At 38.1% G+C, this 72,089-nt stretch overlaps 3 protein-coding genes and 4 pseudogenes across 3 annotated transcripts; 6 read left to right on the top strand and 1 right to left on the bottom strand.

Annotated features, from left to right (window-relative positions):
• The first annotated feature begins 574 nt into the window (after window positions 1–574).
• Window positions 575–1,510, top strand: LOC138438327 (taste receptor type 2 member 42-like). Its single transcript, XM_069586493.1, has one exon. The coding sequence runs from the start codon at window positions 575–577 to the stop codon at window positions 1,508–1,510; it is 936 nt and encodes a 311-aa protein (XP_069442594.1).
• Window positions 1,511–10,554: 9,044 nt separating this feature from the next.
• SMIM10L1 (small integral membrane protein 10 like 1) lies at window positions 10,555–12,960 on the bottom strand. Its single transcript, XM_069581295.1, has one exon. The coding sequence runs from the start codon at window positions 12,757–12,759 to the stop codon at window positions 12,553–12,555; it is 207 nt and encodes a 68-aa protein (XP_069437396.1). The 5' UTR covers window positions 12,760–12,960; the 3' UTR covers window positions 10,555–12,552.
• Window positions 12,961–30,173: 17,213 nt separating this feature from the next.
• Window positions 30,174–31,089, top strand: LOC138438328 (taste receptor type 2 member 31-like; annotated as a pseudogene).
• A 5,681-nt stretch (window positions 31,090–36,770) lies between these two features.
• LOC138438329 (taste receptor type 2 member 31-like) lies at window positions 36,771–37,688 on the top strand. The gene has a single exon (XM_069586494.1). It carries the CDS (start codon window positions 36,771–36,773, stop codon window positions 37,686–37,688), a length of 918 nt encoding a protein of 305 aa, XP_069442595.1.
• Window positions 37,689–45,225: 7,537 nt separating this feature from the next.
• LOC138436409 (taste receptor type 2 member 31-like) lies at window positions 45,226–45,976 on the top strand (annotated as a pseudogene).
• A 111-nt stretch (window positions 45,977–46,087) lies between these two features.
• Window positions 46,088–52,073, top strand: LOC138436410 (taste receptor type 2 member 42-like; annotated as a pseudogene).
• Window positions 52,074–63,289: 11,216 nt separating this feature from the next.
• On the top strand, window positions 63,290–66,488 carry LOC138436411 (taste receptor type 2 member 20-like; annotated as a pseudogene).
• The last annotated feature ends 5,601 nt before the right edge of the window (window positions 66,489–72,089 follow it).

Genomic DNA, 72,089 nt, shown 5'->3' on the forward strand with positions numbered 1-72,089 from the left:
GGGACCAGATGCCATGATCTTAGTTTTCTGAATGTTGAGCTTTAAGCCAACTTTTAAATGTTATGAATTTCATTAAATGAAATTGAATAATGCCTCTATTTCAGAGGTTATTTTCTGCCAATACTATTAAAATTAAGAAACTTGAATCCAAATGGCATCAAGTTTCTGTTGAGAAAGGAAGTACAAATGAGTGTAAAGAAATCTGTCTCACATTTGCATCTTTGCATATCTGATTTTCCTTTTCCAGATGTCTCCACAAGTGGAAAAATGCTGCCAGCACCAATGATGAGTGGGCACATTCACTGCTTAATCTGGAAATCAGTAGCTGATTGAAAGCAAAATTCAAGTTTTCCATTTAGAGCTATGGGAGTGGATCTCCTTGCATAAATTTCAGAACTACGGCTGGAAGAAAAGAGAAAGATCTTTATGAAGATGTGTGAGATGGTATCTGAGTTTCATTAAGCATTTTTGAAAAGGATCAAACTGGTATCACTCTACAACACCTGGACAGCAACAACAACAACAAGAAAATCAGTGAAAACTAGTATTAGCTTTCTGGATTCTTTCTACAGAAATGCCATCTGGAATTGAAAATACTTTTCTAGTAGTAACAATAGGAGGATTTGTGATTGGAATGTTGGGGAATGGGTTCATTGTACTAGTTAACTGCATTGACCTGGTAAAGAGACAAAAGCTCTCATCAGCTGACTGCATCCTCACAGGCCTGGCTATCTCCAGAATCAGTCAACTTTGGGCAATACTATGTGACTCATTTTTATTGGTACTATGGCCACACCTATATGCCATTGATAAACTAACAAAAGTTAGCATTTTTTGGACATTGTCCAATCACCTAGCTACCTGGTTTGCCACCTGCCTAAGTGTTTTCTACTTCTTTAAAGTAGCCAACTTCTCCCACCCCTGCTTCACTTGGCTGCGGTGGCGAATTCGTAGTGTGGTACTGGTGCTTCTCTTGGGGTCTTTGTCCTTACTGTTTTTGAACTTTGAATTAATACATGTGTTTAATAGTGTTTGGACTAATGACTACAAAATATACGCAAGAAATTCAACGTGGTCCCCAAATGTAAGTGAAACTCATTATCTTCACCAGTTGATTGTTTTTAACTTCATCAGCTTAATCCCCTTTCTTCTGTCCCTGACCTCACTGCTCCTCTTAGTCCTCTCCTTGATGAGGCACATCAGGAATTTGCAGCTCAACCCCAGCTCAAAGGATCTCAGCACAGAGGCCCATAAAAGAGCCATGAAAATGGTGATGTCTTTCCTCTTCCTCTTCGTCATTCATATTTCTTCCGTCCTATTAACAGGTTGGGTTTTCCTTAAACTGCAGGGACGTCTGGCCAAATTGGTGGTTGTGTTAACTGCAACTGTTTTTCCTTCAAGCCACTCATTTATCCTAATTTTGGGAAATAGCAAGCTGAGACAAAATGCTATTGGACTACTGTGGTATCTTAATTGCCACCCCAAAAGAGTGAAATCTTTACCTTCATAGATTTATCCAGAATTTTCTATATTCCAAGAGCATTGAGTTAATCAAGATACAGTAAAGATGAATTTTTAATTTCTGTTTTTCTTACTGGATTCCTTTAAATTCCACTGAGCATCAGAAACTTTCCCTAGAATGGCTCAAGAAGTAACAATCTACTCACAGAGGTGAATCAAGTTTTTACAAAGCAAGCATCATGGTCATCTTAACAGTTCTACTAATAAAAACATTGGTGTATGTTTACCACAGAATATATAAGGACAAACACAATCATTTGGACATGCCCATCCTTTGCAAGGTAGAGCAGGTTAAATATTTGTATAATATTAAGCTAAAAATAAATCAAAGGGGCATCCCTGGTGGCTCAGTGGTGGAGAGTCTGCCTGCCAATGCAGGAGTCAGGGGTTCAGTGCCTGACATGGCAAGGTCCCACAGGTCATGGAGCAACTGGGTCCTTGCACACAACTATTGAGCCTGTGCCCTGGAGCCTGGAAGCCGCAACTACTGAACCCATGAGCTGCAACTGCTGAAGCCTGTGCACCCTAGAGCCCGTGTTCTGCAACAAGGGAAGCCACCCAATGAGAAGACCACTCTCTGCATCTAGAGCAAAGCCTGCACAGCAATGGAGACCAAGAAAGCCCCAAATGAAAAATAAAGAAGTTAAATTACAAAAAATAGATAAATGAAGGGCTAAAAATGTTGAAAGCACAGAACCTGAAAATGGCTGTCGACTTAAAAAAAATGCACAGTGTGAATTTTGCAAGTTAGGTTTTCCTTAGGGCAAAATGAGGACAGCCGCCCTGGATTCAGCACCTCAGGTAGCTCTGAGAGACTGCTCCAAAGAGGCAGGGGAGAAGGTCAGTATAGAGGTGATTTTGGTAAAAGGAGTATATATGCAATCAAGCAGGGTTTTTTTGCAGAATGTTTCTGCTAGTCACAAAGAGCAGTTGTCACCATGAAGGACGTGTTTTTTAAATATGAGGAGATACAACAACTAGGCTCTCATAAAGTTGTCTCCTGAAAATATCTAACTATTTGAAGACCTGTTCTGCCAGTTTTTCCCTGAGCTCAGAGTACTTTATTTCTCTTCTCCACCCTGAACTCCAAAAGGAGTCTTGAAAACCAGCAGTTGCAACAGTAGATGATTTAATCTTTATGGAGATAGATGTCAAGTGTCATTTTGTTGCTGACTTGGCCAAAATAGCTTTTAGAAAAAGGAGCAGACTATTATTAGGAATCCAAGCTAGACTAGCCAGTACTTTGTAGAATAAGAAATTAACTGGAACTATAAAAAGAGAGTGCATAATTATCCTAAGTGTATAATAAGCCTTTTATGTCTACTTAATATTTTTGTCTACTTTACATGGATCAAAATCAAACTTTGATATCAAATGTGTGTGTGTGTGTATAAGAATTGTATGAACAATAATGTCCCTTGTCAAAGAGAACAAAAACAATTCACCAGGGGTAAAAACAGAAAAGGAAATTTACAAGAGAATGTCACCTATTTGTAGAAATTTTGGACATGTTTATGGGTGTATGTGTGTGTGTATGTGTAGTGCTGAGTTGATGTTTATAATGATTAAAATAAAATAAAAGCAGTTGAAAAATGTATATGCATCTTAAGACCAGCAGGTGGCAAATTTGTGCTTGCTAATGACATTGGTGGTGGTGCTCAGTTGCTCAGTGGTATCTGACTCTTTGCGGCTCTACAGACTACAACCCATCAGTTTCTTCTGTCCATGGAATTTTTCAGGCAAGAATATTGGACTGGGCTGCCATTTCCTACTCCATAGAGTCTTCCTAACTCAAGGATTGAACCCAAGTCTCCTGCATCTGTTGCACTGGCTGGCAGATTCTTTACCACTGGGCCACCTGGGAAGCTCCCGCGCCTCCAAAAAAAAAACGTAAAAAATGAAGAAATCTTTGCTAGAATTGCCATAATTTTTTAATGGTAGAAGCAAAAAAACAAACACTCCCCCAGAAAACTAGAAAATAAATGTTGAAAATATTTATGAAATATATGAAAATATGCGGTTAAAAGTTGATTTTGATGGAGCAGTAGGTCAGGTCTGATACTAGGAAGAGTGTAAGAACCATAACGGCTTTGTTAAGTGTACCCTTACTCCAGGGAACTGAGCTATGGTGTGCTCTGATGTTAAGGATGATGAGGAGATGATGATACATGTGTATGCAGGTCTATAAAGATTTAGATTTCTAAGCTGTATTCATTATGTTGGACACTATTTAAGAAGTTTCCTGGGTGGGTGAAGTAGATGAAGATGGTCAAAACATACAAACTTCCAGTTGTAAGATAAATAAGTGGTAGCAAAGTAATGTATAAAATGATGACTATAATTAACACTGTTGTATGGTAAATTTGAAAGTTGCTTAGAGAGTAGATTACAAAAGTTCTCATCACAGAAGAAAATATATCTTTTTCTTTTTTGTATTCTTACTAGATGATGGATGTTAACTAAACTTATTGTGGTAATCATTTTGCAATATATATGTTAGATTGTTATGTGTATACCTTAAACTTACCGAGTGCTGTGTCAAGTATATTTCAATAAAAGTGAAAGAAAACTTGAATTTCCTAATGATTGTCACTGGAATTACCTTGTTTTAGGAAAAGTGAAATTCTAATTATACTGGTTATATTAAGTTGAATATAGAGGATAATTTGATTTAGAATCCCTTTCAGTAAAAACACTAAAAATTCCTTTGTATTTATGAGAAGCACAGTTTTAGATTTGCATTTTAGTGTTACTAAACTTTTCTTTAATGACTAAGATTAAAAATAGATTCAAGCAACTATGCACAGCCCTTGATGCCTATGAGGTGATTTAGCAGCAAATGTCTCATTAAGATTAAATCCTTCCTTCTCATGTACTAATCTTGGAGAGATAAGCTATAAGAAGTAGGAGCCTATTTCAAATAATAGGTGCACAGAAAAATGACTATAAAAGATGGAGCCTGGAGAATAGGTCAGACAGTGGCTACCAATGTATTTTGTGTCTTTTCCCTATTAAACTGGCATTTAGAGATTAAACTCTGTGCTTCTCAATGTAGAGAACAACAAATGGATATCAAGGTCGGGGGAGCAGGGTGGGATGAACTGGAAGATTGGGATTGAAATGTACACACTACTATGTATAAAATGGACTTCCCTGATGGTTCAGATGGTAAAAGAATCCACCTGCAATGCAGCAAACCTGGGTTCCATCCCTGGGTTGGAAAGATCTTCTGGAGAAGGGAATGGCAACCCACTCCAGTATTCTTGTTTGAAGAATTTCAAGGACAGAAAAGCCTGGTGGGCTACAGTCCATGCGGTCGCAGAGAGTCAGACACGACTGAGAGACTAGTACACACACACTTATAAAACAGATAACAAGTATGCGATATCAAAGGGAACTCTAGTAAATGCTCTGTGGCAACCCATATATCAGTGAAGGAAAGGACATCTAAAAAGGGGAAGGAAGTTTTAAAAAGAGGGAATTATATCACTTTGTTGTGCAGCAGAAACTAACACAATGCTGTAAACCAATTATAATCCAAAAAATTAAAAACAAAACACAACTCTGTGCCTCTCCTTTCCATAGCACAGCCTGTGTTAGAGACCTCAGCCTTGACCCAAGAAAAGCTACTAGTATCACATTCATAGCTGGTCTCATGCAATTTGGAGAGTGTTTGATTCTATACTGGAACCAAATTATTGGGAAAATAAAATGATTGTCAATGTTTGCCTGCTGATCACTTCCCTCCAAAATAAACTTTTTATAGTCTTGGTGTAGAGATTTTCTTTTTTTTTTTCTTTTCAGTTTGCCCACACCTAAGATCAGGAGTGTTGCAAATAAGCTGTTTCTGATGTCAAGTGAAAGTGAAAGTCGCTCAGTGGTGTCCAGACTCTTTGCGACCCTATAAACTATACAGTCCAGGAATTCTCCAGGCCAGAATACTGAAGTGGGTAGCCGTTCCCTTCTCCAGTGGATCTTCCCAAACCAGGGATTAAACCCAGGTCTCCCACACTGCAGGTGGATTTTTTACCAGCTGAGCCACCAGGAAAGCCCAAGAATACTGGAGTGGGCAGCCGATGCCTTCTCCAGAGGATCTCCCCGACCCAGGAATTGAACAGGGGTCTCCTGCATTGCAGGCATATTCTTTATCAGCTGAGTTACCAGGAAAGCCCCCGATGTCAAAACCGGCTAGAACTTAAACTGTAAAGATATTTTAGTGTTCAAGCCATGCTGTCTTGAACTTTACTGAAAGGAGAGATCCCAGCAGAAATCTGCACAGATTAACACAGAATGTGACAATGCTGAATCTCTGATTGTTCAGGTATTTTGTCTGCTGTTGTTGGTTAAACCTCAGGTCCTCTGAGCCAGAGACTTATTACTTTCAAACTGAAATACAGAAACCAGAGGGACACCTGAAAAACCCATTCTTCCACAGTCCACCCACTTTGACCTTGGTTAGTGCTGTGTAGAGATCTGTGCTTTGGGCTGGATTGCCCATAACAAACCTTCATTTATAAAATGGATCAGGTGGTTGGTTTGGTCAATTTAGACAACATACATTTTTTGGAGGGAAAAAAAGCATAGGTGACAGATGGGTTGTTTTCAATTTTGGAGGGATACCAACATAGATACTAGATACATAGTCTTCTGTTTCAGAAGACTAAGGCACTATCTTAACTTGTATATTAGTACCTCTATTTCTTAGTCCCATGTTTAAATGAGTTCTAAAATATCTTCTTTTCCTTCTATACAGATTTGGCCTAACCTCTAAATTTTAAGGCTTCTATTAATTGTATTCCTCTTTGACTGAGGTTTGAGATTTTTTTTCTTATCAGTTAAAAAGCTAAAATAGACTTTTAAAAAACAGCTTTTTTTTTTTTAACATCTTTGTTGTTTCTTTATCTGCTGGACACAATCTATACTACTGTGCCAATGATTTCAGAGTCAGACGTTATAAGTACAGTACAGCATTTCCTTAGTGGTTTTTGCTTTTTGGTGGTGTGATGATTTATTTTTCCTCATTTTGATTTGCATGAAAAAGTATACCCACTCTCTCTCACTCAATATATCAAAGGCCTCTATTCCTCCTTATTGTTCATTGATGGCACTTCACCCACCTTGCTGTGAATAAACCCACTTGGTGCTTGAAAGCCATTAAGGATGACCAGGAATTTCTAATGCTCACTGTAGATCCCTAATTAGGACAGACACTGGCAGGAGCGCCCTCTGATGTACGTTGCTAAGAATTCCATTGTTTCGTCATTAGTTGTAGGCACTTAGGAATGTCCTTTGGCCTTTCAGCTCCTCTAAGAGGAATGCTGAGATCCGTATCAGTGAGAAGCAGAAGTGGGGAGGAGTTGGCTTCAGCTGCGAAAAGATTCATGACCTGACCTGGTAGAAACCCTTTTGGGAAACATCGAGGGCTCTTGTTGAAATTTCCAGGTAGTTCCCACACTCAGGGTAATTCAAAAAGTAGACTTGATGTGACTCAATCCAGGCCAAGTGTTGAAAATTCTGACAGTTCTTGCAGGGATTCTTTTCTTGGTCCAGTTGTTTGGAACATTTCAAATCTACGCCTCAGACTACCTTCCAGGCATTAGGACTTCCCTCTCCTTCTTTTGTCCCTATACTCATAAGCTTTCTATTCTGCCACCCCTGTACGTCTCCACGTATAAGTCCTACTTTTTTTCTTGACTCTATCAAATACTACTGATGCACCAGGAAAAGTCCCCATTAAAATAGGACTGCAGAAATTTTAACAGGAAATTGTTAGGTTTCCTTAGGACATTGATGATTCAGCTTCAAAATTTATGTTTGTAACTGATCTCTACTACATCATGGGAAGGAAAGTGTTTTCTTTCCATCCTAGGGTAAATGTCCTTTCCTCTGTCTCTTCCATTATTTTCACTCCTTTTCTCCACAAATAGGCCAAATGGCTTTAGGCATCAGAGTATAAAACACTTGCATTTATATATCAAATAATGTTAAAAAGTCAAAGTGTTAGTCCTTCAGTCATGCCTGACTCTTTGTGACCCCACAGACTGTAGCCCATCAGGCTCCTCTCTCCATGGGATTTCCCAGGCAAGAATACTGGAGTGGGTTGCCATTTCCTTCTCTAGGGGATTTTCCTGACCCAGGGATCAAACCCCAGTCTCCCACATTGCAGGCAGATTCTTTAATGCCTGAGCCAGCACAGAAGCCCCATCAAATAATGTTAAATATATTCTAATATAAAAGACTCTCAACAATTTTATTTTTAAAAGATATCCTCAAATATTATTTGTCTTATACTTTTGTTTGGGAATCTGAGAAAAGCAACAGGATTATTCAGAATTGTTATTGTTCAGTTGCTAAGTTGTGTCCAACTATTTGTGACCCCATTTTTCCAGGCAAGAATACTGAAGTGGGTTGCCACCCCCTTCTCCAGGGCATCTTCCTGAGCAGGGATCGAACCTGGGTCTCCCACATTGCAGGTATATTCTTTACCATCTGAGCCAACCAAATATTGTTAGTGAAGGTTGCTCAGTCGTGTCCAACTCTTTATGACCCCATGAACTACACAGTCCATGGAATTATCCAGGCCAGAATACTGGAGTGGGTAACCTTCCCACTTCTCCAGGGTATTGAACCCAGGTCTCTCACATTGCAGGCAGATTCTTTACCAGCTGAGCCTCAAGGAAAGCTCTCAAATAATGTTAAATATATTCTAATACAAAAGGCTCTCAAAAATTATATTTAAAAAAGGATGTTCTGAAGTATTACATAGGTAATACTTTTGTTTGAGAATCTGAGAAAAGCAATGGGATTACTCAGAATTGCTATTGTTTTTCAGTCAGTAAGTCATGTCCAACTCTTGGCCACCCATGGATGGCAGCACACCAGGCTCCCCTATCTTTCACAATCTCCCGGTTTGCTCAAACTCATGTCCACTGAGTCAGTAATGCTATCCAACCACCTCATTCTCTGCTGTCCCTTCTCCTGCCCTCAATCTTTCCCGGCATCAGGGTCTTTTCCAATGAAAATAATTACCTATAGTTACCTATATTCAGAATTACCTATAGTTAAAAAAAAATTGAATTCCTTACCAAATGTATCTTTAGGAATAAACCTGAGATTCACTTGTGATTTGGCCAGTTACTATGACCTTGGAAACATACACAACCTCACAAAATCCTAGTTTCCTTATCTGAAAAATGATGGTGAAAGTATCTTCCTCATAGGGTACACACAAGGATTATGACCATATAAGTAAATAAGTTTTCATAGTTCCTGGTATTAAAAGCTCAATAAAATTTTAAAAAATGTTAACAACTTTAAAAAATATTGATAGTGATGCTATTTTTTTTTTTTTGGCCAAGTAATCACTTAGGTTATGTGTTTACTATGATCATTATGTCTCCCTTTATAAATTTTTTTATAGTTAAATTTTAATAGTCTCTACTCCCTAGAATTTTTTTCAGCTACACTGCATAAACAAGTTTTTTCCTTTATTGATCAGAATTATGCCACCTTTTTGCTTCTTCAAGTTTGAGAGCTCTCTGGGCAAATTAATACTCATCATGGCCTGTAAAAACTTGATTTATGGGCAACAAAGTAGATGCCTTTAGTACCAGGGACAAATATAGCCTTATTTCTTTTATTGACTGCTGACTAGGTATAGGAAAATCAACAAATTTGGCATTCTTTCAACAATATTTATCTACTCAACAATATCTACCTAATATCACATTAGGCAAAGCTCTAGGCTGGAGACAGAGCAACAGACAAAATCTTTGGCTTCACGGATACCGGGAGGAATAAAATTACTTGTAAAGTGGAACAGTAAGTGGTTAATAAGAAGGAGTGAGGGCAAAAATCTTTTTCTTCTGTGGGAAACTTCACTGATCTGTAATATGTAGGAAGAAAAACAGACACCTGATTTTAAGAGCAACTGTTAAGAATAAGTGGAGACCTATGACTGACTCATGTTGTTTAGTAGAAACCAACACAATACTGTAAAGCAATTATCCTTCAATTAAAAACAAATTTAAAAAAGAATAAGTGGTAAATCACAGAGCTTTCATAGTTCCTACTATATACTTGCTGACAGTATAGGATGTAAAATTTGATAGGCTATAGTATCTTCCCTCACAGAGCTTCTAATCTAATTGGATGATATACTAATAAATCTGCTCAAGTGCCTTACTGTCTTCAGTGTTGTTGTTTAGTCACTAAGTCGTGTCAACTCTTTTGCTACCGACAGGCTCCTCTGTCCATGGGATTTCCCAGGCAAGGATACTGGAGTGAGTTGCCATTTCCTCTTTTAGGGGACAGTCCCAGGGATTGAACCTATGTCTCCATTGCTAGGCATATTCTTTACCACTGAACCACCTGGGAAGCACTTCTTCAGTGTAGCAGAAGACTAACAGAAAAGGCTGAGGAAAGCATATGTTCATGAGCCACCCAGATGGAGTACTCCTGTATGTCACCATTCCAGGGCTAATGGCAGCCACATTCTTTATGTTACAAACTGGGATATTAGTGCCTCTATGAAAGTGATGCCCACCATTTGCCAGCCCACTGGCATTACTGAATTATTTCATTGATCTAATTACATTTCTTGTGGTTTAAACTAAGATGTTCTAGTCCCTGTACTTTCATAGCAACATATAATTACTAAGGGAAGAGATTATAGTATAGGAAGCCTGTCTTCTTATTAAAAAAAAAAAAAAACAAACCAACTACATACACTAATTAATGCACAATTAAGAATGAATAAAGAAGCCTATGATACTGGTATAGGTTTATACTAACATAGTCTTTTAGACGGACTAAAAGAAATGAACTCTAATCTGATCAGGAGCATCTGGGAAAAACTTAGTGGAAAAAGTGATGTCCAAGTATGGCCTTGAAACAGAGTAACCACACACAAAACAAAACAAAACAAAACAAAAACATACAGACGGCAGAAGAAACTGTAAGAAGAGGAAGTTGTGCTCCAGCTCAGCTGGAGACAAGGAATGAAGGGTAAGAACAATTACTCAAAGCCAGACATGTTGCTGAAGGAGGCACTTATTTTACAACTCTAGGGTACACTCGTTTGTTGGACACAATTAGTGAAATGTGGAATACAGAACATTAGTTTCAATCTTTACCTTGACGAATGACTGTCCCTTTCTGCTCAAATGTCTCACCTAATATCTTTCTGGAAGGGCTTCCCTCTACCCTTACTGTCAGTAATCTACAAATATCTTTCAGTACTAAAACCTTCCACTGGTAAAACAAGCACTCCAAAGTTTTAAGGTTTATTCACAAGTTAATGACATATTCTATAAAAACAAATACTTTTATTGTGTATATATCAAGCTCTAAGGCAGGCTTATTTTTAACTCTCAATCTGATCTATCCATTACTCTCATTTAATAGGTTTGAAAAAACAGAGATTTAGGCAGACTGTTGGGTTCATCTGGACCACAAAATTAGTTTGTATTTTAACAGGTTTGTCTGATATACACATACACACAGGGTTAAGAAAAAAACACTGTTAGACGAGTAGTAAAAAACAGCAATTCTCCACTTTTTCTCTGCCCATCCCTGATTTTCGTTCACCAGACTACCAATTTTAACTCTTCAGCTATTTGTTACTGTACTTCTAAGTGACAAGCTATACTGCTTTTTTAAAAACCGACATTTCTGTATCAGATCTTGATGTATTCTCCATTACATATACACTTCTTTCCAATTCTTCTAGTTACCTAATAATTTGTTATTATTTGTATTCAGTGTTTACATAAATATGCCTGACTTTATATGATGACTAACATTATTCACAGTTGAGTTAATGCAGTGTAATTTCTGAAAACTTTTATTTTTCCTGCGGCTCATAACTGCCTCAATTTTGCTTCCTGAATTAGAAAAAAATATGCAGACCACTAATTCGTCTCCAGACTCTCTAGAACCTAAAAACGTCTTGACCCTATATTTATAAACACATGATAATGTATCCGTTTTTCTTTCTGAGACATTCCACCTAACTATTACCTTTAGGCATTTCTTGTTGACCTCATGCTGTTCTCCCTTCTTCTTTTATATGGTTATATTTTAGCAACTTTATCATTACTTTTTAAGTAAAATAAAATGACCTCTTCCCCCATCACAACAGACTCTGTCAACTTCCCACATTAAAAGACACCATTACTTTTCCAGGCACCCGCCCTGCCATCCTACCTTGTAAATTGCACTTTTACGCCATCAAGGCTGATAATATTGGCACTCAACTCTGTAATCGTAATTAAGCATTCTCTTAAAAAGATGAAAACCATAAACAGCATTTACATTATGATTATTTAAACGTTATTCAATAAACCACCAAGCTTTGTGCTATGATTGGATTTCCTTTTCTTTGGCTCCAAGATTCTGAACCACATGCTAATTAGAGCGACACTGAAATTGAGTCCACCTTCTTATACTCCAACCCTTAGTCAAAACCCTGCAGAATTTTACAGTTTGGTTATCTGAAGAATGTGTTCCTCTTACAACTTTTTTTTTCACTTAAGGTTTCTGATCGTCATAGTTTTCTCTTGTAGAATGAAGAGATGTTTGCCTTCCACTGCATATCCTTAAGATCTTCAACTTCTGAGTCATTCTGTTTATAATCCAGTCTTATCTGCCCGAAATTTACTATTTATGAACACGGCCCATGAGCTTGTACATTTCTGTCCTGAAAGTTTTGATTGCCTTCCCTTGTTATAATACATCCTGTTCGTCTCGTTTTTAAGGATGCACAGCTTCTTAAATATTGTCGTGCGTCTTATCTGAAGGTCTCGGTTCCCGGAATCGCATATTTCCTCTTCCTACACTCAGGCGGTCTCGGTGCCAGTTCAGGGGATCGGAGGAGAGCAGACGGCGGAGAGGCGAGAACGCAGAGGCGGAGGAAGACGAAGCACTCTCGCGAGACAGCGGGACTCCTCGCCCCAAGCGCCACGGCGCCGCGGCGCCTCCTGGGAGTCGGCCATAATGCAGGCCCGGAACGCCGGCGGCATCCCCAGGGCTCTAAAAATGTACCTGCAAGCGGATGTTGAGAACGACGGAGCCCGCGATGTAGAAATACGGGAAGTTCATGCGCAGCTGCCAGGCCAGCTCGAAGAAGGCGAGCAGGGTGCGGGAAAGCCCCTTGCAGAAGACCCCGTACGAGCTGGGGGTCGCGACCGGGCTCGAGGCCCTTAGGGCCAAAGATGATGGAGCCGCCGTGGTGGCCATTGACGCGATGTTGCCGCTTGCCCGGTGCGGTGCCTGGAACCGAGGGTGACCGCAGACCCCCGCGACCCCCAGCTGATGGCGATGACCTGGAGGGGCCGGGGGCTTAGCGGCCGCCGGGCTCGCACTCCCGCCTCACGCAGCCGCCGCTTCTTTCCGAGCGGCGGTGAGGCTGGGGTTGCGGCTGGCGCTCCGCCCCTTCCTGTCTGCTGTTTAAAATGACATTCAGCGTTTAGAGTTTAACTCTTGGTAGGTCCGGAACGGGTTACTTATTTACATATATGCCACATAGTTATTTTATATAGCAATTACAAACAGCCTTACAGATACTCGTTTCACTTTAAAATGAAGAAAGGAAACTAAGTAAAATTCTGTAATTTGTCCTAGAGGCCCGTCCAAAGCTCGCGTTAAAACTCGGGTTAGTCTGCTCTGGACTGTTCCCGTTCGATTTCATAACATTAATCTTTTTAAATAAGCCAGTTAGGGCACAGAGTCTCTGTATTCACAACATACTACTAAAACTTAAAGGGTCGTAATCTCATGCAATGAATTTCCTATGTATTAGGACTATTTTAGTTGCAAGTGCTGGAAATTAACACATGTAAAGCAAACACATTATTTATTATTTTTTGAGGTACATATTATATGCAAATATCAAATTTTCCCTCATGTAAACCCATGAAACGTTCAGATTATGTATGAAGGCTTCTATCATTTCTTCGTGGGCACCTGTGAAATATGTGGTTAGGCGGGGAAGGCTTGGAATATTACTAACATTTACTTCGAAGCCCCGAATACCCTTAAGGTAACATCTTAATGGATCGTCCGTATTCTTCTGGTGTTTAAGTGATGCCCATTTCATTAACTTCTATAATCTATTTTAACTAGTAAGCACTGTATTTTTCCTCATAGACAACCTCTACATTCGTGAATTATTCAGACATGTGACTCTGATTATAACTCAGATGATGGTCTAGTTCTGAAAAGCATTCTTTCAATATCTCAGAATTCACCCTGAACTGAATAATTGTAGCAACTGTTCAAAGCACAACTTACGTATCCTGAAGGACCTCTTTTTGTACAGCCTACTGATGATAAGACTGGTGCAAATAACATGCCATTGTGCAATTTGTAAAGCTGAATTGTGTATCCCCAACTAGTTTCTTTGGCTGCTTTGCTAGACCAGTACCAACCCATCAACTAGACAGCACCTAAAGAAACTGATTACTGCTCACTTCAGTCAGTTCAGTTCAGTCGCTCAGTCGTGTCCGACTCTTTGCAACCCCATGAATCACAGCATGCTAGGCCTCCCTGTCCATCACCAACTCCCGAAGTTCACTCAAACTCATGTCCATCGACTCAGTGATGCCATCCAGCCATCTCATCCTCTGTCATCCCCTTCTACTCCTACCCCCAATCCCTCCCAGCATCAGAGTCTTTTCCAATGAGTCAACTCTTTGCATGAGGTGGCCAAAGTACTGGAGTTTCAGGTTTATCATCATTCCTTCCAAAGAAATCCCAGGGCTGATCTCCTTCAGAATGGACTGGTTGGATCTCCTTGCAGTCCAATGGACTCTCAAGAGTCCAACACCACAGTTCAAACGCATCGGTTCTTCAGTGCTCAGTCTTCTTCACAGTCCAACTCTCACATCCATACATGACTACTGGTAAAACCATAGCCTTGACTAGACGGACCTTAGTCGGCAAAGTAATGTCATTGCTTTTGAATATGCTATCTAGGTTGGTCATAACTTTTCTTCCAAGGAGTAAGTGTCTTTTAATTTCATGGCTGCAGTCACCATCTACAGTGATTTTGGAGCCCCCCAAAATAAAGTCTGACACTGTTTTCACTGTCTGACACTGTTTCCCCATCTATTTCCCATGCAGTGATGGGACCAGATGCCACACAAATCATTAAGTCCCTGAATCTTCCTCTTCCAACTACCTAAAACAATGTGGACTCATCCTCTTCCACCATTCTTCTGCTCTTCACTCCCTTCACCCCTAGCTTTGATTAATTCCATGAAAACCAGGTCTTCCATTTGAAACCCCCAGGAAAATACCAGCTGTTAACTTATAATGCCTGTTACAAGTAACAGATATCCTGTTCTAATAAAGAATCTGCCATGTGGGATAACTGGTTTCAATCCCTGGGTTGGAAAGATCCCCTGGAGAAGGGCATGGCAACCCACTCCAGTATTCTTTCCTGGAAGATTCCATGGACAGAGTAGCCTGGCTGGCTACAGTCCATGGAGTCCCAGTCATGACTGAGTGACTAAGCACACACAGGCAAAAAAAGAGTAGTCACTAAGCTCCAACTCTATCCTTAATACTGTAGAGCTGATGAAAGATTTCTGTCATGTGGAAGTGACAGTGGAGAGTGGGATAGGATCAATATTTTACGTGATTGTGGTTTTTATTCTGTCCCTTGATACTTAGAGTTGAATGACTGATCCACACTTGTTGCCAAGTAGGCACATATAAGTAAGTTATCAACAAGAGCATGTATTAATCCACTTCTGAAGACAATATTTCATTGACCTTTAACTTGGCCTTCCTTTCTAAATTTTATATTCCTATCGACCCTAAAATTGCCAATTTGGTGGTGGTTCAGTTGCTAAGTCATGTCCTACTCTTGCGACCTCATAGACTGTAGCCTGCCAGGCTTCTCTGTCCATGGGATTTTCCAGGCAAGAATGCTGGAGTGGATTGCCATTTCCTTCTCCAAGGGATCTTCCCAACCCAGGAATTGAACCCGGGTCTCCTGCATTGCAGGCAGATTCTTTACCAACTGAGCTATAAGGGAAGCCCCCAAACTTAGTACTTTTTAATGGCTTGTTAAGTTTAATGCAGCTTGAAAGTTTAAAGGTAAGCTGTAATGGGTCTGAAAATTACCATATTGGCAACTTCTCAACTACTTTTTAAAGCAATTTGCTAGTGTAAGTGTTCTATTATGTAAGAAATACATTCAGAATGCAAGGATTGAATCCAAATGATCCAACCCTAAACACGAGAGAAAAATTACAACTTGATGAAAGTCTCATGTTTGCAGGCTAACAAATTGAGTTTAGTCTTTCTGCAGGAACTGAAGACTTCTGTGTCACATCAGGAACTGAAGTTTAGTGGAAACTGTTATGTAGGTACTAAACTCGTTAAAAGGAAAACAATTGTAATAGCTGATATCAATGATTAGATCCCATAATAAAACAGCAATTTCTGAATCAAGACTGTACATTCAAGCATCAAATATATATCATACAGAAGGAAATCATTAGCTGCAACATCAAATTGTGTTTGTTTCTGGGATCTCTATTCTGTTCCATTGAACTATGTGTCTGTTTTTTTATGCCAATACCATCTGTTCTGATTATTAAAGCTTGAACTATAGTTTGAAACCAAGATGTGTGATGCTCCCAGCTTTGTTCTTTCTCAAGATTACTTTAGCTGTCCACAGTCTTTTGTGGTTTTTCTATTTATGTGAAAAATACATAAAATTATAATTTTTAAATTATAAATTTATAATAATACTTCTATATTAATTAACTTAATTAATATTTTAATTAAATTCATAATTTTTATGGAGCTTGCATTCAATCTATAGCTCTCTTGGTGTGGTATGGATATTTTAACAATATTAATTCTTCCAATCCATGAGTATGGAATAGCTTTCTACTTATTATTTTCTTCACTTTTTTCAGTTTCTTTGAATTTCTTTGAGGTTTCAGTGTACAGATCTTCCACCTGATTAGTTAAATGATTTCTGAGGTGTTTTATTCTTTTTGATGACGTTAAGATGAGATTGTTTTTCTAATCTGTATTTCTGATATTTCATTTTAATGTATAGAAATGCAACTGAATTTTGGATATTGATTTTGTATCTGGTAAGCTTCCTGAATTTATTAGTTCTAAAAGTTTTTGTTTTGTGAGTGGAGTTTTTAGTTTTTAGTTTTTTAGCATATGTGATTTGCAAATAAAGACAGTTTTGCTTCTTCCTTTTCAATTTGGGCACATTTTATTTTTTATCTTGCCTAATTGCTATGGCTAAGACTTTTTATATTATGTTGAGTAAACCATGAACAGTATGAAAAGGCAAAAAGATAGGACACTGAAAGATGAACTCCTCAGGTCAGTAGGTGCCCAATATGCTACTGGAGATAGTGGAGAAATAACTTCAGAAAGAATGAAGGGATGGAGCCAAAGCAAAAACAACACCCAGTTGTGGGTGGGACTGGTGATAGAAGCAAGGTACGATGCTGTAAAGAGCAATATTGCATAGGAACCTGGAATGTTAGGTCCATGAACGAAGGCAAATTAGAAGTGGTGAAACAGGAGAGGGCAAGAGTGAACGTCGAGATTCTAGGAATCAGCCAACTAAAATGGACTGGAATGGGAGAATTTAACTCAGATGACCATTATATCTACTATTGTGGGAAGGAATCCCTTAGGAGAAAAGGATTAGCCTTCATAGTCAACAAAAGAGTCTGAAAGGCAGTACTTGGATGCAATCTCAAAAACAACAGAATTATCTCTGTTCGTTTCCAAGCCAAACCATTCAATATCAGAGTAATCCAAGTCTATGCCCCGACCAGTAACGCTGAAGAAGCTGAATTTGAATGGTTCTATGAAGACCTACAAGACCTTTTAGAACTAACACCCAAAAAAGATGTCTTTTCATTATAGGGGACTGGAATGCAAAAGTAGGAAGTCAAGAAACACTTGGAGTAACAGGCAAATTTTGCCCTGGAGTACAGAATGAGGCAGGACAAAGGCTAACAGAGTTTTACCAACTGGTCATAGCAGTTGACCAGAACGCACTGGTCAGCACAAACACCCTCTTCCAACAACACAAGAGAAGACTTTACACATGAACATTACCAGATGGCCAACATCAAATCAGATTGATTATATTCTTTGTAGCCAAAGATCTGGCAGCAGCAGCAGCCAAAGATGGAGAAGCTCTATACAGTCAGCAAAACAAAACCAGGAGCTGACTGTGGCTCAGATCATGAACTCCTTATTGCCAAATTCAGACCTAAATTGAAGAAAGTGGGGAAAATCACCAGACCATTTAGGTATGACCTAAATCAAATCTCTTATGATTATACAGTGGAAGTGAGAAATAGATTTAAGGGACTAGATTTGATAGACAGAGTGCCTGATGAACTATGGACAGAGGTTCATGACATCATACAAGAGACAAGGATCAAGACCATCTCCAAGAAAAAAAAAATGCAAAAAAGCAAAATGGCTGTCTGAGGAGGCCTTACAAATAGCTGTGAAAAGAAGACAAGTGAAAAGCAAAGGAGAAAAGGAAAGATATATCCATTTCAATGCAGAGTTCCAAAGAATAGCAAGGAGAGATAAGAAAGCCTTCCTCAATGATCAATGCAAAGAAATAGAGGAAAACAATAGAATGGGAAAGACTAGAGATCTCCTAAAGAAAGAGATAACCAAGGGAACATTTCATGCAAAGATGGGCTCAATAAAGGATAAAAATGGTATGGACTTAACAGAAGCAGAAGATATTAAGAAGTGGCAAGAATACACAGAAGAACTTTACAGAAAAGATCTTCATGACCAAGATAATCACGATGTGTGATCACCTAGAGCCAGACATCCTGGAATGTGAAGTCAAGTGGGCCTTAGGAAGCCTCACTATGAACAAAGCTAGTGGAGGTGATCAAATTCTAGTTGAGCTATTTCAAATCCTGAAAGATGATGCTGTGAAAGTGCTGCACTCAATATACCAGCAAATATGGAAAACTCAGCAGTGGCCACAGGACTGGAAAAGGTCAGTGTTCATTCCAATCCCAAAAAGACAATGCCAAAGAATGCTCAAACTACCACACAATTGTACTTATCTCCCATGCTAGTAAAGTAATGCTCAAAATTCTCCAAGCCAGGCTTCAGCAATGCATAAACCACAAACTTCCAGATGTTCAAGCTGGATTAGAAAAGGCAGAGGAACCAGACATCAAATTGCCAACATCCACTGGATCATCGAAAGAGCAAGAGAGTTCCAGAAAAACATCTATTTCTGCTTTATTGACTATGCCAAAGCCTTTGGTTGTGTGGATCACAATAAACTGTGGAAAATTCTGAAAGAGATGGGAATACCAGACCACCTGACCTGTCTCTTCAGAAACCTATATGCAGGTCAGGAACAACAGTTAGAACTGGACATGGAACAACAGACTGGTTCCAAATAGGAAAAGGAGTACGTCAAGGCTGTATATTGTTACTGTACTTATTGATCTTATATGCAGAGTACATCATGGAAAATGCCAGGCTTGATGAAGCACAAGCTGGAATCAAGATTGCCAGGAGAAATATCAATAACCTCAGATATGCAGATGACACCACTCTTATGGCAGAAAGTGAAGAACTAAAGAGTGTCTTGATGAAAGTGAAAGAGGATAGTGAAAAAGTTGACTTAAAGCTCAACATTCAGAAAACTAAGATCATGGTATCTGGTCCCATCACTTCATGGCAAATAGATAAACAGTGGAAACAGTGTCAGACTTTTTTTTGCGGGGGGTGGGGTGGGGCTCCAAAATCACTGCAGATGGTGACTGCAGCCATGAAATTAAAAGACACTTGCTCCTTGGAAGAAAAGTTATGACCAACCTAGACAGTATATTGAAAAGCAGAGACACTACTTTGCCAACAAAGGTCTGTCTAGTCAAGGCTATAGTTTTTCCGCTAGTCATGCATGGATGAGAGAGTTGGACTATGAAGAAAACTAAGCACCAAACAATTGGTGCTTTTTAACTGTGGTGTTGGAGAAGACTCTTGAGAGTCCCTTGGATTGCAAGGAGATCCAACCAGTCCATCCTAAAGAAAATCAGTTCTGATTATTCATTGGAAGGACTGATGCTGAAATTCCAATACTTTGGCCACCTGATGAGAAGAGCTGACTCTTTGGAAAAGACCCTGATGCTGGGAAAGATTGAAGTCAGGAGGAAAACGGGCCGACAGAGGATGAGATGGTTGGATGGCCTCACCGAGTCAATGGACATGAGTTTGAGTAAACTCTGGGAGTTGGTGATGGACAGGGAGGCCTGGCTTGCCGCAGTCCATGGGGTGGCAAAGAGTCAGATACGACTGAGTGACTGAATGGAACTTAACTGCAAAATCCCTTCATTCTTGCCAAATACTGCAGGTTAGAAGGTCTTTGTCACACTGACGGGGTGAGAATTATAAGTTCCAGGTCTGTTTCACATTGCATGTGTGTGTGTGTATGTTAGTCACTAAGTCTCATTTTTTGTAATCCCATGAACTCAATCCCACCAGGCTCCTCTGTCATGGGATTCTCCAGGCAAGAATACTGGAATGCGTTGTCAGTTCCTTCTCCAAGGGATCCTCTCAACCCAGGGATTGAACCCGTGTCTCCCAAACTGCAGGCAGATTCTTTATCATCTGAGCCAACACACTGAGGTGGAGGGAATTATATAGGGTATGACAATCAGGGAGCAGTAATCATGGGGAGCATGTTTTCAATTTTGGTGCATTCTAATTGATTAGAATTTTCTGTATCATGTTCTTGGTATTATATCTAAAAGGTCTAACTCAAGTTTACAAAAGTTCTCTGCTTTTTTTGCTAAAGGTTTTAGTTTGAGTATTTGTAGTTAGGTCTAAGATCAATTTAGACTTAATCTTTATGTGGTAAGAAATAATGGTATAAATTCATCTTTATGAATGTGGGTATCTAATGAAGTCCTAGCTTCATCTGTTGGAAAAATAAAGGCTATTTCTCCCTTGATTGCCTTGACACCTTTTTTGAAATCAATTGCTCATGAATGTAAATGTTAAGATGGATCTTCAATTGTGCTTAACTATTATATATGTCTGTCTTCATGAAAGTGCTACTCTATTTTCATTGATGCCATCTAGTGGTTAGCTTTGATATCAGGAACTGCAATCGTCTAATTATGTTCCTTTAAAAAAAAAAAAAAACTTCCTTGTCTCTTCTGGGAGCTTTGTATTTCCATATACATTTTAAGAATAGTTTTTCAGTTTTCTGCAAGGATTTGTGGGATTTGGTAGAGATTGTCATGAATATATAGATAATCTCTTGACTTGGAAAGAGTCTCCTCATTCCAGATTTTAGTTCAGTTGTTCTCTTTCCTTGCACAGCTCTCTTATCAATTTAAAATGTAATTTGGCAATTTATTCCCGTTATCCTGGTCATTGTAGGAGAAAATCTTGCCTTTTTGCACTTGCTCTCTTTAACTCATAAGCGGAAGTTCTAACAGGTTAACTGTGAAGTATCAAATGACACAGGATCAAATGAATAAGCAACAGTCTCTGGAAGAGGATATCATTATTATCTGCATTTTGACAGTAGTTTTAAAACAGAGTAAAAGATCAGAGATTGGTAGCAGGAAATCTGGATTTTCCATTCTGTCAGTCCAGCTCCAAGATCCTCTCCTTAAAAAGTTCTACTATAAAAAATGAAACAAGAGAATCCAAAAGTACACCTGATTTCAACATCTGTTCTTCTTAAAAAAGTTTCAGCAGTCAAAAATGAATTAAATGAGAAAACTAAGACTGAATATTCATATATGGAAAAGTTTTGAATGTGCAATGGATGAAGTGCCCAAGAAATATTGACAAAATTAATATATTTAAAAATTAATATTTAAATATTAACTAAATTAGATAGTTAATGAACTTTATTAAAGACCTAAGCATGAGAGTTATTTTTGACAGCTTTAAATGGTGGAAGGAAAGGCCTACTGGGAAAAGAGATTACAACTAGGTGACCTTCCTGCCAGGAGCCAGCGTGAGAAATCCCGCCCGTGGCAAAGGTCATGAGGAAGGAAGCCTGACAAAATGCAAAGGTGGGGATCAGGCTTCAGGGGTTCCCCCTGGAATTTCCTGAGCATCTAACCCCAAAATCAGAGTCTGCCTGCTTTACTATATTATGCCTTTCACCTACTCTTCTGACATTAACAGGGGGCTGTCCCCCCACCACCTTTTTTAAGAAAAAGTTAATTTAGGGCTTTTAGATAATAAGTCTCTTGGGCATAATAAGAGTGTTTCAATCCAAAAACCCCTCTGATGGCTCTCTAACTTGCCTTACCCGGACTTTTACAACTACGTATGTGGTTGTTTACAGGCCCCCAACTGTGAGAGGCACGGGAAGCCTAAAACATTAAGCCTTTCAAAGAGTTAAAAGTTATTAGAGTAGTGCTGGTGTAGGATTTCATTATTGGGCCAATGCTTGTTGCTAAGTTCCCATATCTCTTTTCCACTGTACACCTGGGAGCACATTTGTTAACATAGTTAGAATGTAAGAAAAAACAAATGTAGCCTTGAAACTAACCACATCAGACTTTTGAGCTAGTTGGTTCTTTCTTTGTTGTAACTGGCTGCACCTTTGCTTCCTGAAAATGTAACTGTTTGATACTTTCTGAGGCCGACATAGATTAGAAATATAAAGAAAAAACACTTCAAGGGAAAATAAGTTTTCTGGTTGAGCAGCCTTTATCAAAAGAGGGTCTTAAAATGTTCACAGGCCTCCAAGGCCAGAAGATAATGTACACAACCTCATTTGTGGGAAAGATATAAAAGTCCTTTTGAAAATAAAGTTATTGGGGCCTCTCTCACCAAAGCAGCTTGGTCTCCCCATGTCTTCTTTACTCTATTTTCTGGCTGAATGCCCATCTGGGGCATGGAGGCTCGCCATATCTACTTACTTGCCCTGGCTTCTAAGACCCACATGAGAGGTAGCCCAAGGGGGAACACCCTCCACTATTTAAACGGGCGCCAGTGGCCTAACGTAGATGGTGCAAACCTCTTGTCTCGAGGTTTTATTAGTTCTCCACGTAAACCAAGTTATTTAACATCTTTTCTCCATTAATTTTCCTACTACACTATTCTTTCCTTTCTCTTGCTGTTTGCCATTCATTTCCTGGCTCTAATGGGATCCATTCGGAGTTTTAAAAGGCAGCAAAAGGAACCTGTCTTTTTGTTCTTTGAGGTTCTTGGATTCCTCTGTCCTTCAAATGACTCATGTACCCTGTTTTGGGGAAACAGGAAGTTAACAAAAGCATTTCTGTCATTTCTTTGGCAGCTAAGGTGCTGACTGAGAGAAAAGAAATAGGTGGACATCATGTGTCTTCCAGCAAAAAAATAAGCTGATGGTGTTTGTAAAATTTTATACTTTCTGCTGCTGATTCTAATGTGACTATAACTGAGTAATTTCCAAAGGTTAACATGCAGTCTTTTACTCAAGCTTATAATGAAAAGTATATATGTGAGTGTTTATGAATGCTACAAAACTGATGATAAGATTATGCTACCACTAACCAATATTTTTCAGATAAACAATCTAGTTTTACAAAATGTATAATTTCAGGGTTATGAAACAATGTGTATTTCACATGTATATTCTATGCTATTGTCTTCAAATGAAGTATTTATAATCTGTATTTACATCTTTTTAAGAATTGAGCTTATCTAAGGACATTATTGCTATTTTCCATTGAAATTAGTATCACAATGTGCTTAGCAAAGACACCTACAATAAAATTCAAATGTAACAAATATTTTTAGATTAAAGTTTATATGTGTGTATAATTAACTGTACCAAAGAATATATGATTTTTACTAGTAGTCAAAAAACAGAAACAAATCAAATACTACAGTGAGGATGAAGAAGAAAAAATAATTATGATGTCTTCATAGCTGCTATATTTCACATGCAGTTAGGAAAATTATTTTTTAGAGGTGTCAAATTAAGAAGACCTCTTTTCAAGTTGTGTTCTGGTGTCAAATTACTCAGTTTTCAGGACTTCCCTAGTGGTCCAGTGGCTAAGACTCTGTGATCCCAAAGCAGAGGGCCTGGGTTCCATCCCTGATCAGTGAACTACATTTAGCCTGCCACAACTAAGAGCACTCAAGCGACAACTAAAGATTTCACATGGCTCAAGGAAGATCTGAAGATCCTGCATGCTGCAACTAACACCCAGTGAAGCCAAATGAATATTTTTAAAAAATTTCTCAGTTTTCCCCTAAACCAAAATTGGGCCTCTGAATTGTCAATCTTCTCCTCCATTTTGCTACCTAAAAATTCATTTTAAATTTCAGACAAAAGATTTAGGTCTTCCCAATCTTAAAAATACATTCAGTGTAAGAATAGTAAAAAAAATTATGATGCTTAATTCAATGATATTTCTACATGTATTAGAATGGTGTCTATGATGTCTATGTCATAATTATAGGATATGTCTTGAAGATCTGTTTTAATACAATCTTGTGGAAAATGATGACATAGAAAATGTGTTGACATATAGTAGGATTGCTAGCAAGTTTCACTATAGGAAATTTATAACCTTGTTCAACAACTGAATTTCTATGACTCTATTAATTCTTGGTATTAAGATATTATAACAACATTATCTAAATGTTAAGATAAATCATTTCCACGTCTGAATTACTCACTATTTTTAATCACCTGTCTGCTTAGTGGAACATAAGCCTTATCATGTGAGGATCATGCTTATCATGTTTTATGCTAACTTTCCAGTACATAAAAATCGGTCTACAGGAGAGTTTATATAAAAGATATTCTAATGATTAATTGGATTTAAAAAACTACATGAAAGCTGGAAATAAGTGAAAATGAAACTCTTCACAAAATCTGCAGGTCACATGGATTTCCTGGTTCTGTTTCCTCAACATTTAATTGCTTCTACACAAATCTACACAATCTCAATTCCAGTTTCTGCATTAGACAGAGCAGACAAATAGGTTCCAAAGCATTAAGTGACTCAAATTCAGTGTACATTTAATATTGTTCTTTAAGGGTATTGATATGTCTGAGCACACTTCTCTAGGTAGTTATCCAAGGAATTAGGCTGATCAGAAGTTGGTCATATTTAACATGTGGATTTGGATGATTGCATGGAGTTTTCTCCATTCAAGAAAGCTGGGAGAAAAAAAACATAGGGAGGGCAGTCCCTGAGGAGAGTATTGGGGATGGGCCTAAAATATTGCACAAATTTTTCACTTAAATAACATTGTTCAGGTTTTGATCACCTTGCCACAACCAAAGGTAAGGGAGGCTGGGAAATGTGCTCACTCTCTAGCCCAGAAATAAGAGAAGGACATGGAATTGAGGACATGGACGTGGGAGAGCCTTTAGTCACATTTCACTTGAAATAGCAACACATTACTGTAAAAGGAAAGAAGTTCCTCCCTTTAGAAGCATGGTGTATCTTCTTCATGTCATTTTGATAATATGCACACACCCTTACATCAGTCTTGAGTTTTTTTTCTATTTCTTCATAAATTCCAAAAGATTCAAGTTCACACTTCATATTTATATCTTCATAAAGTCATAGCTGACTCTGTACTATAGTACTTGTAGCCTCCTAATGTATATTTCCAGCCTAACTTGCTTACAGTTTTTAACTTAACTGCTATGATATTCTGTACTAATATTTCTAGCTATATTTCCTGGCACTTGGGTGTGCAATTTGAATTATGAATAACTTCCTTACATTATTTCTGTGTGTGTGTGTGTGTGTGTGTGTGTGTGTGTTAGTCACTCAGTTGTGTATGACTCTTTGTGACCCCATGGACTGTAGCCCGCCAGCCTCCTCTGTCAGTGGGACTTCCGAGGCAATAATATTGGAGTGGGTTGCCATTTCCTTCTCCAGGGGATCTTCTCAACCCAGGAATTGAATCCAGGTCTCCCACATTGCAGGTGGATTCTTTACTGTTTGAACCAACACATTATTTCTATAAATGAAATTAAATCAACAAAATACTTTATAGGTAGAAGGATCTTACTGATGAGTAACAAATAAAGGCTGAGTTATATAATATTTTCTAGCAATTACTATTCAAAATCTAAAATATTTGCATTCAAATATGCAGCTCACAGGGCTTCCCAGGTGGTGCTAGTGTTAAAGAACCCGTCTGCCAATGGAGGAGACATAAGAGATGTGGGTTCAGTCTCTGGGTCAGGAAGATCCTCTGGAGGAGAGCATGGCATCCCACTCCAGTATTCTTGCCTGGAGAATCCCATTACCAGAGGAACTTGGTGGGCCACAGTCCATTAGTTTGCAAAGAGTTGGACATGACTGAAGTGACTTAGCACGCACTCAGCACATGTGGCTCAGAGGAGACGAAAGTACAAATTAGTGGAAACCAGTTTGTTTTATTTTTACATGTTTACATACTGACTTCATCGTTTTAGTCATTTTCAGAAATGGGAAACTGCACTGGTGTCAAGGATAAGTGGACATCATTAATGTTTACTATAGAAATTATATTGTAACAGTGTAAGTCATAAGAAAGATATTCATGAAGCTTTGTATCTGTTACAGAATTATTTGGTTTAACACTGAAATTTCAGTATAAGTAAAATAAGCTACTCTTTTAGTGAAGATCTGAAACTATATCAAAGCAGAATTTTGGCTGTACTTTCTGAAATTATGATGAACATTTTAACGAAGGCATCACAAATGGATTTCAGTCTGCAGCTGTTTGATCATAAAGTTTTCAGTGAAGCACAATATCAAAATTTCATCAAAATGTGAACTGGAATTGAGGTCTCTTTCTGGCAGGGGCAACTCGTCTTAGGATTGCCGAGAAATGGGCTCACTGGATGGATAAACTGTAAACTGCAAGTGGATCAAGAATGAGAATGTCTCATCAGCGGATTTCATCCTTTTCTGCTCGGCTGTGGCCAGATTCATTCAACTGTGGGTAATTTACAGTGGGGCTTTTTCCACATGTGTATGCTACCAGAGTGGAGAAATAGCTCCAGAAAGAATGAAGAGGATGAGCCAAAGTGAAAACAATGCCCAGTTGTGGATGTGTCTGGTGATGAAACTAAAGTCCAGTGCTGTAAAGAACAAGATTATATAGGAACCTGGAATGTTAGGCCCATGAATCAAGGTAAATTGCAAGTGGTCAAACAGGAGATTGCAAGAGTGAACATCGACATTTTAGAAATCAGTGAACGAAAATGGACCAGAATGGGCAAATTTAATTCAGATGACCATTATATCTATTAATGTGGGTAAGAATTCCTTAGGAAAAATGAAGTAGCCTTCATAGTCAACAGAAGAGTCTGAAATGCAGTACTTGGGTGCAACCTCAAAAACAACAAAATGATCTGTTTCCAAGGCAACATTCAATAGCAGAGCAATCCAAGTCTATGACCCAACCATTAATGCTGAAGAAGCTGAAATTGAACGATTCTATGAAGACCTATGAGACCTTCTAGAACTAAACCCCTCAAAAGATATTGTTTTCATCATTGGGGACTAGAATGTAAAAGTAGGAAGTCAAAAGATACCTGGAGTAATGAGCAAGTTTGGACTTGGCGTACAAAATGAGGCAAGGCAAAGGCCAACGAGTTTTACAAAGAGAACCCATTGGTCATAGCAAACACCCTCTTCCAACAACACAAGAGATGACTCTACACATGGACATCACCAGATGATCAATACCAAAATCATATTGATTATATTCTTTGCAGCCAAAGATGGAGAAGCTCTATATGGTCAGCAAAAACAAGACCAGGAGCTGACTGTGGCTCAGACCATGAACTTCTTATTGCCAAATTCAGACTTAAATTGAAGAAAGTAGGGAAAACCACTAGGCCATTCAAGTATGACCTAAATCAAATCCCTTATGATTATAAAGGTGAAGTGACAAATAGATTCAAGGGATTAGATCTGATAGAGTGCCTGAAGAACAATGGACAGAAGTTCGTAACATTGTTCAGGAGTTCAGCTCAGTTCGTTCAGTCGCTCAGTCAAGTCCGACTCTTTGCAACCCCACGGACTTCAGCATGCCAGGCTTCCCTGTCCATCACCAAATTCCAGAGCTTGCTCAAAGCATTCTTTGTAGTCCAACTCTCACATCCATATATGACTACTGGAAAAACCACAGCTTTAACTAGATGGACCTTTGTCAGCAAAGTAATGTCTCTGTTTTTTAATATGCTGTCTAGGTTGGTCATAACTTTTCTTCCAAGGAGCAAGTGTCTGTTAACTTCATGGCTGCAGTTACCATCTGCAGTGACTTTGAAGCCCCAAAAAGCAAAGTCTGATACTGTTTCCACTGTTTCCCCAACTATTTGCCATGAAGTGATGGGACCAGATGCCATGATCTTAGTTTTCTGAATGTTGAGCTTTAAGCCAACGTTTTCACTCTCCTCTTTCACTTTCATCAAGAGGCTCTTTAGTTTTCTTTGCTTTCTGCCATAAGGGTAGTGTCATTTGCATATCTGAGGTTATTGATATTTCTCCTGGCAATCTTGATTCCAGCTTGTGCTTCTTCCAGCCCAGCATTTCTCATGATGTAGTCTGCATATAAATTCAATAAGCAGGGTGACCATATACAGACTTGACATACTCCTTTACCTATTTGGAACCAGTCTGTTGTTCCATGTCCCATTCTAACTGTTGCTTCTTGACCTGCATACAAATTTCTCAGAAAGCAGGTCAGGTAGTCTGATATTCCAATCTCTTGAAGAATTTTCCACAGTTTATTGTGATCCACACAGTCAAAGGCTTTGGAATAGTCAATAAAGCAGAAGTAGATGTTTTTCTGGAACTCTCCTGCTTTATTGATGGTCCAGAGGATGTTGACAATTTGATCTCTGGTTCCTCTGCATTTTCTAAATCCAGCTTGAACATCTGGAAGTTCATGGTTCATGTATTGTTGAAGCCTGGCTTGGGGAATCTTGAGCATTACTTTGCTAGTGTGGGAGATGAGTGCAGTTATAGTAATTTGAGCACTCTTTGGCATTGCCTTTCTTTGGGAACAAAATGAAAACCGACCTTTACCAGTCCTGTGTCCACTGCTGAGTTTTCCAAATTTGCTGGCATATTGAATGCAGCACTTTCACAGCATCATCTTTTAGAATTTTAAATAGCTACACTGGAATTCCATCATCTCCACTAGTTTTGTTCATAGTGATGTTTCCTAAGGCCCACTTGACTTCACATTCCAGGATGTCTGGCTCCAGGTCACACCATCGTGGTTATCTGGGTCATGAAGATCTTTTTTGTATAGTTCTTCTCTGTATTGTTGCCACCTCTTTTTAATATCTTCTGCTTCTGTTATGTCCATACCATTTCTATCCTTTATTGTGCCCATCTTTGCATGAAATGTTCTCTTGGTATCTCTAATTTTCTTGAAGATATCTTTAGTCTTTCCCATTCTATTGTCTTCCTCTATTTCTTTGCGTTTATCACTGAGGAAGGCTTTCTTATCTCTCCTGCTATTCTCTGGAACTCTGCATTCAAATGGATATATTTTTCCTTTTCTCTTTTGCCTTTTGCATCCTTTCTTTTCTCCATTATTTGTAAGGCCCCTTCAGAGAGCCAGTTTGCCTTTTTGCATTTCTTTTTCTTTTCTTTTCTTTTGCATTTCTTTTCTTGATCACTATCTCCTGTACAATGGCATGAACCTCCCTCCATAGTTCTTCAGGCACTCTGTCTACCTGATCTAATTCCTTGATTCTATTCTCACTTCCACTGTATAATTGTAAGGGATTTGATTTAGGTCATACCTGAATGGTCTAGTGGTTTTCCCTACTTTCTTCAAGTTAAGTCTGAATTCAGCAATAAAAAAATTCATTATCTGACTCACAGTCAGCTCCCGGTCTTGTTTTTGTATTGGTTATCAACAACCAATTTTTATTGTGTGTTGTTTTCCTGGGGTCCCCAAGAAAATCTTAGATGTTTTTGATAAGAAACTCATGAATTCTTTCTTTGTAAATCTGGCATGTGTATTGAGTTTTAAAATTTTACTCACCAACAACTAAATTTGTTGAACACAAACTATGGGGAGGTTAAATAGGGAAAAGTTGCAACACAATATGTTTTTATTTGCATGCTGGCAAATGAGAATTATTATTTTGTTTCAACATCAGGTGAGAGATAACCCGTCCCACAAATGTGAGTGCAAGGACACAGAGTGCATGAAGAGAAGTCAATATGAGCTGTTAAGTAAGTAAGTAAGTAAAGTCACTCAGTCGTGTTCGACTCTTTGTGATGCCATGGACTGCAGCCCATCAGGTTCCTCAGTCCGTGGGATTCTCCAGGCAAGAATACTGGAATGGGTTGCCGTTTCCTTCTCCAGAGGATCTTCCTGACCCAGGGATCAAACCCAGGTCTCCCGCATTTAAGGCAGATGCTTTAACCTCTGAGCCACCAGGGAAGCCCTATGAGCTGTTAGGTAATAGCAATTATTACATCAAGACAGTACTGAGCTCTTTCATTTACATATGCTGATACTTTCCTGCTTGCCATTGGTCACAGAAGTTAAAAGAAGCAAGAACTTCACTGCACATCTCCAAATCAGCTGCACAAAGAATTTAAGGTCAGAATATTGAAGGACTCATTACAGTGATATTAGACTTGGCTTTTTTTTTTTTCCTAGACATGATAACTCTACTATCAACCATTTTTTCCATCCTAGTAATAATACAATTTATTCTGAGAAATTTTGCCAATGGCTTTTTAGCCCTGGTGAGCTGCATTGACTGGGTTAAGAGACAAAAGATCTCCTCAACTGATGTGATTGTCACTGCTATGGCAGTCTCCAGAATTGTTTTGCTCTGTGTAATGTTAATACATTGGTATTATATTTTGCTTCATCCAGCTTTATATGGTTTTAAAATAAGAACTATTGTTCATGTTGCCTGGACAATAAGCAATCATTATAGCACCTGGCTTGCTACTAGCCTCAGTATATTTTATTTGTTGAAGATAGCCAATTTCTCCAGCCTAACTTTTCTTCACCTGAATTGAGAGTTAAAAGTGTAGTCCTCATGATGCTTCTGGGAACTTCATTCATTTTGGTTTTACAAGTTGTAGTTAAAAGTGTAAGTGGGACTATGCAGAGAAGTGAATTTGAAAGAAACTTCACACAGAAGACCAAACTGAGGGATATTTTATGGCTTTCACATGTGACCCTGCTCATTCTAGGAAACCTCACACCCTTTACTATGTCCTTAATATCTTTTCTGCTACCAATCTCTTCCCTGTGGAACATCTCAAGAAGATGCAGCTCAATGGCAAAGGATTCCAAGTTCCCAGGACCAAGATCCATACAAAAGCCATGCAAACTGTTATCTCCTTTCTCTTGCTATTTGCCTTTTACTTTCTGGTTCTAATCATATCAATCTGGAGTCCTAAAAAGTTGCATGAGGAACCGTTTCTCTTGCTTTTCCCAACAGTTGAAGTCATCTATCCTTCAGTCCACTCATTTATCCTGATTTGGGGAAACAGAAAGTTAACACAGGCCTTTCTATTGTTTCTGAGGCAGCTGGGGTGCTGGCTGAAAGACAGGAAATAGGTGGGCATCATGTGTCTTCTATCAAAAAATGAATGGATGGAGTCTGTCACGTTTTATACTTTCTACTCCTTTCTTAATTCTGTATGTCATTGAGTAATACCCACAGGTTTACCTAGAAAAGTTTTTCACCAAAGCTTATCACAAAGAGTGTATTTGGATGTGTGTTTAAGAAAAATGGTGTTTACTTTACCATTAACTAAGATTTTTCATGTAAGCAATATAATTTTACAAAATATTATGCAGTTGATCAGGATGATGAAGCAGTGTTTTTCACATACATCCATTGTTTGGATGGTAACGACTCTGATTTTAAATTACACACTGAGGGGGTATGGATGTCAGATTTGGACTATAAAGTAAGCTGAGCACTGAAGAATTGATGCTTCTGAACTGTGGTGTTGGAGAAGATTCCTGAGATTCCCTTGGACTTCAAGGAGATCCAACCAGTCCATCCTAAAGGAAATCAACCCTGAATATTCACTGGAAGGACTGACGCTGAAGCTGAAACTCTAATACTTTGGCCACCTGATGGGAAGAGCCGACTCATTTGAAAAGACCCTGATGCTGGGAAAGATTGAAGGCAGGAGGAGAAGGGGATAACAGAAGATGAGATCGTTGAATGGCATCACCAACTCGATGGACATGAGTTTGAGTAAGCTCTGGGAGTTGATGATGGACAGGGAAGCCTGGCGTGTGCAGTCCTTGGGGTCGCAAAGAGTCGGACATGACTGAGCAACTGAAGTGAACTGAACTGATGTATGTTTGGGATAGATATTATCTCATCATGGATTCTTACTTCATAGTCAATAGAAATTAGAAATGTTGTTAGGAAAGGAGAACCACCTTAAATTAAAAAATAATAAACATTTTGTGTATATTATATATGTGTGTAATAAATTTCAATGAAGAATATCAGATTTTTATAAGTAGGCTAAAACCTCAGAAAAAAATGAAGTCCTACCATAGGGGTGAGCTTCCCTGGTAGGTCAGACAGTAAAGAATCTGTCTGCAATGGAAAGAGACCCACGTTTGATCCCTGGGTCGGGAAAATCACCTGGAGAAGGAAACAGCAACCCACTCCAGTATTCTTGGCTGGAGAATTCCATGGACAGAGGATCCTGGCAGGCCCCAGCCCATGACTGAGTCAGACATGACTGAGTGACTAACACTTCCATGATAGGGGTGAAGAAGGAAAAAATAATCATCACTTGTTTTTAATGCTGTAGCGTTATCACACTCAGTTAGGAAAATCACTTGTTACAATTTTTGTATTATGATTAAAACTATATAATGAAATGTTAATACATGTAATATATAATAAAAATTTTGTACCTTAAAGAATTTTTGTACTGTGTATCAGGATACATATATAGGAATGTCGCTGTCATTATTCTGAGTAACTAGAATTAAGACATCACCTGGATTTCCATCATTGGTAAGATGGATATAATAGAATGCTGGTATAAAAGAATGCCATACAGCAATGAAATAAAAAGTAGAGCTACATGATATCAATAGAATATATATAACAAAAAATCAACAAATTAGAGCTATATAGATAATAATGCACATTGGAAATTGAGGAGAAATATCAAGATTAAAAATTCACTGGAATTCCAGACATACAAAGTTAAAAAATAAGTCAACTGGATAGTTTTTGAAGCATTACATTAGTGACAAAACTCTGAAGTAAAACAAGTTAATGATTACTGTAACAATTGGGAGTGTATGGAAGGTGGAGAGAGAAGAGAAATAATATCAATAGAAAGGAATATATGAGGGAGGGTCTAGATACCTGGCAAAATTCTGTATTATGAATCAAATGTGAAAGGGGTATTAACACTACAATTTTTTTTATTCCTATGCATTTGTGTTTCCTTTTAATCTCTATAGGTATTATGTTTTGCAATAATGAATATGTGTAGAAAGCAGAAAAAGAAATTATTAAAAATAATATTAACCTGAAACCACATATGCTCATAGATACCACTGTAATTAGAGTTCTTTTTGAGTAAAGAGAAATACAGGGTTATGGTAGTATGAAGCCTGAGTTAAAATTTAAAAATAATTTTAATTAATAGAAAAAAAGGAAGACATGATACAAGAATTATAAATCCACATTATTTGTGCCTTTTAAAAAATTATTAATTTTAATTGAAGGATAATTGCTCCACAATATTGTGGTGGTTTCTGCCAAGCATCAGCATGAATCAGCCATAGGTATACATGTGTTCTCTCCTTTTTGAACCTCCCATTAAACTTCCACCTCCCATTAAAATCTCAAATTCAAGATATCTTAGTTTTCCTAGACATTTTTGTTTTTTCATATATCCACTCACTCCCAGGTGGTGCTAGTGGCAAAGAATCTACCTGCCAATGCAGGAGATTCAAGAGACATGGATTCAGTCCCTGGGTTGGGAAGATCCCCTAGAGTAAGGAATGGCAACCCACTCCCATATTCTTGCCTGGAAAAATCCCACGGACAGAGGAGCCTGATGGGCTACAGTTCATGGTGTTGCAGAAAGTTGGACACAACTGAGCACACACAGACATCACACACCTTTTGAGTGCAAAATTTAGTGAATTTCCTATGAACTAAACCTAGATATAAAAATATGATAGTTTATCTTAAAATTAAATAATAACTTTCTGCTTCCATCCATAATCAATCACACACTAAGAATGTGTGTGTATGTGTATGCACACGTGTGTTGATGCATATGTTTTTGTTGTTATAAATTTTTTAGTTCCTTGTTAGAGAAAAAAAGACATAGAAAGGTAAATTTGTTAAAACTCAATACACATTCAGTGGAATGTTTGAAAATGTTTGTGCATATGTTGTTGTACTTTGACTGCTTAATAAATTACCTAGATTTAATCACAGTAGCTAGAAATATAAATAAGCAGGTGAGAGAACTTAGCTTGCTAATGATGGTATTAAAATATGAAATGAAGATTGTATAGTGTATTATTGTATGTATATCTTCATTTCCATATGAAAATTCAATAAAAACAAAGTACTTTTTGAGGTAACTTTAGCCATAATTGTCAGAATGCAAGTAAAGGAAAATAACAGCAAGTAAATCATTAGAGTACGTCAGTTTGACATTGTTCTTGATGACACAGTAGGTAATGATAGTCTTTCATGCTAGCTCAGATGCTGAGCATGATTGAAGTACCTAATAGGAAAGATTGGCTAGTGTTCACCTGTCACAGTGAATTTTGCCACTTTGAAAACTGGATGATATCACATCTATCAGAGTTCTCCCATTTCACTGCTGTTATCGTCATCATCATGAGCTATGTCATTTAGTGATGCTTATAAATGTAATTTGGACAATATCTACGTAATTTCCTAAAGATTAACATTATCTTAGCCTAGTGAAGAGAAAAATTTAAGTCAAAATAAGTATATTTATAAATTAAATTTTTTAGTTTAAATGTATTACTTGCACAAATTATTTCATTTACTAAATTAAATTCCTTTAATAAAAAAGATACAGTAAATAACCTTTACAAGCAAGCTCTTAACAGAGGGCTTTAGAGTGTACTCCAGTATTCTTGCCTGAAGAATCCCATGGACAAGAAGGCTACGGTCCACAGGGTCGCAAAGAGTTGGACATGACCGAAACGATTGAGCACGCGTAGGATACATATAGGATGGTTTCACTGTCATTGATGTACTGTAGTTTGCTCATTTGAATGGTATTTTGAGATCAAGTTTTGTTCCTTGACTTTCCCCATAATGACAGACAAGCTGTTATCTGAGAAAAGTTACTCACATTATCTCTAGTAAATGAGGTTTTTGAGAAGCAAATATGATGTCAAAGACAAGAATATTCGTAATATATAGGGATATATCTAGCAAATGCTGATTACTATTATTATAATCATCAGAAGGAAGATTATTCTGGTAAAAATAGCATGTTTCCTTTAAACTTCAATTACTGAGATTCACTTGTAGGAAGTTATTTTTAATTTATGAATTATTTTCAATTGCCTACCTTCTTTCACCTAGACCAAGTTGAATTATTGTTACTTTTTATGTGTTTTCTTCTTTGGTTCTACAGTCAATTGAGGCTGCTGGTTACAAAGATGATGATAAAATTCCCAAAATCACAATTTTAATTCTGAAAAATGGCTCTTAGAAACTCCTACTTGGGGGTTTTCATGCTTTTTAAAATTATTTTAGGGAACTCAGAGGTGAAACTTTGGTAGAGGATCTTTCTTGGTAACCATTTAAGTAAACCAAATTCTATTCTTTCACACATATTATAATGAAAGATTATATCAGATTTACAATAAAAGAAGAAATAGTCACTCTTGTTGGCAGGAAAATCACATACTAAGTCATTTTAAAGAAATCAAAATGTTTTTCACAATGTTAGCTGAAGACCAGTGTGATAATAGAAGCTGGCATTTATTGAAATGGAAAGGAAACCACAATAAAAACAAAAAAGTACTTCAAAACTATTAGTTTTCAACCCATTAATCATCAGCAGCGGTATTTGGGATGGGAGCTTTTTTTGCTCAGAAGAAATGTGAAGCACAAAAGATAAGGACTCTATTTTTTTTAATCTATGAAATTCATAGTTGGCATTTGGGGAAATGCATTGATTGGAATAATGAACTGAACCAACTGGGAAAACACTGGAAACTCAACTTCATTAACCTCATTCTCACCAGCTTACCCATAACTAGGATATGTTTCTTAATCTTAGTACTGATTGATTAATATCTACTTCGATGCTCTATGCAGAGCTACATAACACTGGTCAAACTGGGAAAAATAATATTCAATTTTGTATAATGACCCACCACTTGAGTGTCTTGTTTGACATATGCCTCAGCATCTTCTCTTTCCTGAAGATAGCTACTTTTTCCCATCCTCTTATTCTGTGGTTAAAGTGGCAGTTTTTGTAATTTCAAGGCAGGCTCAGAAAGTATTTCAATTTAGTTTCCTAAAATGAGAGCTAGAACTCATAGTGCATGGTTTCAGGAATAGAACTCAGTTCCTGGGTGACTAAAAATAGTAGCAATTGTCCAATATTGCCCACTTATTCAGCTCTCTAATGTCCACCCTTTATTCCACATGTAAAATTTACAAAAAGATCCTGATTCTGTCTAAAAAAAAAAAAAAAGTTTCCAACACTATATTAGGTGTCTTTTTTGCATTACAAATCACCTCAAGATCTTAACGATTATCCTAATAACATAGAGCATAGTTATGATCAAGCTTGATCAAATCATTCAAGCTTTCACTGTGCATCCTCTGCATTGGGTTTCAAAATTTTCCTCACTAACAACAAAAGTCAATGAATACAAATGATGAAGAGGTAGACAGGGAAAATTTTGTAACACGATGAGTCCTTATTTGCATCTGGCAAATGAGAATTCATATTTTACTTCAAAGTCACTTATGAAGTAATCCATCCCATAGTAGGGCACAAAGTGTATGAAGAGAGCTAATTTGAGCTGCTAGGGAATAGCAGTGTTTTTCATCGAGATGTCATTGAGCTCTTCCAATATTATTTCCTGGTGCTTTTCTGCTTGACATTCATCACAGAGTTTGAAAGAAATAAGAACTTCACTGCACAACCAGAAATCAACTTCATAAAGAATTTAAGGTCAGAATATTGAAGGAATCGCAACCGTGACATTAGACTTGGATTTTTTCAGACATGACAACTTTAGTATCGAGCATTCTTTCCATTCTACTGGTGACAGAATTTGTTTTGGGAAATTTTGTGAATGGTTTCATAGCACTGGTGAACTGCAATGACTGGGTCAGGAAACAAAAGATCTCCTCAGCTGATGGGATTCTCACTGCTCTGGCAGTCTGCAGAATTGTTTTGCTCTGGACAATATTAATAAATTGGTATGCAACTATGTATAATCCAGCTCTATATAGTTTAAGAATTGTTATCCGTGTTGCCTGGACAGTAAGCAACCATTTTAGTAACTGGCTTGCTACTGGCCTCAGTATATTTTATTTGTTCAAGATAGCTAATTTCTCCAGCTTAATTTTTCTTCACCTGAAGTGGAGAGTTAAAAGTGTAGTTCTCATGATGATGTTGGGGACTTCATTGATTTTGTTTTTTCAGGTTGCAGTGTTAGGTATAGATGAAACTATTCAGACAAGCGAATATGAAAGAAACATCACTGAGAAGACCAAATTGAGGGACTTTTTACACCTTTCAAATATGACCCTGCTCACACTAACAAACTTCATACCCTTCACTATGTCCCTGACTTCTTTTCTGCTGCTAATCTTTTTCCTGTGGAAACATCTCAGGAAGATGCAGCTCAACGGCCAAAGATCCCAAGATCCCAGCACCAAGGTCCACATAAAAGCCATGCAAACTGTCATCTCCTTTCTTTTCCTGTTTGCCACTTACATCCTGACTGTAATTTTAACAATTTGGAATTCTAATGAGCTGCGGAAGGAACCGGTCCAAATGCTTTTGCAGGCCCTTGCAATCACCTATCCTTCAATGCACTCATTTATCCTGATTTGGACAAACAGGAACTTAACACAGACCTTTCTGTCATTTCTATGGCAGCCAAGATGCTGGCTAAAAGTAAAAGGAACTAGGTAGAGACATATGTCTTCTCACAGAAAATTAAAGGATGAAGTCTGTTACAGTTTACACTTCTGCTTTTTGAAAAAATGTGTTATAATTGAGTAAATATCCAAAGGTTTACCTAGAAAAGTCTTTTACCCAAGCTAATAACAAAAAGTGTCTTTGTGTATGTTTATGAAAGATATAAGAAAGATGATAAAATTGCATTCATGCATTCTAAGTGACTTCATTCATGTCCGACTCATTGAGACCCTGTGGACTGTAGCCTGTCAGGCTCCTCTGTCTCTGGATTTTCCAGGCAAGAATATTGGAAGGGGTTGCCATTTCCTTCTCCAGGGGATCTTTCCGACCCACAGATTGAATCCTGGTCTCCCGTGTCTCCTGAAATGGCAAGTGGGTTCTTTACCATTAGCACCATCTAGGAAGCCCTGGTAATAATATTACCATACTATTAACCAATATATTTCAGATAAGCATTCTAACTGTACAAAATATTATGTGACATTCTTCAGAATTATGAAGCAATGTGTGTTTCACCTACATATTCTATGTTATCACCTTCCAATTGAAAAATTTATAATCTACAGTTATGAATTTTAAAGAACTGACAATTTAGGAATTTATCGTTATTTTCCACTCTAACTAGCACCACAGTGTGTTTAGATTCTATTGTTTGAGCTTCCAATTGTTTGGATGGTAATGACCTTCAATTCTAGATCACACATTGAAGATATATATTTGAGATAGATGTTACTCCATCATCACTTACTTCCATCCATCACTTACTTTATGGTTATTCGAGAGTAATTAGTAACATTGTTAGGAAAAGATGCCTAAAATAAAATTCAAGAATAACAGTCATATTTAGATAAATTTTACATATGTGTACAATCAACTCTATAGAGGACTATTATATTTAATACACAGACAAGCTTAGAAAAAAATCAGTTCTGTTATATGGATGAAGAAGAAAATATTAATCATTGCTTGTTTTCAGTGCTGGTATATTTCCACATGCAGTAAGGAAAGTCACTTTTTATAATTTTTAACTAAGAAGACATGTTGAAATGGAGATCTGATGTCAGATTATTCATTTTCCCGCTAAACCACCTGGGGTTTCTTCTTCCATTTTGCTACCTAAAAATTCCTTTTAACCTTGAGACAAGAAGACACAGATCTTCCCTATCTTAAAAATGCATTCTGTATAAGAAAAGTAAAGAATTTTGCTATATGATTGAATGGCTTTTCTGCATGTATTAAAGTAGTATCTATGCTGTCTATGTAATAATTATAGGAAATGTCTTCAAGATCTGTTTTATAACAATCTCATGGAAAATGATGAAATAGAAAAAGTGTGTTGACATGGTATTGATAACAATTTTCACTAAAGGAAAGAAATGTATAATGTTGCTCAACAACTGAATTTACATGTCTACATTAATTCTTAGTTGTGAAATTATAACAACATGATCTAAACTTAGAGTAGTGAGTGAAGTGAGTGAAGTAGCTCAGTCATGTCCAACTCTTTGCGACCCCATGGACGGTGGCCTACCAGGCTCCTCCGTCCATGGGGTTTTCCAAATAAGAATACTGGAGTGATTGCCATTTCCTTCTCCAGGAGATCTTCCCGACCCAGGGATTGAACCTGGGTCTCCCGCATTGTAGGCAGACGCTTTACCGTCTAAGCCAAAATTAAGATAAATAATTTCCATAGTGCTTGTTCACTGTGACTTATTATGGGAAAGACTAGAGATCTCTTCAAGAAAATTAGAGATACCAAGGGAACATTTCATGCAAAGATGGGCTCGATAAAGGACAGTAATGGCATGGACCTAACAGAAGCAGATGTTAAGAAGAGGTGGCAAGAATACACGGAAGAACTGTACAAAAAAGATCTTCACGACCCAGATAATCACGATGATGTGATCACTTATCTAGAATCAGACATCTTGGAAAGTGAAGTCAAGTGGGCGTTAGAAAGCATCACTATGAACAAAGCTAGTGGAGGTGACGGAATTCCAATTGAGCTATTTCAAATCCTGAAAGATGATGCTGTGAAAGTGCTGCTCTCAATATGCCAGCAAATTTGGAAAACTCAGCAGTGGCCACAGGACTGGAAAAGGTCAGTTATCATTCCAATTCCAAAGAAAGGCAATGCAAAAGGATGCTCAAACTACCCCACAATTGCACTCATCTCACATGCTAGTAAAGCAATGCTCAAAATTCTCCAAGCCAGGCTTCAGCAATATGTGAACTGTGAACTCCCTGATGTTCAAGCTGGTTTTAGAAAAGGCAGAGGAACCAGAGATCAAATTGCCAACATCTGCTGGATCATCAAAAAAGCAAGAGAGTTCCAGAAAAACATCTATTTCTGCTTTATTGACTATGCCAAAGCCTTTGACTGTGTGAATCACAATCAACTGTGGAAAATTCTGAAAGATGGGAATACCAGACCACCTAACCTGCCTCTTGAGAAATCTGTACGTAGGTCAGGAAGCAACAGTTAGAACTGGATATGGAACAACAAACTGGTTCCAAATAGGAAAAGGAGTACGTCAAGGCTGTATATTGCCACCCTGCTTATTTAACTTATATGCAGAGTACATCATGAGAAACGCTGGACTGGAAGAATCACAAGCTGGAACAAGATTGTGGGAGAAATATCAATAACCTCAGATATGCAGATGACACCACCTTTATGGCAGAAAGTGAAGAGGAGCTAAAAAGTCTCTTGATGAAAGTCAAAGAGGAGAGCGAAAAAGTTGGCTTAAAGTTCAACATTCAGAAAATGAAGATCATGGCATCTGGTCCCATCACTTCATCAGAAATAGATGGGGAAACTGTGGAAACAGTGTCAGACTTTATTTCTTTGGTCTCCAAAATCACTGCAGATGGTGATTGCAGCCATGAAATTCAAAGACGCTTACTCCTTGAAAGAAATGTTATGACCAACCTAGATAGTATATTCAAAAGCAAAGACATTACTTTGCCGACTAAGGTCCGTGTAGTCAAGGCTATGGTTTTTCCAGTGGTCATGTATGGATGTGAGAGTTGGACTGTGAAGAAGGCTGAGCACCGAAGAATTGATGCTTTTGAACTGTGGTGTTGGAGAAGACTCTTGAGAGTCCCTTGGACTGCAAGGAGATCCAACCAGTCCATTCTGAAGGAGATCAACTCTGGGATTTCTTTGGAAGGACTGATGCTAAAGCTGAAACTCCAGTACTTTGGCCACCTCATGCGAAGAGTTGACTCATTGGAAAAGACTCTGATACTGGGAGGGATTGGGGGCAGGAGAAGAAGGGGATGACAGAGGATGAGATGGCTGGATGGCATCACTGACTCAATGGACGTGAGTCTGAGTGAACTCCGGGAGATGGTGATGAACAGGGAGGCCTGGCGTGCTGCGATTCATGGGGTCACAAAGAGTCGGACACAACTGAACTACTGAACTGTGCTGTCTGTGCTTAGTTGCTCAACCAGCTCTTGAAGACCACATGGATTGTAGCCTGCTAGCCTCCTCCGTCAATGGGGATTCTCCAGGCCAGAAAACTGGAGTGGGTGACCATGCCCTCCTCCAGGGGATCTTCCTAACCCAGGGATCAAATTCAGGTCTCCCACATTGCAGGGGGATTCGTCTGAGCCACCATTGTATATGTCAGCACAACTATTTGCAATAAGCAATAACATGTGTTTTAGTACAAATTTTGTAACCCACGGCAAGTTTGAAGGATTTCTAGATTAAAACTCTACAATGAAGTATTAGGTATGTATTAGGGAATCTGATGTTACAAAACCATTGACCAAAATCGCCAGCCCTGGTGAGGCTCAGTAATGACCACTTGCATGAATTATCTCACAACAGGAGGTCCAGATAGGGATCAAGAAATTAATACAGATGTTTTGCCATAATATGTTTGAAGGATTTTTAGATTAAAACTTTTCATTAAAGCATCACATATTGGCCACATGGTACAAGATATGGAAGAAAGTTAAGCAAACTATTAATTGTACCTTAGGGATTAGGACTTTTTTCTCTTTAGGAATTTCAGTTGATTTGCAGAGTATTGTTGCTGATGATAGAATTAGGAGACTTCATTATAGATATTTTTGGAGATTGAGAGTATTCTTGAATTATATTAGTTATAAGCTCATACATCAGAGTAGGAATTTATCTCAAGAATTAGTTTTATTGAATACCATTTGTGAATTTTTTAGAAAAAATTGTTTTCTACTTTTTTTTAAACCACTTCTATATTCTGATGTTAAACTAGGGAAAAAATTCTTTTCCTTTGCACATGGACTACTTATTTGACTCTTGTATTTGTATTACACTTAAAGAAAATATGTTAGTTATTATATATGATATCTTGCAGTTTTTAATTCCTACCATCTATAAGACCCATTCTCACTCATACTCTTAAAATCTGTGTTAATATAAAATATATATATATATATATACAATAATATTATAATTCTTATGTTGTGTATTTTACCTTCTCATATATTTTATACTTTACCATTTGTGGGGTGGGAGTTAAGTGTGATTGTAGGTTGAAGCCCTAAGAAGACAAAGAAGAGGTAGAGATGTATCTTGAGGAGGGTCAGCATTCCTCCATAAAACATCCAACTTAGGAGAAGTCACCACAGTTTTTCTGGAGAGGGAGTACCAATCTCCTCAGTGAGGGGAGAAAGGATGGTTCATCTGACAAAGGAGGATCAGTAGAATGGAAAGGTTTAGGGTCCTCCAGATTCTTTGAAATCTGCCCATACATCCCCAATAAAACTTCTAGGGTCTCACACATGAACCCTGTGTCAGTTTGGATGCAACCACACAGTAGGAATATAAGAGAGGGATACTGTTACTCAAAGATCTCATTTAAGGCCTGATATGTCACCTGTAGCTACGTGATCTTGATGTGTCTTGAGCACACTGTATAAATTCTATAATCTCAGGTTACACATTTTTCAAAACAGAATAATCTTCAAATTTCTACTAAAGGATATTTTTAAAGAAGCAAGTCTGATTTCAGTGACAAAAAGTCCTTGTAATATAGGCATATATCTAGAGAATATTTATTATCATTAATGTAATCATCAAAATATAAATATTCTGGTTAAAATATATTTACTTTAAACTTAAATACTGAAATTCACCCTTACCAACTTTTTTAAATTTATGAATTCTATGCAGTAATCTACCTTCCTTCAGCCTAGGTAGAGTAGAGTTCAATTATTGCTTCTTTTTATGTGTCTTCTGACCTGCCTCTTGAGAAACCTATATGCAGGTCAAGAAGCAACAGTTAGAACTGGACATGGAACAACAGACTGGTTCCAAATAGGAAAAGGAGTACATCAAGGCTGTACATTGTCACCCTGCTTATTTAACTTGTATGCAGAGTACATCATGAGAAACACTGGGCTGGAAGAAGCACAAGCTGATATCAAGATTGCTGGGAAAAATATCAATAACCTCAGATATGCAGATGACACCACCCTTATGGCAGAAATTGAAGAGGAATTAAAGAGCCTCTTGATGAAAGTGAAAGAGGAGAGTGAAAAAGTTGGCTTAAAGCTCAACGTTCAGAAAACTAAGATCGTGGCATCTGGTCCCATCACTTCATGGAAAATAGATGGGGAAACAGTGGTAACAGTGTCAGACTTTATTTTGGGGGGCTCCCAAATCACTGCAGATGGTGATTACAGCCATGAAATTAAAAGATGCTTACTTCTTGGAAGGAAAGTTATGACCAACCTAGATAGCATATTGAAAAGCAGAGACATTACTTTGCCGACTAAGTTCCGTCTAGTCAAGGCTATGGTTTTTCCAGTGGTCATGTATGGATGTGAGAGTTGGACTGTGAAGAAGGCTGAGCACCGAAGAATTGATGCTTTTGAACTGTGGTGTTGAAGAAGACTCTTGAGAGTCCCTTGGACTGCAAGGAAATCCAACCAGTCCATCCTAAAGGAGATCAGTCCTGGGTGTTCATTGGAAGGACTGATGCTGAAGCTGAAACTCCAGTCCTTTGGCCACCTCATGTGAAGTGTTGACTCATTGGAAAAGACTCTGATGCTGGGAGAGATTAGGGGCAGAAGGAGAATGGGTTGACAGAGGATGAGATGGCTGGATGGCATTGCCAACTCGATGGACATGAGTTTGAGTGAACTCCGGGAGTTGGTGATGGACAGGGAGGCCTGGCGTGCTGAGATTCATGGGGTCACAAAGAGCTGGACACGACTGAGCAACTGAACTGATGTGTCTTCTGGTCCTTAGTCAAATGATATTGCTGATTATGATGATGATTATAAAATTCCATCCCTGCATTCAGTTTTCCACAACCATTTAAATTCTGCAAATGACTGTTTAAACATGAAGTTTTTCATGCTTTTTTTGTGCATTTTAGGGAATTTTCACTCAGAAGAAATGTGAAACGCACAGGATAAGGTCTTTTTAGTTTTTTTTTTTTTAAAATCTATGAAGTTCTTAATAGGCATTTGGGGAAATGGATTGATTGGAATAATGAACTTAACCAACTGGGTAAGACACCAGAAAATCAACTTCATTACCCCCATTCTCAACAGTTTATCCAGAAACAGAATTTATTTTTAATCATGGTACTGATGGATTAATTTCTATGGTGTTCATTGCAGATCTACATAACTTTGGTCAAGCTGGAAAACTTATAATTCTGTTTTGGATTGTGATCAACCACTTGAGTGTCTGGTTTGAAATCTGCCTCAGCATCTTCTCTTTCTTGAAGATAGCTACTTTTCCCATCCTATTTTTCTTTGTTTGAAGTGGCAGCCTTTCAAAGCAGACTGGGCAAGTATTTCAGTTTAGTTTCCTTAAATAAGAGATAGATCTCATAGTGCATGGCTTCAGGAATAGGATTCAGTCCCCGGGTGACTGAAAGTAATAACAGTTGTACAATATTGCCCACTTATTCAGCGTCCATGTTCACCCTTAACTCCACATTTAAAATTTACAAAACATCCCTGATTCCATCTAGGAAAAGACAGTTTCCATCACTATATTAGATGTCTGTCTTGCATTACATATAACCTCAAGATCCTAGTGATTATGATCCTAGTGATGTTGAATATAGTTACAACCAAGCTTCATCTAATGGTTTAAGCTTTCACAGTATATACTACATATTGGGTTTTAAAAGTTTCCTTACTAACAACTAAAGTTGATGAACACAAATTATGGAGAGCTTAGACAGAGAAATTTGCACAATGATAAGTCCTTATTTGCATGCTAACAAATCAGAATTCATACTTTACTTCAACATCAGTTAAGAAGTAATCCATCGCATTTCAAGGCCACAGAGAATATGAATAGAGTCAATCTGAAATATTAGGAAATAGCAATGTCTTTCATCCAGACAGCAATGAGCTCTTCCAATATTATTTTGTGATGCTTTCCTGTTTGATATTCATCAAAGAATTTATAAGAAACAGGAATTTCACTGCACATCCAAATCAGCTGCACAAAGAATTTAAGGTCAGAATATTGAAGGAATCACAACAGTGACATGGATTTTTTTTAGACATGATAATATTTAGGTCAAACATTGTTTCCATTCTATTAATGACAGAATTTGTTCTGGGAAATTTTGCCAGTGGCCTCATAGCACTGGTGAACTGCAATGACTGGATCGAGAGACCAAAGATCTCAGCTGATGGGATTCTCACTGCTCTGGCATCTGCAGAATTGTTAATCTCTGGGCAGTGTTAATAAATTGGTATGTAATTGTGCATAATCCAACTCTATATAATTCAAAAGTAAAAATTATTGTTCATGTTGCCTGGACAGTAAGCAACCATTTTAGTAACTGGCTTGCTACTAGCCTCAGTATATTTTATTTGTTGAAGATAGCCAACTTCTCCAGCCGAATTTTTCTTCACCTGAAGTGGAGAGTTAAAAGTGTAGTTCTCATGATGATGTTGGGGACGTCATTGTTTTTGTTTTTTCAAGTTGCAGTGTTAAGCATAGGTGAGGCTATTCAGACAAATGAATATGAAGGAAATACCACTCAGAAGACCAAACTAAGGGACATTTTATACCTTTCAAATGTGACTCTGTTCACGCTAACTTCATACCCTTCACTATGTCCTTGACATCTTTTCTGCTGCTAATCTTTTCCCTGTGGAAACATCTCAGGAAGATGCAGCTCAATGGTGAAGGATCCCAGCACCATGGTCCACATAAAAGCCATGCAACTGTCATCTCCTTTCTTTTGCTGTTTGCTGTTTACATTCTGGCTCCAGTTTTATCAGTTTGGAATTCTAATGAGCTTTAGAAAGCTTTATGATGTTCTTTTAATCATGTATCCTTCAATCCACTCATGTATCTTGATCTGGGGAAACAGAAAATTAACTCAAGCCTTTCTGTCATTTCTGTGGCAGTCAAGATGCTGGCTGAAGGAAAGGTGCCGGGGGCCAGCGTGAGGAACTCCGCCCATGGCAAAGGTTATGAGGAAGGAGGCTTGGCATATGCAAAGGTGTGATCAAGCCTCAGGAAACCCCCTGTTCCCAAGCATCTAACCCCAAAACCAGAGTCTGTTTTATGCTCTCACCTACACCTCTGACTTTACGGGGGGCTCTCCCCCATAACCGTTTTTCTTGGAGAAGGGGTAAACGTGCAGCTCCAAGGCAATAAAAATTCTTGGGCGTGACAAGAGTGTTTCAGCTTATGGACTCCTCTGAAGGTTATCTAGCCCACCTGTATAGGTTCGTCCAGCCACATGTGATTGTTTACAGCCTCCCAACCTGAGAGGCACGAGATGTTTTAGACTTACTAAAGGCAAATTCTTTTGGGGAATTAGAAATTATTAGTATAGTGGGTTGGTTAGGAATTATATTGGTGAAGGGTTCTTCATTTGTTGTTTCAATAATTGCTGCTAATTTCCTGCTCTGGGTGGGACAAGGATGTCTCAGGTTAAACCTCTCTGCTGACAGACTAGCTTGTGTGATAGGATTATCCATACTCCTGCCACATGATTGTTTACTACCTCTTAACCATAAACAGCACAAAGAGTTTTGGAGTATTTTGAGAGTCTTAATTAGCATAGGGCTTTTTCTTCTTGTTGAATCAATGATCCTTAGGCACCTGGGAATATATAAATCAATGTATTTAGAATATAGCAAAGGAAATATAGTAGTTTTTGATGTTAGCAATACTAGACTTTTTGAGTTAATGGATTTTCTCTTTTGCAATAGATCACTGTACTTTGTTATAAATCACTGTGTCCTTGCTATGTAAAAATGTAACTTTATCATATCTTAAGGCTAAATAGATCTTAAGGGGAGCATTGGTGAAAGGATTTTCATTTGTTGGGCTGATGTTTGCTGCTAAATCTCCATGTTCCCTACCCTTATAATGAATATAACTAGCATATAGGAAGAAATAAGTATTAACCTTTAAGCATATAGGAGAAATAAGTATTAACCTTTAAGACTAATCATGTTAACCTTGGGTTAAATAAATTCCTTTCTTGATTGTAAGTCCCTACACCCTCACCCTATAGGAATGTAACTTTATTTGGAGGGTGGTGCCTGGTTTAAGAAAAAACACCCTTGGAAGAAATAAGTTTTTGGTTATCAGAAAGAAAGGATCATAAAATGTCAGCAGGTCTCACTCATGGCCAGAAGATGATGTATCTTTTCTATACATTTATGTGAAGCACCTGATTTTGATAAAGGTCAGGACTGCTGACCCCTGCGTGACTCTGTATTCATCCCTATGTGTAACAAAAGGTATATAAGCAAACCCAAAAATAAAGAAATTGGATCAGTTTCTGGAAAGACTGATTCCCCCATGTCGCTTCTTTCTTGCTCCTCGTTTTTCTGGCTGAATTCCCATCTGGAGCATGATTGCTATTCCACATAATCCAAGTTATTCAGCCTCTTTTTCTTCACTAATTCTCCTACTACACCATCTGTTTCTAATCTCCCTCTATATCTGTAGTTAAATAAGTTTTTTCCAGGACGCCGACTCCGTCCCCACCTTCGAATCACCCTGGATCCACCGGGGCTGGACCCCGGCAGAAAGGAAATAGGTGGAAACATATGTCTTTTAGCATAAAATTAAGTGATGAAGTCTATAATGTTTTATACCTTCTATTGCTGTTTTAAGTATGTATATAAGTGAGTAATGTCTAAAGGTTTACTTAGAAAAGTCCTTTACCTAAGCTTCTTAGAAAAGTGTGTATGCATGTGTTTATGAAAGATATAAGACAGATAAGATTACCATACCATTAACCCATATATTTCAGATAAGCAATCTAATTTTACAAATATTATGTGAAATGCCTCAGGATTATGTAGCAATGCATATTTCACTTACATATTCTATACTACCACTTTTCTACTGAAAAAAATTATGTATATTTATGAATTTTAAAGAACTGACAACTTATCTCAGAAATTTATGGCTATTTTTCACTCTAATTGGTAACACAATGTGTTTACATTTTACTGTTTGAGCCTCCAATCATTTGGAATTTAATGACCTTCAATTCTGAATCAACATGAGGATGTATATTTGAGATAGGTTTTTATCCATCATGATCACTTACTTCATGGTTATTGGAGAATAATTAGCAATATTCTTAGGTAAATATGCTCACACTAAAATTCAAGAATAGCAATCACATTCAGATACATTTTACATATGTGTACAATCAGTTCAAAGGAGGAATATTAGATTTATGAACTTCCCTAGTGTCTCAGACAGTAAAGAATTTGCCTGCAACATAGAAGACCCAGGTTCTATTCCTGGTTGGGAAGATCCCCTGGAGAAGGGAATGGCAACCTACTCTAGTATTCTTGCTTGGAGAATTCCATGGACAGGGGCCTGATGGGCCATGGTCCATAGAGTTGCAAAGAGTTGGAAATGACAAGCAATGAGCACTTTCACAAAAGCTGAGAAAAAAATCAAGTTCTGTTATATGGATGAAGAATAAAATATTAATCATGACTTGTTTGCAGTGCTGCTATATTTCCACATGAAGTTATGAAAATAACTTTTTAGACTTTTTAATTAAGAAGATATGTGTTGAAGTTGGCATTTGATGTCAAATTATTCATTTTCCCGCTAAACCATCTTGAGGCTTCCTCTGAAATGCTAAGCATCTCCTCCATTTTGCTGCCTAAAATTTCCTTTTAATCTTGAGGCAAGAAGACTCGGATTTTCCCTATCTTAAAAACACATTCAATGTAAGAATAGTAAAAAATTATGCTACATGAATCAGTGGCTTTTCTGCATGTATTAAAGTGGTATCTATGATGTCTATATAATAATTATAGGAAATGTCTTCAAAACCTGTTTTATGACAATCTTGGGGAAAATGATGAAATAGAAAGTGTGTTGAGTGGGAGGGGGAATCATGTTTGGGAACGCATGTAAGAATTAAAGATTTTAAAATTAAATAAATAAATAAATAAATAATAAAATTAAAAAAAAAAAGAAAGTGTGTTGATGTAGTATTGATAACAATTTTTGCTACAGGAAAGAAACATATAACCTTGTTTGACAACCGTATTTACATGTCTATATTAATTCTTAGTTATGAAATTGTAACATCATTATTTACCTTCAGTTCAATTCAGTTCAGTTCAGTCGCTCAGTCATGTCCGACTCTTTGCCACCCCATGAACTGCAATATGCCAGGCTTCCCTGTCCATCACCAACTCCCGGAGTTCACTCAAACTCATGTCCATAAAGTCGGTGATGCCATCCAGCCATCTCATCCTCTGTTGTCCCCTTCTCCTCCTGCCCCCAATCCCTCCCCTTAAGGTAAATATTTCCACATCTGACTTATGTATTGCTTTTAATTATCTCTCTGTCCCAGGACAATGTAAACCTTACAATGGGTGGATCATGTTTATCCTGCTTCCTGCTCCTTTCCTGGATATAAAAGTCAGTCTATAGAAGAGTTCCTCCAAATGATATTCTAGTCATTAAATGGATGAATAAACTATGAGGCCTGGAAACCAATGAAAATGAAACTCATCACATACTCTGCACAAACTTTCCTAATTTTGTTTCCTCACCATTCAATTGCTTCTACACAAGTCTACACAGTCTCAATTCCAATTTCTGCATTAGACTGGGTAGACAAACTGCCCCCAAATAAGCTCCCAAGCATCACGTGACTCCCACACAATGCACATTTAATATTGCTCTTTTAAGAGTAGTGATATATCAGAGCAGCCTTCTCCAGGTGGTTATCCATGAATCAGGCTAATCAGAAGTTTGCCATCCTTAATATGCTGCTTCCAAGAATGCTTGGAGTCATCTCCCTTTCAAGAAAGCTGGAAGAAAAAGGCATAGGCAAGACTGTGCATGGATATATTTAGAGAGGATGGACCTAAAATTGTGCTCATAATTTTCACTTACATAGCATTTCTCGGATTTTGATCACATTGCCACAACCATCTGTGATGAAAGCTGGGAATGTGGTCACCTGTAGCCTAGAAATAAGAGAAGAACATGGAATTGAGGACACGGAAGTGGGAAGGCACTTAGTCACATTCCAAGGAAAACAGCAAGTTCCTGCCAAAGGAAGCAAGTGTCTCTATCAGAGCATAGTGTAGCCTGTTCATGTCATTTTGATAATACTGACATGCTCTTACATCAGGCTTAAGTTCTTTTTTTTCCCTTTTATTTCTTCCTAAATTTCAAAGGAGTCATGTTTACACTACATGTTCATTTCCTCATAAAATCATAATTGATTCTGCACTGTAGCACTTGTACCTCCTCATGTATATTGCCTCTCTATTTTGCTTATAATTTCTGACTTAGCTTCTACAGTATCCTGTAATGATATAATTAGTACTACATACTATATAAATGTACTAATATATTTGTCCTTGTACTTGTATGCCCAATTTGAAATATAAATAATTTTCTTATTCCTATAAATCATATGGATTCTACAAAATTCTTGAGAGTTAGAAAGATCTTAGTGATGAGTGAGAAATATAAACTGAATTACATACATATTTTTTCTTAGAAATTCCTATTCAAAATTTAATATGTTTGCATTCAAATGTATGACTTGGGGAAGGTGAAAGTACAAATTAGTGGAAACCACTCTCTCTCATATTTGCATGTTGACATACCTGACCTTATTCTTTTAGTCATTAGAAGAAATGAGAAACTGCAGCTGGTGTCGAGGATAAGCAGACACTGTGAGCATTTATTCTGAAAATTATATAGCAACTGATTGTAAGTCATAAGAAAGGTATTCATGAACTTTGTTACCTGTTGACAGAACTGTTTGGTGTAGCACTGGAATTACAATATAAAAAGAATAAACTACTGTTTTGTGAAGATCTGTGCATTTAAATCACATAGCACAATTTTGGCTTTACTTCCTGGAATTATGACAAAAATACTAAAGAAAACATAAGTGGATGTCATTCTGCAACTGTAAGTATAAAGTTTTCAGTGACATTAGAAATATTTTTACACAAATGTCAGTTGGAACAAAGGTCTTCTTTCTAGCGGTGTCAACAGGAGAATTGATCTTAAGAGTACTGGGAAATGGGTTCATTGGACTGGTAAACTGCATCGAGTGGGTCAAGAATGGAAAGGTTTCATCAGCTGAGTTCATCCTTACTTGCTTGGCTGTGGCCAAATTATTCAGCTGTGGGTAACACTTTTGGATTCACTTATAGTAGGATTAGCTCCACATCTGTATGCCACTGGTAACTAGTAAAAGTAGTTATTCTTCTTTGGGCACTAATGAATCACTTAACTATCTGGTTTGCCACCTGCCTAAGCATATTTTACTTCCTTAAGATAGCCAATTTCTCTCACTTCTTTTTCATGTGGCTGAAATGGAGAATGAACTGAGTGCTTCTTGTGCTTTTCCTGGCCTCTTTCTTCTTATTAACTTTTGACCTCTTAATGCAAGATGTTCTTGGTGAGTTGTGGATGAACACCTTTAGAGAACCTGAAAGGAACATGACTTTGCATTTAGATGCAAGTAAAATTTTCTATCTTAAAAGCCTGATTCTTCTCAGCTTGACATATGTTATCCCTTTCATTCTCTTCATGGCTTCTTTGCTGCCTTTCTTTCTTTTCCTGGTGAGACACATCAAGAATTTTCAAGTCAACTTGAACCACCGAGAGATTTCAGCACAGAGGCCAATAAAAGGGCCTTGAAAATGGTGACAACATTTCTCCTCCTCTTCATCGTTTACTTTATTTCTACTCCAACTGGAAATTGGATCTTCCTTAAGCTACACTGGTATGAGGTCATGATGTTTGTCATGGTGATTTCAACTCTCTTTTCGTCAGGCCACTCATTTGTTATAATTTTGGGAAACAGCAAGCTAAGGCAGGTTGTCTTCAGACTACTGTGGGGTCTTAAGTTCTCTAAAAACTAATCAAAACTTTAGCTTAATAGACATTAAAAAAACTTTCTGTATTATATGTGGAAATACCTTAATAGAAGACTTTGTATGTTCATTTTTAGTTCCTAGTTTTTCTTTTATTAATCCTTTTAAGTGTTATTAAATTGCACTGGTTTCCCTTACAACATGCTGTTACTTAATCATATTTTCTCAAAGTCATCTGACATAATGTTCAATTAAGGAAAATGTTTCTGCTGTAATATTCGCTCTTAACAAAGGCTTATTTGGAACCTAAAGAAGGAAGCTTATAAAACCATACAATGAAATATTAATAAACATATATGTTCAACACAATTACATAAGAATAAATGTATATGAAATCACAGTCATAGAAAGAGAAAAGAGAAATGCAATTTTAAACTAAAGGTAAATTTAAAATTAGAATAGTAAAATGTTTTGTAAAGTTTAGAGTGTAATAAGTGCAATAAATGTTTATATAAATATAAAAGTATAAATATTACCCTGATGTTATTTATTTTGGAAAGGATCTGAAACAATTGAAGGTTTCATACACCAGTCATAGAATTACACACATGTAAAACAACTTTAGGCAATAGTGTGACTTTAAGCAGTTAGGGTGAACACGCTAAACCTAAGACAGTTCAGTTCAGTTCAGTCGCTCAGTCATGTCCGACTCTTTGCGACCCCATGAATCGCAGAACGCCCGGCCTCCTTGTCCATCACCAACTCCTGGAGTTCACTCAGACTCATGTCCATCGAGTCAGTGATGCCATCCAGCCATCTCATCCTCTGTCATCCCCTTCTCCTCCTGCCCCCAATCCCTCCCAGCATCAGAGTCTTTTCCAATGAGTCAACTCTTTGCATGAGGTGGAGTTGCATGGAGTTTCAGCTTCAGCATCAGTCCTTCCAAAGAAATCCAAGGGCTGATCTCCTTCAGAATGGACTGGTTGGATCTCCTTGCAGTCCAAGGGACTCTCAAGCGTCTTCTCCAACACCACAGTTCAAAAGCATCAATTTTTCTGTGCTCAGCCTTCTTTATAGTCCAACTCACATCCATACATGACCACAGGAAAAACCATAGCCTTGACTAGATGGACCATTGTTGGTAAAGTAATGTTTCTGCTTTTTAATATGCTGTCTAAACCTAAGACAGTAATTTCACTCTTATTTTTATACACAAAGAAATCTTTGATATATATGCACCATGACATATATGCAAAAATGTGCATATTACTCTTTTTCTTAGCTGAAATTGAGAAGATTCATAACAGTCCATCAGTGATAAAATGAATAAGTATATTGTGGCATACTGATAAAAATATACTGTGGCAACTGATACAACAATGAAAAGGAACAAATTAGATCCATAACATTTTTTAGTTTTTTGTTAGAGAAGAAAAGACATACATGTAGAGAAGCAAATTTGTAAAGCGTAGTACATATTTCATGTAATGTTTGAATATATTTGTGTTTGTATATTGCTGCTTTTACTACTTTAATAAAATACTCCAGATTCATTCATAAGTGGGAACACAAATAAGCAGATGGGAGAATTCTGCTTGCTAATGGTGCTATTAAATATAAAAAAAGTATACAGACTGTATTATCAAGTAGAGTATATAGACATATCCATATGAAAATGCAATAAAAGTAAAGTGTTATTTTGTTTGCCATGAATTTAGAGTAAGCAGAGAAAAAATAACAAGTAAATCATTTTAAGTATGTTAGTTTTAATGTTCTTGATGAAATCATAAGTGAAAGTATTCTTTCAAATTAGCCCTGGTGCTGAGAATGACATAAGTACCCTAAGACCATAGAGAAGATTGGCAGCGTTCTCTGACACTTAGAAAACTAGATGAATACATATCTATCAGTTAGAGTTCTCCCATTTAGTTGCTGTCATCATTATATTTAATGGTTTATATTTGAAATATTTCATGTTAAAAAAATGTCTAAATAATTTTCTAAAGATCACTGTAGATAATTTAACCTTAGTGAAAATAGTAAAGTTTAACTCAAGTTGAATACATTAGCAATTGAGTAGTCTTTAGTTTGTGTATTACTTGAGCTGCTAATTGATAGATAATCTTAAAATTACAGAGTTAAGGCCCCAAACCTTCTTTCTAACACTAGAGGTAGTGAATAAGTGAATACTGAAAAATAAAAGCCATGGAACAGAATGGTGTCTCTGTGATAATGTATTATATTTTGCTTATTGGAATGGCATCTGGAGATGAAGTTCTGTTCCTTGACTTTCCTGAGTGAGAGCCTGTGGTGACACCCGAGCAGTAGACAAGCTGCCATCCAACTTGGTGAAGAATGACCAGATCATGATTTTACCTACTCTGTGACTAAATTTTGGAAACAGAAGTGAATGCTTCCTATTTTTCCTTAACACTATTAAAATTAAAAGGCTTTCTTTAAGATGTTGGTATCCTGTGTGGTTTTTTTTTCCGTTTCCCCACCAAAGATGACGTATAGAAGAGTAAGAGACTGTTCTTATCACTGAAACAATAGGACTGATAAAATGAATACTCAAAATTAAAATACTTAAAATTAAAATCAACAGGCATATTTAACAACCAATTAGACATTGTTCATTATTGCAGTGAATTAGACGATTACTACCCAGAATGAGGCATAGAGAGACAGAGATGGACAATGCAGGCTAGAGGGGAGGGAATACGAAGGTTATAGACAGAAATTCTAACACACTTCTGTATTTCTGAGAAGTGGGAGAGAAAAATATTGGAGTGGAACCATGTTGCCCAGATTTTTTCAAAATGTTCAAGGCATTAATTTAAAAAAAAATTATTGAATCTCAGACAAGATAATGGAGACAATTTAACTTATCAACACCACTAGAAACCAGGAGAAAATCTCTCAAGTAACCAGAGAGAAAGAGTATATTACATTAAAAGAAACAGTTGTTTCTTTTAAATGATTTTTAAATGAGAAATGTATCTGGGAGCCAGTTACAGTTTGGCTGATTGTCAGTTTGCATGCGTGCTCAGTTATTCAGTAGTGTCTGACTCTCTGTGACTCCAAGGGCTGTAGCCTGCCAAGATCCTGTGTCCATCAGATTTTCCCAGCAAGAGTACTGGTTACCATTTTCTTCTCCAGATGGCCTTCTTGACCAGGGATCAAACTCATGTCTCCTGTGGCTCCCACATTGACAGGCAAATTCTTTACCACTGAATCACCTGGGAAGACCCTGATTGTAAGTTTAGGTTAAATCTTTCTGGAAAAGCTTGATTCAATGATTCACTTATTCTCCTTTTGGGACCAGTGTACTTGCCTGGGCATGTTCTCATGGTGATTAAAGATGAGCAAGCCTGGGGCAGCCCCAGTGTGAAAACCATTTAAAACCTATATGATGTGCCTTTAGCGGAGGATGTGCATGTGTGTGCATGCAAGCTCAGTTGTGTCTCACTCCTTGTGACCCCATGAACTGTAGCCCACCAGGCTCCTCTGTCCATGGGAATATCCATGCAAAAATACAGGAGTGCCTAGCCATTTCCTTCTCTGGGGGATCTTCCCAACCCAGGGATTGAACCTGTGTCTCCTGCAGTGGCAGGCAGATTTACTACTGTGCCACTGTGCCACCTGGGAAACCCATGGTGAAGGATACAACAAAATTATTCTCCAAAAGTATAGGTACAGTGAGGATTAAAGAATTTCATGAAAATGAGACACTCTATCTCAGTATATTCTCTTGATTTTTTCACACTTCGCTCGTATACAAAACATGCTCATTTCTCTCTGAGCATGTCCAAAGTTTCATTCAGTTACAGCGTTATTCTTGAATTCCAGGATCTTATGATCTATATCCTGTTTAGCTATGTCTTCTCTTCATCTGGTAATCAAGAAACTAAAAGGACAAGTTATCTGCCTGACAAAGATCTGTAATCTGATTCTGTCCTGCTTGGTGGTGACCCACAGGTCTCTTAACAATCTTCACTCCTTTCATTCTCCTTTCTTTTTGCCCCTCTGATTGGATGGTCTCTACTGCTTTGTCTCTGAGTTCAGGGAGACTATTTTCCTCTTGACTAGTCTGTTGAACTTTTCTATTAACCTTTTTTTAGTTCAGTTATTATATTTTTCAGCTCTATGATTTCTGTTTGGTACTTTTATTGTTATTTTTATATTTTTAATAATACATTTATCTCCCTATCCTTTTTCTCTCTTCCCTCTCTCCTCACACCATGAGACTTGTGGGATCTTAATTCCCTGACCAGGGATTGAACCTAGGCCCTCAGCAGTGGAAGTGTGGAGTCCTAACCATTAGGCTGCAAGGGAATTCCCTGTTTGGTACCTTTTAATATTTTCTGTCTCTTTGCTGAAATTCCTATTTTGTTCATACACTGCTCTCCAGACCTCAGTGAGCATCTTTATGACCTTTATTTTGAACTCCCTTCTAGTAAATAAATCACTTATCTCCCTTTCATTAAGATTGGTTTCTAGTGATTTATCTTGTTCTTTTATTTGAAATGTACTCCCCTATTTCTTCATTTTCCTTGACTGTGTTGGTCTTTACACATTAGATGAAACAGCCCTCTCCTAGTGTTGACTGACTTGCCTCATGTAGGAGATGAACCTTATCAGTCAGCCTGCAATGAGAACCTGGTTGCCGCTTAAGGTTTTGTGATCATTCAAGCTGCTGTCTTTGTTCTCCCGGGCTCCTAATACATGAAGGTGTGTCAAGACCTATCAATGTGCCAAAGGCTTGGGAAATGCCCACTTACCTGGTCAGGCTCCCAGGTAAGTACTAATTGTCTTCCCCTTCAGCTTCCGATGCAGGCTATTTGGAAACCCAGTCTTTAGGTGCAGCTGAGAAAGTGAGAACATTAAACAGTCTAGCCCATATCAGTGAGAAATTGTGAGCTGGGTGTTTTTGTTCACTCACTCTGTGCTGAGCCAGAAGGAACTCTCCCTGGGAGTGCGTGTGGCCCAAGTATAACTGCCTGCTTGTTTTGTGTGGTCCTGTCTTCTGTAGTCTTGAATGCTGAGCGTTCTTAGCTCTCAGAGCTATATCATTTAAGAGCCAATCCCTTGGGTAGCAGCTGCAGTGGTTCTAGTGCTAGATGTGTGGACATGCTTCTTCCAGGGAGAAGCTGGAGATTTGGTTTTATTATTGGAGTGATATGGCTCCTGCTCTTCAGACTCTCTAGAGGATCCCAGTCAGGTTCCCACCTCCAACCCCATACAGACTGATTTTAATCTGAAATCACAAGCAGCAGCTGGAAAAGTATGCATTCTAATTCCTTCCAGGAAAAACTGGAAGGTGGACATATTTGTCTACTCCCTCTGCACCGAACTTGGGGGATAGATTTCTGTGGAAAGTGCTTGAGGGCTGTTTGAAAAAAAAAATTTTTTTAATTTAATGTTATCCGTGTAAGTCATGAATGCTGAGTCCTGTTGGTGATCAGAACTAGGTGATTTGAAGGACTAGTTTCTTGGGTAACAGTTGCAGAATTTAGGGTGCTAGATGTGTGGACAAACTCCTTCTGGGAAAAAGCTGGCAACTTGGTATTATTGCCTGAGCTGGGGGAGAATGCTGGGAAAGTGCCCACCAGCTCTTTTGGTCTCCAGAATGATTTCAGTCAGTACCTAGTTGTAGGCTGATCAGAAGCCAGACCCTCAGGCAGCAGTTGTCCCAAGTATGCAACTGCTTCCAGGGAAACAATAGGAGATGGGCATTTTGCCTTTTCCCTCTGTGCCAAGATTGACAACATAGCTGTAAGAGATGCTTGCTCACCCATTTAAATCCTCCTTCTTTGTTTGCTTCAGTCCTATGAAACTCCTGAATGCTGGGTCGCATTGGATAGCTGAACTAGTTGATTTCAGGTCTTATCCCTTAGATCCTATCCCTCAGCCGTAAGAGTTGGGGCACAAAAGGTGTAGACAAGTTCCTTCCAGGGAGAAGCTGGTGATTTGATTTTATTAATGAAGTAAGTCAGAAGGAGAATGCAGGGAAAGTGCCCACTGGCTCTTCTTAAAAATTATTTCTTTATTTATATTTTATTGAAATGAAGTTGATTTACAATGTCGTATTAGTTTCAGATGGACAGCATAGTGATTCAACGATATATATATGTATCACTGAAGATATATATATCACTGAATATATATATCATGGAATATATATCACTGAATATATATGTATTTTTTTCATTTCTTTCCTCTTATAGCTTATTACAAAATATTGAATATAATTTCCTATGTCATACTATAAGTCCTTGTTGGTTATCTTTTTTTGTACAGCATTAAAATTTATTTTAAATATATTTTATCCAACATATTATCATTTCAACATATAATAAATATTTTTATTTTTTAATCATTTTATTTTGCATTGAAATATAGCTGATTAACAATGTTATGATAGTTTCAGGTGGGTTATCTATTTTATATATCGTAGCTTGTATGTGTACGCCCAACCTGCTTACAAGTTTGTGTTCTATGCGTGTGGATATATTTCTGTTTTGTAAATAAGTTCATTTGTATCTCTTCTTTTGGATTTCACATGTAACTAATATCATATGGTATTTGTATAATATATTGACTGTGCACAAATTAGACTCAGAACCAAACTTGACCAACGTTCAGAATCAAAAATAAAAGCACAGATTCAGGAAGGAAAGAGAAACACAGAGCTGGTGAAAATCCAATTCTGCTGCTACTCAGGACATACACAGTGCCTGGAAGAGACATGCCTGGGCTTGCATAGCTCACAACTGGCTTTTCAGGGGCCACATAGTTTAGTTAGTTGGTTCTAAAACGCGTGTGGAGAAGGCGATGGCACCCCACTCCAATACTCTTGCCTGGAAAATCCCATGAATGGTGCAGCCTGGTGGGCTGCAGTCCACACGTCTGAGCGACTTCACTTTCACTTTTCACTTTCATGCATTGGAGAAGGAAATGGCAACCCACTCCAGTGTTCTTGCCTGGAGAATCCCAGGGACGGGAGAGCCTGATGGGCTGCTGTCTATGGGGTCGCACAGAGTCGGACACGACTGAAGCAACTTAGCAGCAGCAGCAACAAGCGTGATGCATGCCGCATGTGTCCTCTTGGGCATATGGGTATATTCTGACCGTGACAAGAGTCAAAGTATAATTTACAAAAACGTCGAAAACACGAGTCTTCTAAAAATATTAAAGCACAATGTGTCAAAGATTTCTTTAACTCATCAATGTGAAAAATAACAATGCTAAGATTGATTCCATATCTCTGACTGTCCATGTGGGGTCAGATCTTCTTGAAGAGGATCTGCTTGACTTTCCATTAACGAGGTCAAGCCAGATTTTTTTTGTTGTTGTTCTGAAAATGCCTATTTTTCTCTTGTTTTTATTTACTGTATTTACTTTTAATATTAACTTTCAGTCAGTTCAGTTCAGTTGCTCAGTCGTGTTCAACTCTTTGTGACCCCATGAATCACAGCACCGCCAGGCCTCCCTGTCCAACACCAACTCCAGGAGTTCACTCAAACTCATGTCCATCAAGTCAGTGATGCCATCCAGCCATCTCATCCTCTGTCGTCCCCTTCTCCTCCTGCCTGCATTCCCTCCCAGCATCAGGGTCTTTTCCAATAATTCAACTCTTCTCATGAGGTGGCCAAAGTACTGGAGTTTCAGCTTCAGCATCAGTCCTTCCAATATTAACTTTAGGGAGGTAAAATTTACAAGTAGTAAAATATGCTGTCTTTAGGTATATAGTTTGTTGAGCTTTAACTATTGTATGCATCTTTGAAACAATTGCCATGATAAAATATAGAATAATTTTTTCACCCCTTCAAAGTTATTTCATGCCCTTTTTAGATCAGGTTCCAGACAACTGATTTTGAGCTTTCTGTCTTAGTTTTGCTTGTTTTAGAAATTATATCATACATACAGATTTTGTTTTTTTTGTTTGTTTGTTTGTTCTAGATCTTTTTCAATCATATTTTTTGAGACTAATTTGTACTGTTGTGTATATGAGTAGTTTATTTCTTTTATTGTGGAGTGCTATTTCACTCTATGAATATTCCACAATTTGTTCTTTCATCACCTTGTTGATATAAATATGTTTAGGTTGTTTTAAGTAATGGATTTAATAAGTAAAACTGGTGTTAACATTCTTGTATCAGTCTTTTGTGGACATGTTTTTATTTATTTTCAATGACTATATATATAAGAGTGGAATAGCTGGATAGTGGGCAGTGTGCTTGTGTGTGGTCAGGCCACTGAAGATCTCCATTCTTTTGTTCTCTGTACATCCCCTGCCTGATCAGTGCCTGCTTCACCTACACCCTATGCACATGACTGACCTGTTTATGTACTTGCCCCAGGCCCCAGCTAGTAATAGCTTATCAAAGGGGTCGTGAGGGGGCATGCCTATCTGCTTGTTTCCCTGGTAACTAATAAACCAATCTGACATCAATTGGCAATCTCCTCTTGTCCTCAGTTGTGAAACCTGCCACTATGTCCTGCCCACCATCTGCTACAGTGGGATGTTACTCCAGGACCTTGCTTCAGACATATAAGCTCCTTCATCCACTAAACCATCGGTGTCTCTGTTGCTGACTCCAGGCTCTGTTTTTGGCTCTAAAACTAGGCAAATGTAGGCCTTGTAGGCCTGTGGGGTGCAGTCCAGCAGTATTTGTAGTCTTTTTCAGTTCAGTTCAGTTCAGTTCAGTTCAGTCGCTCAGTCATGTCCGATTCTTTGCGACCCCGTGAATCGCAGCACGCCAGGCCTCCCTGTCCATCACCAACTCCCGGAGTTCACTCAGACTCACGTCCATCGAGTCAGTGATGCCATCCAGCCATCTCATCCTCTGTCGTCCCCTTCTCCTCCTGCCCCCAATCCCTCCCAGCATCAGAGTCTTTTCCAATGAGTCAGCTCTTCGCATGAGGTGGCCAAAGGACTGGAGCTTCAGCTTTAGCATCAGTCCTTCCAAAGAAATCCCAGGGCTGATCTCCTTCAGAATGGACTGGTTGGATCTCCTTGCAGTCCAAGGGACTCTCAAGCGTCTTCTCCAACACCACAGTTCAAAAGCATCAATTCTTCCGTGCTCAGCTTTCTTCACAGTCCAACTCTCACATCCATACATGACCACAGGAAAAACCATAGCCTTGACTAGACGGACCTTAGTCAGCAAAGTAATGTCTCTGCTTTTGAATATGCTATCTAGGTTGGTCATAACTTTTCTTCCAAGAGTAAGCATCTTTTAATTTCATGACTGCAGTCACCATCTGCAGTGATTTTGGAGCCCCCCAAAATAAAGTCTGAAACTGTTTCCACTGTTTCCCCAAGTATTTCCCATGAAGTGATGGGACTGGATGCCATGATCTTTGTTTTCTGAATGTTGAGCTTTAAGCCAACTTTTTCACTCTCCTCTTTTACTTTCATCAAGAGGCTTTTCAGTTCCTCTTCACTTTCTGCCATAAGGGTGGTATCATCTGCATATCTGAGGTTATTGATATTTCTCCTGGCAATCTTGATTCCAGCTTGTGTTTCTTCCAGTCCAGCATTTCTCATGATGTACTCTGCATATAAGTTAAATAAGCAGGGTGAAAATATACAGCCTTGAACAGTCAAATAATTCTCCAAGGTGGCAGTATTCTTTAGTGCTCAGCAGGAATATAGGAGTGTTCCAGTTGTTTCACATCATTGCCAAAATCTGGCCCAGTCAGTTTCTTTATTTTTAGCACTCTAGTTGGTTTGAAGTGATATTTCATTGTAGTTTAAATTTGCATTTCCCTTGTATGTAATGATACTAAGAACTTTATTGGTTTATTGTATCTTCTTTTGTTGAAGGTCTTTTGATATCTTTTGCTTACTTTCCTTAAATTGAGATGATTGTCTTTTAGTATTGAGTTAAAGGAATGTTTAATATATATGTATAATAAATAATATATAATATATATGAGTGTGTACTTTGTAATATATATGTATATTTTGTCCTCTCTATGACAAATATTTTTGTTGTCTTTTTAGTGTCTTTATAGTCTCACTATAGTTTCTTTATAGTGATCATTGCTTTTATTAACGTTTTATGTGTGCATATGTGTGTGTGCTTATATGTGTCCTAGCTAAGGAATCTTTCCTTATTACAAGGTCACAAAAATATCCAATTTCTTATAGATGCATTATTGTTTTATCTTTTATATTTAGATCTATGACCACTTCAAATTATTATTTTTTTATGGTGAGAGGTTGAGGTTGAAGGTAATTTTCTTATAGTGTTATTCAGTTTCCTAGAATCATTTTTTGAAGAAAATTTTATTTTTGATTGAATTGTTTTTAGTTCTTTTGTTGAAGGTGAATTGACCATACATGTGTGGGTCAGTCCTCAACAAGGAAAGATAGCTCCATTCAATCCTGCCCACAGTTTGAAGGACACATCAATTTCTCATTTCCCCTTCCCCAACCCCTGGTGGCCACTAATCTGCTTTCTATTTCAGTGGATTTTCTGACTCCAGATAAATGGAATCATAATTTGAAGACTTTTGTGACTGACTTCTTTCACTTAGTGTGGTTTTAAGATTCGTCATATTGTAGTGTATTTCAGAACTTGCTTCTTTTTTATGGCTAAATAATATTCCATTATACAGATACATTGGGGTCTTCCCTGGTGGCTCAGATGGTATAGAATCTGCCTGCAATGCAGGAGAGCTGGGTTCAACCCATGAGTTGGGTAGGTTCCCTGGAGAAGGAAATGGCAACCCACTCCAGTATTCTTGCCTGGAGAACTCCATGGACAGAGGAGCCTCATGGGCTACAGTCCATGGGGTCACAAAGAGTTGGACAGCAACTAATGCACTGTGTGAGTCAATCACTAGATACTCTGACAAATCCATTGATCTATTTGTATAAGCAAATGGCAGCACCACATTGATTTAATTACTGAAAGTCAGATGTGTATTTTACAAAGTAAAAGTTTTCAATTTTGATATAGTCTGATTAATTAATTAATTAATTTTTAATTTAAGTTTTAAATTTAGTGCATCATGCTTTTGCTGTTGTATCTAAAAGATCTGCCTAGCCCTAATTTACAAAAGTTTTCTCCTGTGTTTTATTCTAAAAGTTTTATAGGTTAACTCATGTTTAGGCCTCTGATCTATTTTAATTTTTGCATAAAGTATGAAATAAGGATCTAAATTCAGCTTTATTCATGTGTATATCCAGTTTTTTTTTGGCACCATTTCTTAAAAAAAAAAAAAAAAGACCATTTCCCCTTTAAACAGACATGGTATCTTTTTGGAAATCAGTTGATTACAATGGTAAGTGCTAATTTCTGAACTCCAGTTGTGTTTCATTGATACATATGTCTATCTTTAAGTGAATACCACACTATCTTGACTAATACTGCTTTGTAGCAAGCTTTGAAATCAGAAACTATAATCCTGCTATTTTTTTAAAAATTCTTTCTGCTCTTCTGGGCATTTTGCATACATATATACTTCAGGAATAATTTAACTTTCTGTGAAAATGCCTTCTAGGATTTGACAGAGATTGTATTAAATATACAGACCATCTCTTCATGTGAAAAGATTCCCCTCTTCCTGGATTTTAACTGGCCCTTCTTCCTTGCATAGCTCTGTGGTATATTTATAACAGTTTTAGGATTTATTACTAGTATCCCAGTTGCTGCAGGAGGAAATCTTGCCTTTTAAAACCTGCTACATTTGTAACATCTACTATCATGTGATTAAATGAGTAAGAATTCTCTCTGCCTGCTCTCTACCAGATAGGTACAACTGGAAGTACTTCACACAAATAATACACTACCTCACAAAAACCACCTGAAGAGGATAATGTTATCATTTGCATTTTACTGAGGATGGTAATGAGGCAAAGTGTTGTTTTAAAATTGAGTCTAAGATCGGAATCATGTGATATAGAGAATCTGGGTTTTCCTTTCTAGCAATCTGGCTTCAAGAGTCTCTGCTACACAGAAATTATAGTATAAAAACTGGAACTGAATAAAATCTAAGGGAAGAAGATCATCTTAACATCTATTAACCTTTAAAATATTTAAAAGTCTAATAACTAAACAGGAAAAATAAAATTGAACACTTATGCAGAGAGAAGTCTAGGCTTTATAGCAGGAATTAAATGTACTTTTTAAGTTTCTGAGGAATATTTATAGAATTCTTGAATATTTTAAATTAAATAATTGATATTTAAAAATATATATATATATAAATAGACTCAGGAGAGAAACTTTATCAAAAGCCTAAGCATGAGATGCTGCTGCTGCTGTCACATCAGTCGTGTCCGACTCTGTGTGACCCCATAGATGGAAGCCCACCAGGCTCCTCCATCCTTGGGATTCTCCAGGCAAGAACACTGGAGTGGGTTGCCATTTCCTTCTCCAATACATGAAAGTGAAAAGTGAAAGTGAAGTCGCTCAGTCGTGTCCGACTCTTAACGATCCCACGGACTGTAGCCTATGAGGCTCCGCCATCCATGGGATTTCCCAGGCAAGAGTACTGGAGTGGGGTGCCATTGCCTTCTCCAAGCATGAGATATATGATAACTATTAATTATGGGATGAAAAGCCTGAATGAGAAAAAAGATTTTTTAAGGGCAGATGGCCTTTCTGAGACTTATTTTCTATTTTGGAAATTACAGGACAATAATAACTTGTATCCATGAAATACGGATGTGCATGTCTGTGTGTACACTTACTAGCTTGTAAACAATAAACTATACATAAATGCTATTTATCAACAACTAGCGGAGAAGGCAATGGCAACCCACTCCAGTACTCTTGCCTGGAAAATCCCATGGGCGGAGGAGCCCCGTCCATGGGATTGCGAAGTCAGACACTACTGCGCGACTTCACTTTCGCTTTTCAGTTTCATGCATTGGAGAAGGAAATGGAAACCCACTCCAGTGTTCTTGCCTGGAGAATCCCAGGGACGGGGGAGCCTGGTGGGCTGCGTCTATGGGGTTGCACAGAGTCGGACACGACTGAAGCGATTTAGCAGCAGCAGCCTTTAAAGAGTATTTAGCTTATAAGATTCCCAAGAAAACTTTGATATTTTGATAGAAAAAGATTGAATTCTTTCTACATAATTCTGACGTTAAAGAAATTCATAATGATGAAGATCTTAGTTATGACCAAGCTCCATCTAACAAAACAGTCACTGTATATTCTATGTATTGGGTTTTAAAATTTTACTATATGACAAGTAAAGCTGATGAATACAAATTATGGAGATGTGAAACAAGAAACAAATCGCAAAGCAGTGAAAGAGGATATGGTTGTATTTGCATGTTAGCAAATGAGAATTTAACTTTCACTTCAACATGAATATGAATATTTCAGGCTACAGCAAGGTCATAAAGTGTGTAAATAGAAGTTAATTTGAGCTACCAGGGAATAACAGTGATTTTTATCATGTCAACATTGAGCTCTTCCATTCGCATACCTCATGCTTTCCTGCCTGACACTGGTCACAGAATTTAAAAGAAATAAGGACTTTACCTCATATCAAGAAAAATTAGCTCACATAGAGTCTGTGGTCAGGATATTAAAGAAATCTTGACTGGTGATAATTGAATTTACCTATTTTCTTACAGATGATAACTTTACTACATTTTTTCCATCCTAGTAATAGAATTTATTCTAAGAAATTTTGCCAGTGGTTTCATGTCACTGGTGAACTGCATTGACTGGTCAAGAGACAAAAAATCTCTTCAGCAGATGGGATTCTCACTGCTCTGGCAGTCTCCAGAATTGGTCTTCTCTGGGTAACATTAATAAATTGGTATGTAAATGTGTTTAATCCCAGCTTTAGACAATTTAAGAGCAAGAATTATTATTATTGCCTGGATAATAAGCAACTATTTTGACAACTGGCTTGCTGCTATCCTCAGCATATTTTATTTGCTCAAGATAGCCAATTCTCCAATATTATTTTTCTTTACCTAAAATGGAAAATTAAAAATATTCTTCTTGTTCACTTTGTCCTGTTTGGCTTTATTAATTCATGGTGTAAACATAAATAAGACTATCCAGGCAAATGACTATGAAGGAAACATCACTCAGAAGACCAAGCAGAGGGACACTTTACACCTTTGAAATATGGCTGTGTTCATGCTAGTAAACTTCACACCCTTTGCAATGTCCCTGACATCTTTTCTGCTGTTAATCTTTTCCCCGAAGAAACATTTCAGGAAGATGCAGCTCAGTGGTAAAGGACCCCAAGATCCCAGCACCAAGGTCCATATAAAAGCCATGCAAACTGTCTTTTATTTTCTATTTGCCATTTACTTACTGGTTCTAGTTTTCTGTTTGGAGTTCTAATAGGCAGTGGAACAACTTGGTTATCATGGCATGCCAGGCTTTTGGAATCATATATCTTTCACTTATCCTGACATGGGGAAAACAGATACTAAGACAGTCCTTCCTGTCATTTCTGCAGCAACTGAGTTGATGGCTAAAAGAAAGGAAATAAGTGGGCATGATGTGTCTTCTGGCAAAAAACAAACTATGATCTTTATAAACTTTTTATGTGTGTGACTATAATTAATAATGACTTGGTACAAATAAGGAAGACTAAATTCACTGCAGGTAGGTAAAACACTTAAGAAATTCAAGTTGTATGAAAAGGATGAAGAAAAAAAACATGAAGGAGAAAATCTATAGCCAAGATCTGTGGTTAATGATGTTACACATTTCTGTATTAGGATTCTTACCAGGCTCCTCTGTCCATGGGATTTTCCAGGCAAGAGTACTGGAGTGGGGTGCCATCGCCTCTCCAATTAGTAAATATATACATAGTCAAAAGTGAGGAATCTTTTGACTTCACTAAGCCTTCACTAAGGCTTCATAGAGAAATTTCTATGACTCGAAGGCTTTTCTTCTTTTATTTGATTTAATTTGCTTTTCCAGCCTTACTTTCATTCAGATTCATTTATTCAGAGATATTAAAAAACAAAGTGTGAAATATGAAATATACACATTTATGTAAGATTTAGTTACTAAGCAGAAAATTTTTTTTATTTATATTTATTTTTTATTTTTTAATTATTTTTCTTTAACAAGCACTGTATATACCTTATAATCTCTTAATACTCTCATGTATATTAAGATATTGATAATGAAGGAATAATGCTAAAGCTGAAACTCCAGTACTTTGGCCACCTCATGCGAAGAGTTGACTCATTGGAAAAGACTCTGATGCTGGGAGGGATTGGGGGCAGGAGGAGAGAAGGGGACAACAGAGGATTGGATGGCTGGATGGCATCACGGACTCGAAGGACATGAGTCTGAGTGAACTCCGGGAATTGGTGATGGACAGGGAGGCCTGGCGTGCTGCGATCCGTGGGGTGGCAAAGAGTCGGACACGACTGAGCGACTGAACTGAACTGAACTGAATGCTTATCTTTAATAAAGTAAATCAGATGCTAACCTCCAGTTTAGGGATAATTTTACTGAATAACTTGATTAAACTGGGTACACTGGATTTTCAAGGAGAATAAAGAATAGATATCCTGAATTTATCCTAAATAATCATAAAATCATGAAATACTTTTAATAAAGATTAAAAAGTGATGTTAATATGTTCGCCAGCACTATTATGAGTATAATCCATTGACAATAGAATGGATCAATAAAAGTGGTAAATTCATCCAGTTGAATAATATTCAACAACAAAAGTAAACTATAACTACATACCACCATGTGAATAATTATTTCATATAAAATGTATTTTCAAATAAATGGAACTTGACTTTTCCCATGCACTCCTTAAAAAGAAAACTAAATAAATAATTCCAATTTCCTAAAATCTAGTTGCTGGCACAACTGAACTATAGGCATGCCTTATGTATTTCATAGACTTGGATTACTGTGATGTTGAATGGTTTGCCTTGGAAACAAACAGAGATAATTCTGTCATTTTTGAAATTGCATCCAAGTACTGCATTCCAGACTCTTTTGTTGACCATGATGGTTACTCCATTTCTTCTAAGGGATTCCTGCCTGCAGTAGTAGATACAATGGTCATCTGAGTTAAATTCACCCATTCCAGTCTTCCTTGGTGGCTCAGAGGTTAAAGCATCTGCCTCCAATGTGGGAGACCCGGGTTTGATCCCTGGGTTGGGAAGATCCCCTGGAGAAGGAAATGGCAACCCACTCCAGTATTCTTGCCTGGAGAATCGCATGGACTGAGGAGCCTGGTGGGCTGCAGTCCATGGGGTCACAAAGAGTTGGACACGGCTGAGTTACTTTACTTACTTACCTACTTTTAGTTCACGGATTCCTAGAAAGTCGACGTTCACTCTTGCCATCTCTTGTTTAACCACTTCCAATTTGCCTTGATTCATGGACCTGACATTCCAGGTTCCTATGCAATATTGCTCTTTACAGCGTCAGACCTTGCTTCTATCACCAGTCACATCCACAATTGGGTATTGTTTTTGCTTTGGCTCCATCCCTTCATTCTTTCTGGAGTTATTTCTCCACTGATCTCTAGTAGCATATTGGGCACCTAATGACCTGGGGAGTTCCTCTTTCAGCATCCTATCATTTTGCCTTTTCATATTGTTCATGGGTTTCTCAAGGCAAGAATACTGAAGTGGTTTGCCATTCCCTTCTCCAGTGGACCACATTCTGTCAGCCCTCTCCACCATGACCCACCTGTCTTGGGTGGCCCCACAGGGCATGGCTTAGTTTCATTGAGTTAGACAAGGCTGTGGTCCTAGTGTGATTAGATTGACTAGTTTTCTGTGAGTATGGTTTCAGTGTGTCTGCCCTCTGATGTCCTCTTGCAACACCTACCATCTTACTTGGGTTTCTCTTAGCTTGGACATGGGGTATCCCTTCATGGCTGTTCCAGCAAAGCACAGCCATTGCTCCTTACCTTGGATGAGGGGTATCGCCTCACTGCTGCCCCTCCTGACCTTGAATGTGGAATAGTTCCTCTAGGCCCTCCTGTGCCCGCGCAGCCACCACTCCTTGGATGTGGGGTTGCTTCTCCTGGCCGCTGCACCTGGCTTTGGGCATGGGGTAGCGCCTCCCTGCTTCTGCCCCAGGCCTCGGGTGGGGGGTAGCTCCTCTTGGCCGCGCTATGTGCGCCGTTGCAGCCGCCCACGATATCCAAGTCTATGCCCCAGCCAGTAACGCTGAAGAAGCTGAAGTTGAACAGTTCTATGAAGACCTACAAGACCTTTTAGAACTAACACCCAAAAAAGATGTCCTTGTCATTTTAGGGGACTGGAATGCAAAAGTAGAAAGTCAAGAAACACCTGGAGTAACATGCAAATTTGGCCATGGAATGCAGAATGAAGCAGGGCAAAGACTAATAGAGTTTTGCCAAGAGAACACACTGGTCATAGCAAACACTCTCTTCAAACAACACAAAGAGAAGACTCTACACATGGACATCACCAGATGGTAAACACCAAAATCAGATTGATTATATTCTTTGCAGCCAAAGATGAAGAAGCTCTATACAGTCAACAAAAACAAGACCAGGAGCTGACTGTAGCTCAGATCATGAACTCCTTATTGCCAAATTCAGACTTAAATTGAAGAAAGTAGGGAAAACCACTAGAACATTCAGGTATGACTTAAATCAAATCCCTTATGATTATGCAGTGGAAGTGAGAAATAGATTTAAGGGCCTAGATCTGATAGATAGAGTGCCTGATGAACTATGGACAGAGGTTCCTTACATTGTACAGGAGACAGGGATCAAGAGCATCCCCATGGAAAAGAAATGAAAAAAAGCAAAATGGTTGTCTGGGGAGGTCTTACAAATAGCTGTGAAAAGAAAAGAAGTGAAAAGCAAAGGAGAAAAGGAAAGATATAGGCATCTGAATGCAGAGTTCCAAAGAATAGCAAGAAGAGATAAGAAAGCCTTCCTCAGTGATCAATGCAAAGAAATAGAAGAAAACAACAGAATGCGAAAGACTAGAGATTTCTTCAAGAAAATTAAAGACACCAAGGGAACAGTTCATGCAAAGATGGGCTTGATAAAGGGTAGAAATGATATGGACCTAAAAAAGCAGAAGATATTAAGAAGAGGTGGCAGGAATACACAGAAGAACTTTACAGAAAAGATCTTCATGACGAAGATAATCACGATGGTGTGATCACTCACCTAGAGCCAGACATTCTGGAATGTGAAGTCAAGTGGGCCTTAGAAAGCATCACTACGAACAAAGCTAGTGAAGGTATGGCATTCCAGTTGAGCTATTTCAAATCCTGAAAGATGATGCTGTGAAAGTGCTGCACTCAATATGCCAGCAAATTTGGAAAACTCAGCAGTGGCCACAGGACTGGAAAAGGTCAGTTTTCATTCCAATTCCAAATAAAGGCAGTGCCAAAGAATGCTCAAACTACTGCACAATTGCACTCATCTCACATGCTAGTAAAGTAACGCTCAAAATTCTCCAGATCTCCTATCAGATCTAGGCCAGGCTTCAGCAATACATGAACAGGGAACTTCCAGATGTTCAAGCTGGTTTTAGAAAAGGCAGAGGAACCAGAGATCAAATTGCCAACATCCGCTGGATCATCAAAAAAGCAAGAGAGTTCCAGAAGAACATCGATTTCTGCTTTATTGACTATGCCAAAGCCTTTGACTGTGTGGATCACAATCAACTGTGGAAAATTCTTCAAGAGATGGGAATACCAGACTACCTGACCTGTCTCTTGAGAAACCTATTTGCGGGTCAGGAAGCAACAGTTAGAACTGGACATGGAACAACAGACTGGTTCCAAATAGGAAAAGGAGTACATCAAGGCTGTATATTGTCACCCTGCTTATTCAACTTATGGAGAGTACATGATGAGAAATGCTGGTCTGGAAGAAGCACAAGCTGGAATCAAGATTGCCAGGAGAAATATCAAAGACTCATATATGCAGATGACACCACCCTTATGGCAGAAAGTGAAGAGGAACTAAAAAGCCTCTTGATGAAAGGCAAAGAGGAGAGTGAAAAAGTTGGCTTAAAGCTCAACATTCAGAAACTGAAGATCATGGCATCTGGTCCCATCACTTCATGGGAAATAGATGGGGAAACAGTGGACACAGTGTCAGACTTTATTTTTGGGAGCTCCAAAATCACTGCAGATGGTGATTGCAGCCATGAAATTCAAAGACATTTACTCTTTGGACAAAAAGTTATGATCAACCTAGATAAGATATTGAAAAGCAGAGACATTACTTTGCCAACAAAGGTCCGTCTCGTCAAGGCTATGGTTTTCCCAGTGGTCGTGTATGGATGTGAGAGTTGGACTCTGAAGAACGCTGAGCACCGAAGAATTGATGCTTTTGAACTGTGGTGTTGGAGAAGACTCTTGAGAGTGCCTTGGACTGCAAGGAGATCCAACCAGTCCATTCTGAAGGAGATCAGCCCTGGGATTTCTTTGGAAGGAATGATGCTAACGGTGAAACTCCAGTCCTTTGGCCACCTCATGCGAAGAGCTGACTCATTGGAAAAGACTCTGATGCTGGGAGGGACTGGGGGCAGGAGGAGAAGGGGACAACAGAGGATGAGATGGCTGGATGGCATCACTGACTCGATGGACATGAGTCTGAGTGAACTCCGGGAGTTGGTGATGAACAGGGAGGCCTGGCATGCTGTGATGATGGGTTTGCAAAGAACTGGACATGACTGACTGACTCAACTGCTTGGACTGAACTGACATGAATTAGTGATCAGTGATCTTTGGTGTTACTAGCTAAAGGCTCAGATGATGGTGAGTATTTTTTGCAATAAAATATTTTTAAGTTATGGTATGCACATTTTTTGGATATAATACTATTGCATACCTAACAGATTATAGTATAAACATAACAATTCTATGTACTGAAAAACCAAAAAAATTATGTGACTTCCTTGTGATATTTGCTTTATTGTGGTGGTCTGGAGCTGAACCTGCAATATCTCCAAGATGTGCCTGTATAATATCTAGAAATCATATGTAAGTAATTAAACAACAAAGAAAGCTATAGAAATTACTTCCACACAGGATGATGATTTCTGTTTGGGAGTAAAACAGGTGGTGTGATCAGGAAGAGGCA

This window comes from Ovis canadensis, chromosome 3 (genome assembly GCF_042477335.2).
Source record: "Ovis canadensis isolate MfBH-ARS-UI-01 breed Bighorn chromosome 3, ARS-UI_OviCan_v2, whole genome shotgun sequence".
Taxonomy (NCBI): Eukaryota; Metazoa; Chordata; class Mammalia; order Artiodactyla; family Bovidae; genus Ovis; species Ovis canadensis.

Coding starts and splice junctions, on each gene's coding strand:
- LOC138438327 (XM_069586493.1), top strand. CDS start 575: ATGCCATCTGGAATTGAAAATACTTTTCTAGTAGTAACAATAGGAGGA.
- SMIM10L1 (XM_069581295.1), bottom strand. CDS start 12,759: ATGGCCACCACGGCGGCTCCATCATCTTTGGCCCTAAGGGCCTCGAGC.
- LOC138438329 (XM_069586494.1), top strand. CDS start 36,771: ATGACAACTTTAGTATCGAGCATTCTTTCCATTCTACTGGTGACAGAA.